Raw genomic sequence first — 72089 nt, 5'->3', positions numbered from 1 at the left:
TTAAAAATCAAATAAAATAATAAAATTGCAGAGTCCCACCACCCATGCTCCATGTCCCATCACTTGCTCTGCTTTCCTCTAACTGGCTTACCTCTATCTAACACGCTATATGTTTGGCTAACTTATTTTAATTATTGTCAGCCTTTCCGCACTAGAACATCAATTTCATGAGGCCAAGAGTTTTGCTACTTTAATCACTAATGTATTCCTATGCTTATAAAAGTACCTGGAAATGGTGGCATATCACAATTACTTTTTGGTTGAATGAAGTTTCCTTCACTTTTGTTAATGATTCATTACCACCAAAAATACTTATGCACTTCATATGTACATAGATATGGAAATAGATAAAGTCATATACACACACATAAATATGCATATATATGTATATATATACACATATGAACACACACATATGCTCCTGGAGAGTATATTAGATATATTAAGAACATGATTAATACTAAAGACTGAGTGTTCTTGGAGTAGACACACATCCTAGGAAATATGCGAACTCACCCTCTATCCCATTAGCTTACTTTCTTAGATGTTTACACTGGGGCACACATATCCTGAACATTATCACTTCTCATTCTGAGAATAAATATACAAAAGCAGGAAATAGAGGCCTTCTTCTAACCCTCCAGAAAGAATTACATAGTATCGTCATTTTCCCCCACCCCAAACATGTCTCTATCTGGTCCCCATCTGCTGCACAGAACATTTGTAATTACCACCTGCCTCATCCCAGGCTTCCTGCAGCTCCCCTCCTAACCTGCTTCCCTTCCTTAGTCTCCCTCTCATCAATCAATGAGTAAAGTCTAGAGCTGGCTCCACGAGGACCTTAAATAAAGACACTCCCTCATCACCATGGCAATAATCACCCCTCAGACAACATTCTCTACCTGTGCCACTGGATCCTCTATTACTTCAAGCAAATGCTGAGGAAAAAGTAATCACAAGAGCATCCATAAGCACAAATCAATTCAGACCTGAATGTAGCAGGTTGCTTTTATACCCCACTCGTCTCCAACTGACAGTTTCAGACAGTGCCAAATCGTTCAGGAAAAGTGACTTTGGTTCAAGACAGAGAGCTAAAATTAAGAGAGGGCCCTCCTGAAACTAGGGCCCTGGGGAAAGGGGGCTAGAAAATTCCACCCTATGGCCAAGAAACACAGGAAAGCAACTTGTCTTTGCAGAGACCTGGTAAAGGAAGTCAAAATAAAACAAATGTGGTCTTGTGAAAAAGCAAAGCTCTTCGCCTATCCTACGTGTGGGTATGGAAATGAAGTTTACGCTATCCCCATTGTGCTGGAATCTTTTAGAGGAGAATAACATAAAAATTGCCCTCACCAAAGATACTACTCAGGCACCTGCCACACACAAACTCAGAACTTCTCTATAGAAATTTATCTACAACCAAGCAATTGGATTCCTGCAGAAAAATCATCCCAGTGGAAGATGAGTTCACAAGTAAAGATATAGATTTCTATAAAAAAAAAAAAGGCTCCCCAACGGAGAGTCAACAAGGAAAACAAATAAAAGTTTTGTATAGCACCGCCAATTCAAATACATAGGTTTCAAGAAATATTTAAGAGGAAAGAAACAATAATGGTATAATGCTATAAACAGGAGGACCAATAAAGAACTCAATCAAGCTTCTAGAAGGGAAAAATAACACCATTCACAAACAATTAGAGCATACCATATCCATGAACTGTGGTGGTGAAAGTGGACCATCACCCTGCTGCCCTCCAGGAAAACCTGGAATGAGTCCATTTATAAAAAGGAACTTTTCTAAGATGTCAAAGGGCAGCGCTCTGCCCCAATTCTAGCAATGAGAAAGCACAATAATTCTCTTCAGAGGCCCAGGGGAATGATACTGACAGAGGAACAACATAGGAGGATCCCGACTCAGTTGGGGTTTACACAACTTCTTGTCGTAACATAGTGCTGTGTCTAGTGAATACACAGGCATCCTTGGAAGAGGAGGCTTGAGGACAGCAAGTTGAGTTGCTGAGACAGACACTGAGGGTCCAGAAAAGGCCCAGCAGTCTTATGAGTCTTACCAGTAGGTAGAGGCAGCACTGTCCCTTTTCTTCTCCTTTTGTAATAAGCACTGAGTACAGATATATGACCCTAGATTTACTTTTTTCTTGGACTTTAGATAACCAGACAGACTAAACAATGCATTTTTGTAGCCATATCTTTGATGCAGACCCATGTTGGAAAGAAAATATTAAACTCTTTCTACTTATCCAGCCCCTGGCAATAAGCTAGCATCCAGTGACACCCTGGGCACCACTTTTGCAACAGTAATGTCCTTCTTCTGAGCATAATACATCTTTGTTGCATTATCTCCTAACCTGAAATGTTCCTCCAGGGTGCCTTCCAAAAGGGAAAATGGACACAGAATCAGAAACTCATAATGGTTTGCAAAGCTCCCTCTGAGAGCTGTCATTTTTTTTTTTGTTTTGTTTTGGACTGTGAGCTGGCTTGATCTGTTGGTCCACTGACACCTGCAGGGCTTCCTAGTGGAAGGATGTTGGAGGATATACCATTGTTTCCAGTACAATATGCTTTGGGGATTAGTTCTTTTTAGGATTAGTCTTTCTTGCATCACATGCCAGAATAAATATTATATTACTTCGTAAGAGATCTCTGGTTTAATCTAGCTCAGAACATGTAGTTAGTCAACAAAGGGAGGCACTTTTGCCAAAATTCAGTAAGGTATTCAATTTAAAATGGTTACAAAAGTAACACCCAAAGCCAATAGAAATAAAAAATTTTATTTTTATTTACGACAGTAATTTTGCAGAAAAAAATCCTGCATTAAAATTCATGGGTTAGTTTAGTAATCCCAAAGCAATCATTTTAAGTCCTTTTATTCCACTTTTCCATAGTCCAGTAGTGCTAAACTACCTAATTGACTCTAATAGACAAAATTGTGCAGGAAAAGCTTGTGACAAATGGGGCTGCAAGGGGAAAATGGTCTAACCATGACACCCAATTTACTACCAAGAATCAAAAGAATATTCAACACAGGATGGGAGGCCTGTTACATTTTGAGAAAATTGTGCTTACATTAGCATCTTAAAAAAACTTCAGAAATCACAGCTATAGACATTAATAACAACTTAAGACATACATTAAAATGTATGATTTCAGAAATTTTAATTATTTTCACAGATTTTTTTTTTTTTTGCCTTATTTCCTTTCCCCATCTTCAGAAAGCCATTAACCCCAGTTTCCTAAACCAATCTGAGCTGTAGATGATACAAACTTTGGACATGTCACATAAAAATCTTTTGCAATCACTTTGAGGAAATAAAGATTTTCATTTAAAAGCAGTATAAAATGAGCCTGAGTAGGACTAGTGAAATGAATCAGATAAGACTAGACTTTAAGTCATATATATAAGAGGTCCATGTGTCCATTTGAATTTTTTAAAAATTTCCTATCCATAGTTTGGTGCTTAAAAAACAAAAACTATCCCAATATTAATTCTATCATTTTAAACAGAATGACCGGAATGATTCTATATGAAAACCTCCTTATAGTATGTCTGCATTTCATGCCCTGAATACACTCAAAATCCCTTAAACTATCTTTACAGGCTCAGGAAATTGACCAAATTTATCAAATGGCTTAACATTTACAGTGATTAGTTGGTAGGATTTCTTTTACTTAAAGTTTTTAATTTGGCAATCCAATATAAAAATAAGGATAATAGAAAACTGATTTAAGTGTAATTAAGACTCACTTCTAAAATTACATCCTAAATATTCACAGAATTAGAGCCCATTTTTTCCCATTGTGCAGAGTCTAAAAGCCTACAAATAACGAACAAATGTGATATTTTTCTATAAGGACAGATAAGTAAAATGCAATGTGGTGAACACCACAGAACTTAGTCTTGAAATGATGACGAGGTCTTAAAGAAATCTGGAAGAAAGTAAATGTTCTGTGTTTGCTTTCAGGGCTGACTTATTGCTGAGGACTGAGAATAAAGTTATTACAGAATGAGTCACCTGGAAAACACAGGCAAATAGAAGAATACTGAGAACATGAGGACGTGTTACTCTTTCATTGGTACTTTAAGGATAAAACATAAAAATTGGATATTGCAAATTGCCCAAAAAGATTAATTTGTGAAAGCAATACCTGATTGCATTTCTTTCTTTCTTTCTTTCTTTCTTTCTTTTTCTTTCTTTCTTTCTTTGTTTCTTTTTTTGAGATTTTATTTATTTATTTGGCAGAAAGAGAGCACAAGCAGGGGAAGCAGCAAGCTGAGGGAGAGGGAGAAGCAGGTTTCCCACTGAGCAGGGAGTCCAAGGCAGGTCTCCATGCCAGGACCCTGGAATTATGACCTGTGCCAAAGACAGACGTTTAACCCTCTGAGCCACCCAAGCACCCCTGCATTTCTTTAAATAACCATTAGAGAAGATTGGTTTTTTTTTAACCCCAAATTATCCAAATTCAGATTTTGAAGCCAATTCTTCCATTTGGAGAAAAAATATAACAGAATTCATTGGCATGCAAAAGACACACACAAGCACACTCAAGGCAAATTTGGAATCATAGATCACAAAAGGATTATTCTGATCTTCCAAGAAAGATCAAATATATTCGCAATTATATACTCGATTATATGCACAAAAAATGTTGAGGGTTTGGAAAGTTATTTATATTATTTGACAGATGAGAAAATTATAAGCATAATAGTACTTTCTTTGTGAGCCTCTTGTTTAACAGTAATCAGTGTTTTCTGCTGTAGGTTAAAATATTAAAACAAGTTTTTTGCTTGTTAAAGAAAACTTTGCCAACTTTAAAGTATTATATCCTATGATAGAATATACCATGGGTTTTACTTACCAAGCTACTATTGATATGTAACATTTTTGTTGTTTCCATATTATATTGCGGTTCATTTATCACCATCCCTTACAAAATGCCTGCCACATCAGGGCAAAGACAGCCAGGTAATAAGAGAGAAAACTCTAGTCATGACCACCTGACAATGTGCTTGTTCACTTTGGATAGGAAAATAAGGATATATTGGTTTTTGAAGGAGGAAAGCTTAAAAAACTCCCAGAAGACATTTCCTAGAACTGAAGTCAAAGGAAAGCTATCTCAGAAGGCAGGATTAGGCTTTTAAAAAGTTGCTTGCCTCAAGAGGAATGACAGCTTCAGAGGACATCTCTGCTTGTTCAGGGCCCCACCCTCAGAAGTGTATTTGTCATGTAACAATATTGACTCTAAGGTCAAACTCCAACTGCCAAGGACACGTCTCCTTAATGTATTTGAACTCCTTCTTTCATATATGGCTAAAGAAGTTATGATGAGATCCAAATACATATATAAATATTTTAAATTACCCCTGTTTCCAGCCTATCTAAACTTTTATATTATTTTTTACATCTTCTTTCCTATAAGACACATCTCCTCTATGATCTAAAAGGATTTCCAAATGTGGGCCTTTATTCAGGTAAAGCAAGACTTGAAGGCCTACGAGACTAGGATTCCTTCCAGTTGAGTACAAGGTATAACATTTCTGATAACTAGGAAGAAGTGTGCTATAAAACAAGTACAGAGAGCTAAATAAAAAAAGTTCTAAAGCTGTGGGCTCCTTGAGATGGCTAATTGACATATGAATACTCGAGTAAGAATGTTTAAGCTGGGGTGAATAGATTCCTCCAAGGAGGAACGTGTGTGAGCATTTTTCCTACAGAGAACATTGATAGATTTCATCATCTAGACCATATGAAGAATTATCCAAATCTACTTTCTACTTTCTACTTTAATGAGTAGAAGATGATATTTTTAATTACTATACTCAGCAACAGGCCTAAAATGAGACTCTTCTGGACAAACTGGGACGTTTAATCACTGTATTCATGACCCAAGAAGATAATGCACTACCACAGCAGAGAATTTGGCTTTTTTTCTCACCTTCCTAAGTGGACGAGTATTATTACCAAGGCTCGGTGCTGAGCCATGTGCTCAAAACTTTCCCTTGAGAGACCCATTCTACCATACAACTTTAAATATAACATGTCAATGATGACTTTGCAGTCTTTGATACATGTCATAGCCCCAAACTTTAGACCCAGGAACATTTCTCCATGTGAGAGGTAAATCTGCTCTCTCTTTGCTCACCCCTGGGAGGAATGGAAATAAGACTGAAACTGATGAAGTTCCTCAGATCTAATTATTCCTCAGGTCAGGATTAAGACTTCTATGTCTGAAGTTGAAGAATAAGTTTTGAAAGTATTGGGATAACCTTCATGTGTTTATTTAAGTGTTTGTAAGATATAAGAAAAGTTGATATTTTAGCAAATCTGAATATTAGTCTGTGACTCATTAAAAATAACCTAGAATTAGAATCTTAATTTGAAGAATATAGTTGACTGTTTGTGAGCAATATTTAAAAGGTTCATTGAACTGAAAGTAATATCCAATAATTTCTATTTATGATATTTATAAGAATTGCTAAAGTGCTTAGAAAGGTTTTGCTCATTATGTCTGCAAATCTGCCCTATTAGGCATTTTAAAAGTTTAAGTGAATTAGATGTACTGGTATTAAATTTATAAATTGTAGTTAAAAATATTTGGGGGGAGTCCCATTAGCAAAGTTTGTAAAAGAGGTTATTGATCCACTGAATTTAAATCTATTGACAGAAAAATTCAATTTGTGATTGTTTAATTGAATCTGTTTTTTTTAAGATTTCACTTATTTATTTGACAGAGAGAGACGCAGTGAGAGAGGGAATACAAGCAGGGGGAGCGGCAGGCAGAGGGAAGTGCAGGCCTCCTGTTGAACGGGGTGGGGGCGTGGGGGGGGCTCCATACCAGGACCCTGGGACCATGACCTGAGCCAAAGGCAGATGCCCAATGACTGAGCCAGCCTGATGTCCACAGATTAAATTTAATCTGGTAAATTTAATCTACTGAAATTGATTCTTAAACCTGTAGATTTAGGAAAAGCTAGGCTTTAAATTATCACCTTTACTACACTGAATAGCAATTAAACTCCACAAAGTGGGAAACAAATATTTTTGTATGCAAAAGCCCCCATCAAACATCAAGATAACTAAAACGGCAATCAGCTCATCCTATATGTCAAAATACTAATGTTATGTGTCTATTTCTACAAGCAAGAGTTTAGGAAAAGCATATTTATTCAGCAGCCTGATCTGCAGTTAGATAAATATTTTTGAAAAGCCCTCCATGAGGGGCAAGTCCTTCAGGAAAAGAAGCTATTCTTTTCCTCTACATAAAGCTCATCATTATTCCATTTGGTTGGGGGAAGGTTAACATTTGCTTATAGGTTCATCTCTTTACTTCCTGACATCAGAAGGCAGCTTGGTAGACAGAAAGGAATATTGAATTAATTATCAGCAATTATGAGGGCTCTCAGTCATCCCTCCACTCATCACTTTTGTGTCACTGGGTCAATTATATCCACACATCTGAATTTATTTTTCTTATTTTTAGAAGAATTGTGTCTGGTGAGGTTGTTATGATGACAATTTCATTTTTCCAACAGTGTGTGTTGAAATTCTAAGCCTCATGATGGGCTACAATCAAAGATTATATAGGAATTAAATTCTGCTGTTAGGGAGTTCACTGACTTAATATTATGAAATGGAGTTAATGGACTGAGACCTAAATGATAACTCAGAGAAGCAAGTGATAGATTCTGAGAGCCTGCTATGTGCTATGTACCATTTGAAGCACTTTACCTCAGTTATTTTATAAGATCTTCCATGGGTAATAGAAAGCAGGTCTTGTATATCAGCCCTTTGTCTGTAGTGTCATTTGCAAATATCTTCTCCCATTCCGTGGGTTGCCTCTTTGTTTCGTTGACTGTTTCCTTTGCTGTGCAGAACTTTTTATCTTAATGATGTCCCAAAAGTTCATTTTTGCTTTTGTTTCCTTTCTTTGCTTTTGGAGGCATGTCTTGAAGGAAGTTGCCATGGCCAGTGTCGAAGAAGTTACTGCCTATATTCTCCTCTAGGATTTTGATAGATTCTTGCCTTACGTTGAGGTCTTTCATCCATTTCAAGTTTATCTTTGTGTATGGGGTAAGAGAATGGTTGAGTTTCATTCTTCTATACATAGCTGTCCAATTTTCCCAGCGCCATTTATTGAACAGACTGTCTTTTCTCCACTGGATATTTTTTTCCTGCTTGGCAAAGATTATTTGACCATAGAGTTGAGGGTCAATTTCTGGGCTCTATACTATATTCCATTGGTCTACATGTCTGTTTTTGTGCCAGTACCATGCTGTCTTGGTGATCACAGCTTTGTAGTAAAGCTTGAAATCAGGCAACGTGATGACCCCAGCTTTGTTTTTCTTTTTCAACATTTCCTTAGTGATTCGGGGTCTGGTTCCATACAAATTTTAGGATTTTGAAAAATGCTGGTGGAATTTTGATTGGGATAGCATTGAAAGTGTAGATTGCTCTGCGTAGTATAAACATTTTAACAATGTTTATAAGATCTATAAGGAACTCCTCAAACCCAACACTCAAAAAAAAGATAGTCATATCAAAAAATGGGCAGAAGACATAAATAGACACCTCTTCAAAGAGGACAAATGGCACAAATGTTCATCATTGTTAGCCATCAGGGAAATTCAAATCAAAATCACATTGAGATACCACCTTACACCAGTTAGAATGGCCAAATTAACAAGACAGTAAACAACAAGTGTTGGAGAGGTTGTAGAAAAAGGGGAACCTTCTTACACTGTTGGTGGGAATGCAACTTGGTGCAGCCACTTTGGAAAACAGTGTGGAGATTCCTCAAAAAATTAAATATAGAGCTACCCTATGACCCTGCAATTACACTACTAGGTATTTACCCCAAAGATACAGATGTAGTGAAAATAAGGGCCGTCTGTACCCCAATGTTTATAGCAGCAATGGCCACAATCACCAAACTGTGAAAAGAGTCAAGATGCCCTTCAACAGATGAATGGATAAAGAAGATAGGGTCCATAAATACAATGGAATATTACATAGTCATCAAAAAGGATGACTATCCAACTTTTGTATCAACATGGACAGGACTGGAAGAGATTATGCTGAGTGAAATAAGTCAAGCAGAGAAAGTCAATTATCATATGGTTTCACTTACTTGTGGAGCATAGGAATAACATGGAGAACACTGGGAGATGGAGAAGAGAAGTGAGATGGGGGAAATCAGAGGGGGAGAAGAAGCATGAGAGACTGTGGACTCTGAGAAACAAACTGAGGGTTTTGGAGGGAAGGGGATGGAGGATGGGTGAGCCTGGTGGTGGGTATTAAGGAGGGCACGTATTGCATGGAGGACTGGCTGTGGTGCATAAACAATGAATCTTGGAACACTGAAAAAATAATTAAAAAAAAAAAAACAGCAAAAAAAAAAAAAGCAGGTCATGCTATCTATCTTCACTTTCAAGTGAGATGACTAAAGTACAGAAACTTTAAGTGATCTGCAGGATTTAGTAGAGAATGTCATAATCATAAAGCTGGATTTGAACCCAAATCACTCTAAATCTACAAATGGCCCTGTTTACCACTGCAGGATACTCCCTCTTAAGGGTGAAATCTCAACTCCTTATAGTGACATCCGAGGATACAGGCTCATAGCCTCAAAACAGCTTTCTGAACCTATTGTCTATGAACTACCCAGAGAGATCTCACTCTAATACCCTCATCCCATTAAATATCCAACAAACAAACAAACAAACAAAAAATATCCAACAAACATATTTTGCAAAATCTTCATTTTCTCCATCTGGAAATCTTGCTTTCCACTACCACTGTAACCATTGTAGTGGATAGAAATCTCTACCTTCTCTTTAAAATAACAACAGCTAACGTTTATATCAATTACTTATCCCTTATTGGATGAAATTCTCACATTGATGGTTAATTTTCAGTGAGTTTCTATCTTCATTTTTCAATCAGATTGTACGTAACCTTAGGACAGCGACAATGTCTTCAACTTCTTTGGGTGTTCCATGCCATGGCTTACTGCCCTGAATGACAATTTTCTATGTATATATCTGGCTACCTCAATAACTGACCATTTCTTATTCACCTTTCTATATTTAGTGTCTGGCATGCTATTTGCTACACGAATAGGTTCAGTGACTATTTGGTGAAGAAACAAAATAATGTGTGAATACATGAAGTAATATAGTCACATGCTCAGTGCCTACTGGATTTCAGTAATTGCTAGTTATTGTTGTAATTCTCCAAATTCTGCTAGAAAATAGAAAATAATCTACTTTAAAACCTGCTTAAATAAAAGCCTCCAAAAGTATGATAACATAAATGCATAAAACACAAATGTATAGCATGCACTTAAATAACCTATTGTTAGGGTCACTGGTCCTATGTGTAGTTTCACTTGCCAAACATTATCTTATATATCACATTATCAAATCCTACTTGGGGAATCTAAATGTTTATTTATTGGGGCACGTGGGTGGCTTAGTCAGTTAAGCGTCTGCTGCTAGATCTCAGCTCAGATCTTGATCTCAGAGTCATGATTTCAAGCCCCATGTTGGGCTGCACGCTAGGTGTGGAGTCTATTTTTAAAATAAGATAAAGTAATTTATGAACAATAGATTTTTACACTATTTGGCAAATCTGGAAGACTATTTACATGATATCACTATTAAAAGTAATGAAATATAAAAGAAAAACTGGTACCATCTACAAAACCCTCATTGCTTCACACCAAGACAGTTATGTATGCTGAGGATACCACCCTCATCATGACGTGTGTAAGGTATGTTCTAATAATTACTTTCTCCCTGTCATACTTTGGTCACTATGACAAATACTAATGGCACAAGATCAGGCACAGGAATACAGTTGAATAATTATGATACCATTATAATTAATTATAACAAATGCAAGATGTTTTCAATTACCAAGTGTATGGTCTGAGTTCTCCCCTCAAAATTCACATGTTAAAATCATAATACCCAGTACCTCAGAATATGGCCATATTTGGAGATAGGGTCTTTAGAGATGTAAGTAAGGTAAAATAAGTCATTAGGATGGGCCCTAATCCAAGATGACTGGTGTCCTTATAAGAACAAATTAGGACACTGGCACAGAAGAAAGGCCATGTGAATATGTAGGAAGAAGATGGCATCGAGGAGCCAAGGAGAGGCCTCACAAGAAATCAAATTTGCCAACATCTTGATCTCAGTCTTCTGGTATCCAAAACTGAGAAAATGAATTTCTGTTGTCTAAGCCGCCCACTCTGTGGAACTGTGTTCCAGCTCATCTAGCAAACTAATACACCAGGTACTTTCTCATTTCTTAATTCATTCAAATCTCATTTAGTACTCAAAACAATTATATATGGTAACAGTAACCCCTTTTTATGGGAAAGGAAACTAAAGTTTCAGGGAAGTTAAATGGCATCTCTGCTTATCCTGTGAGCACGCACCAGGATGCAGGATTCAGACTGAAATCTTGTGATCCCAAATCCTGCCCACTTGCTACTCTGAGCAGGTGATGGACTAGAGGACCCCTGGGCTTTGGTCCCAGCAATGCCCTAAAGGAGTTGTGGGGACCCTCAGAGTCATAACTTTTTATCATCTTTGTTTTTTTCTCTGCACAGTTGAGGAGGTTGAGTTGAATATTCTACAGGCTGAATAGACTAAGGGCTCACATAAAAGCGTTCCCAGTTTTAAAGTTTAGCTCAAATCACTGTCTTCCAAAACTTTTTTTTTTTTTTTAAGATTTATTTATTGACTTGAGAGAGAAAGAGCACGTGCACAGACAGAGGGAGAGGGAGAGAGAGAATCACCAGCAGACCCCTGCTGAGTGTGCAGCCCCACGTAGGGCTCATCCCACAGCCCTGAGTTCACGATCTGAGCAGAAATCAAGAGTCAGAAGCTCAACCGACTGAGCCAACCAGTCTTCAGTCAAACTTCTGAAGAAATTACCTCTATAAACTCAGAAGTGAAAGAAAATTCAGTATTTGGGGAATCACTATTTTGCCCATGGGAATTTTGGCTTTATAAAAATATATATACACTTGAAAATGTTTTGAAATATTATGATCTTAACCCATTTTAAAAAGTTATTTTATAGGGTTTGTATCTCATTAGTTAATTTTCTATTGCTAAAGATTTACCCATTCTGAGCTTTAAGGATTGTATATGGCTTCATCAACAAAACTCAGGATTGAAATTTTTTATAGGAAATCAGTCTTGGGCGCCTGGGTGGCTCAGTGGGTTAAGCCTCTGCCTTCAGCTCCGGTCATGATCCCAGAGTCCTGGAATCGAGTCCCGCATCAGGCTCTCTGCTCAGCAGGGAGCCTGCTTCCCTCTCTCTCTCTCTCTCTCTCTCTGCCTGCCTCTGCCTACTTGTGATCTCTATCTGTCAAAGAAATAAATAAAATCTTAAAAAAAAAAAAAAGACAGTCTTAAAATCTTTAGTGAATGACTGTGTAATCTTGAGTGAAAAAAACTAGTTGCAGACCTTAGTTTCTAGGTCTGAAAAATGAGGTAAATGGCTTTCTGCGTGCCTCACAGGAAAGTTTGCAGTTAAATGAGAGAATACCTGTGAATTACTTTTGAACTTTTCTGAGTGAAATTGCTGCTTAGATTCAACTACAATGTAATTAATAAAAACCCATAGTATTAGGTTTCTTTTTTTCAGTAACTTCCTCAACTTTGAAATACTTTGTGATTACTTGATTTGTAATTTCTTCACTGCCATTGTGAATATACATTTTGTTTTCCAGGAAGAGGAAGTGTAGGGTGGAAAATAATTTGTACTACAATGGAGGGTAGCAGGTCAAAGACTGGCGGAATTAAGAATTGTGAATCATCATTAGTGTGTTCTCAACTACGTAAGGGCAATCTGCCCAAGGGGGAGGGGGAAAAAAAATCTACAAACCACACACTCCATCCAATCATGTAAAGACAAATCAGCCTTCAGGCAAATCAAATGTCTTCATTTAAAGTTTACCTGGATTTGGCACTCTGCCCATCTTTTCCAAATCTCTTAACAATATACTTTCACAAACAGTTAAAAATATGCATACTGAAAAACATATCCTTTGCACTGTTATTTTTAAAAACATGGAACTCTATAGCCCAGGGAAGATCATCGCTGGGGAAAAGGAAAGTTCCTTTCTGGGTTTGCAACATGTAAATACGGGATCAGTGGGTGGGACTGAGGTGTGCTCCACACATAAATAGAAGCTCAAAGGGAGCCAGCACACCAGGAGGCTCGGACAGCACAGAGGCGGCTGGCTCACACCAACAGGTGGGTGGGGAAACCAGGTAAGACTCCTGACAAGACTGTCCTGCAGGGCACTCGCTCTGATTACGTCGTAAAGTTGCAGGAATCCAAGGAGAGAGTTCCCAGGGACTTGGACGGGGAATAATGGACTTTCCATCCAAGGCTTACTGGGGCCTCTCTTTGGGCAGAGCTGGTAGAGGGCTGCATTCCTGAGCTGTTTCAAGGTAATGCTTTCTCCCTCTAGAAACAAGGGGTTTAGGGTCAGGTGAGCTCTAACGGCGTTCAGGCCTGGGACAGGGCCCAGCGTCCTCTGCTACTGTGCACTGGTCACCATCTAATTCTCTGCCTCTCACCCACGGCTGGAGCACAGATTCATGGGCCTGGCAAACCTCAGCTTAGACTGCCCGCTGGGAACTGCATTTCACGATTATCACTGCACCTCAGGAAACACAGTTCTGTCTCTCCATCTGCCGTGAAGATATTCTTGTTGCATTTGCAGTCTTGAAATTCAAGGCATGGGATCTAAGAGGAGAGATCTGGCTGCTTTCTGGGAGCATTTATGAGCAGGGACACTGAAACCTTCTGCAGGTTCATTCCCTGCTAAAGATAAGAAGACAGACGTACAGTGACCAGTAAAAAGGGCTGGTTCCATAGAGTGTGTGTGTGCGCGCGCACACACGTGTGCATCCAAATTCTCTCTCTCCCAGTTAGCGTTCTGTTTTGAGGTGGTTCAGGCAGGACCCTTGCAGAGCAGAGTCTACTTACTATGAGAACCCAATAGAATGAATCTCAGAAAGTGAGGCCACAGCAGTGTGTTTATACAGCAGGAGCGACAATAGGCTTCAGTGAGTCATCCTGCAGAAACACAGGCATTAAGTGCATCTTCCAACCGCTGAGCTACAGGACTGTGACAAGGGAGCACGCCGCAAGAACTCTCCAGGAGCCGCACAGATCAAATGTTTCACCCCCGAGTCACGGTTTTTTTCCTAACATAAAGAGAGGCAATTGCTATATATAAAAGACAAAAAGCAAATGTTTGTTGATAAATTCCAATGAGTTATTTGCCAGTTATAGGTTATAGGTCATAGGTTTCTGAATCAACTCATATTTTGAAAGTACAATTAGGCTCACATCAAAGTTCCTGGTGTGTGTGTGTGTGTGTGTGTGTGTGTGTGTTTCTCTTCTATATGAAAAAGAAGTCTTTGTACTAAGAAGGCTGGGAATTGCTGACCTATAGTACACATTCTTATCCGAGTAGAAAATGAAGCAAGTGTATCTTTGCTTTTTGTTTAGGTCTTCTTTCGAGTAAGACATTTTGTGGCCACATAGTATGATTGGGAAATATGATAATTGGTCAGGTAAAGCCAAGGCATCATCGGAATTTGGTAGCTTCAAATTTTTTTTTTTAATTTTCTTTTTTTTTAAAAAAAGAGCAAACGCTCAGCAAAAATTCCCACTCAAGCTATCAGAACGTGAGAAGCTTTCCCACCTTGAAAAACCAAGCACTGATAGTCCATCTTGCTTCCTTTGCACTTTGCTGAGGCCTACACCCATGTTAGTGAGGTTTTTGTGAAGCGAGTTCAGTCTTTGTCTTTCCTGGAATCCCACCTCTAATCATGCACGCGATGGGTAACTGTAGTGATCTGCTAGTGCAACTCTCTTTACTAGTTAGCAACTCCCTCGCTCACTCATCGACCTTAACTAACCGTTCCCTTTCCTGTTTATGGGCATCTGCTTTGTAGTGCTGTAACTTTCCTGAAGAATTAACTGAAATACTGGAAGGGAAAAAAAAAATTAACAAGGAGACACACAGGGGTTGGTTTCTCTGTCTTATAAGCCCCATAGAATATTTTTGTGCCCAAAAACCCATGCCCACCATCACCTACTGATACAGGCCCATGGAGAGAGTCAAAGAATTGTTTCAGTAGAATAAAATTGCGTGGACATATTTTTGTCACCTCAGAACTAATAAATGGAATTTGAGTGAATGTTACACGAGGGAGAGAGTTAGTTGGGCCTAAGTTTTCAGTTATGTGACAAAGTTGGCAGCTTTGAGTTATATAAGGATTCTCTTTACTTAGATCTTATTCTTTAATGGCAACGGCCCCATTTTCACAGAAGGCTAAAGAAGTACGTATGTTGAGGGTGATTGTTTCAGGATGGGGAAAACAGGAGCCAGCACTGCAAAATGGCAAGATGCAGAGGACTTGGTTCTCTACCCATCTCATGAGGCTTCATCTCCCTGAATTTCAGACTCTTCATCCATAAAATGAGGTGTGGGGAGTGGGAATGGAGGAGGCAGCCCCAAGGTGCCTTCCAGTGATAAAATTTTTAAAATATAAAATTTAAATGTAAATTCCCTTAAATGTAAGAGTGTATACATCTATTTTCCTAAAATACATCTATATACCTATTTCTATACTGTAGGTTTCTGTGGAGAGCTCCCTCAATATATTTATATCTATGTGGGTCTGTATATGTTGATGGATCCAAAAGTAGATAGATACTCACACTAGCATTCTTAGGAAAGGTCTGTGGAAGGGAGTTTTTCACACCAGCTGCATGTTTTCCGTCTCAGCTAAACGTCAGTTCCTTTGTATCCCAGGGTCATGATACACTCTGAAGACTGAGAAGGCTCCTAATTCCCTTTTGTTTCATTGTCATTTTCCTTGTTTTCCGTATCAGATTTGCCATGGAGAAGATCTCGGTGTCAGCATTCCTGCTCCTTGTCGCCCTCTCTTCCACTCTGGCCAAAGATATCACAGCCAAATCAGGAGCTAAGAAAGACACCAAGGACTCTGGACCCAAACTGCCCCAGACCCTCTCCAGAGGTAGGAGTCCGCTTCCGGTCGGCTTTCAGTGCCTTCATTGAGAACCTGAGGCTTGGGTGCCAAAAATAGTTTTGAACTAAATTTATCAAAGTTGATCATTGTTTCCACTTTTTTTAGAGGGTTTTGCATCTGATTGGTATTCAGTATATATTTATTCCAGGCTTTACCACTGCTTTTCAACAGCTTTAGTCAGAAATTATAATAGTTTTAAATACACCCGTTCCTTTTGCTCTAGGTTGGGGTGATCAACTCATCTGGACTCAGACTTATGAAGAAGCTTTGTACAAATCCAAGACAAGGTAAAGATACAGGTTACAGAGTTCTCTCCAAGCTCACATGAGCACCCTCTAGTGGCACGTCGCTATACAAGAAATCTTGCTCGTTAAAAATGACCCAATCTTTCTTTGTCTCTTACAGCAACAAACCCATAATGATTATTCATCACTTGGATGAATGCCCACACAGTCAAGGTAATTTATTCTTCTAAATATAATTTCCTTTATCGGCTTTTAGCTTTAGGGACAAGGCTCAGGTCACTTATCTTTTTATCCTTAGCATCTGGCACAGTTAAATAAAACAGTTATCTTCATGTAAGAAAAACATATTTTAAAGTAACTTCAAATATTTCCATACTTTGTGCTAACCACTGGTGCATTTTGAAGGGAAAAAAAAAAAAGCAAACTCTAGGATTCATCCTGACTTCTTGCTTTCTCTTGTAACCCATATCTACTACATCAGCAAACACCACTGCTTTACCTCCCAAATATACCCAGAAGCCAGCCCCAGCTTGAAGGATGTGCAAACTGTGCGTTCACACAAGGCGGGAGGCCTGGAAGTTTTCTGTGCTGGATTTAAATCTCTGGTTGTTGCTGTCTTAAAATTTGTAGAATTTTTTAATAAGGGGCTCCATAATTGTGGGGGTTTTTTTAAAGATTTTATTCATTTGACAGAGATCACAAGTAGGCAGAGAGGCAGGCAGAGAGAGAGAGAGAGGGAAGCAGACTTCCTGCTGAGCAGAAAGCCCCATGTAGGGCTTGATCCCAGGACCCTGGAATCATGACCTGAGCTGAAAGCAGAGGGTTTAACCCACTGAGCCACCCAGGCACCCCATAATTGTGTTTTGTCCTGGGATCCATGTATCGTGTAGGTCCTGCCCGAATCCAGCCACTTCTTACTGACTCCTTTCTACTTCCCTGATCCAAGCCAAGATTCCATCTGGTCAGAATACTGTATCAGCCACCTAACTAATCAGCCCACACTCAGCTCTCCACACTGAAGCCAGACTGAGGCTGTTAAACATAAATCAGACCCTTTCGCTCATGTGTTCAAGTGGCTTCTTATCACAAGTAAACGAAATCTGAATTCCTGATCATGGCCTGCAAGGCTGGACATAATCTGGCCCCTGGCTATCTTTGCTTTCCTTCCTATACTGCCCTTGTGTTTTCTCTACTCCCTCTAGCCTGGCCTTTGGGCAGTTTCCTCTAAGCTCATTTCTGCCTCGGACCACTGCTCCTGCGGCCTCCTCTGCCCAGCATGACAGAACCCCAAAATCTTCGAATGGCTCATTCTCTCCTTTGATGTCACCTCCTGGGAGAGCTCTGCCTTGAACAGTCTAGAGCTCTTAAACCCCTTGCCTTGCTTTATTTTTCTTCGAAGTACATATCTCCAACTGAAGTTATTAGATAATGTATTTGTTTATTTATTTTTGGTCTGTTTCCCACAGAAGCATTTGAACTCTAGGAAGACAACACATTACTTTTCTTTCTTCTTCTTCTTCTTCTTCTTTTTTTTTTTTTTTCATAAAACAGTTTGTACTGCATGACAAGCAATAAATATAGGTTGGGGGAAAAAATGGATGAATGAATGAATGGATGAATGAATGAATGAGTGAATGGCAAGCATCAAAGGTAGCGAATGGCCTAGATATTACTTCACTAATTGTTTGCTAAAAAAGCAAAGTTGGATATTATACTGAAAATACAGTTCAGCTTAAGATATAACAGAGAACAATGGTTTCAACCAGCGATGAGATGGATATTTACTGATTCTTTGGTCTATTCTAGCTTTAAAGAAAGTGTTTGCTGAAAATAAAGAAATCCAGAAATTGGCAGAGCAGTTTGTCCTCCTCAATCTAGTTGTAAGTTCAGTTTTCGTCATCACAGACATTTCTCCGTGGCTCATTATGTGAAATGGATGATTCAGGTTTCCTATGCATGTTAGTCATACTGCACTGACTGGGGGCTGTTCCGGAGAGCTCATTTCACAGATGACAGAGAAAAAAAAGAGATATTTTGCTAATAATCTATCTTGCATGGCTGTGCTTTTATTCAGTAATTAACAATTTCAGGCTGTCTGAAAAACACGCTCTTGTGGTCAGGATTTTCTCTGTTGCTGTAAAAATGTAAGGCTCTCTGTGCAGATCTCTTCCTGTGCCCTCTTCCCTGCAGTCCTGATGCTCTGCCCCCCTTCTTAGTTCTCAGCTCTTCTCTCTGGAGAGTGACAGGTCCCCAGCTGTCTAAAGCTCTCATCCCCACCTTACTTTGCCATCAACACCCTTGCTGTTGGCCAAGCTTTCAGTCCACTCGGTCTTTCTATTCAGATGCAAACAGTTCCACCTTCCTTCCAAAGGGAAACAAGTAACAATAAACAACTCACAAAACCACTCTCCCTAACCCTAGGTCCTCTCCCGCCCTCCCTCCCCCTTTCCACCCACTTTCACCCTCCCTCTCACTCTCTCTCCCTCCCTCCCCCTTCGCAAGCTGACAAATCTGGCTTCTTCAAAGAACATTCACATCAGTCATTCTTCCTCACCCTCCTTCCAGAGGCTTCTCCTCCTCTTTCTACCTTTTAATATCAGTGACTTGGTGAATCTCTGCCCGCTTCTCTTCCTAATATTTTATATGCTATTTACTGTTTTATATTCTTTGTGGACAGCTTCATCGACATCTGCCTTTAATCAATGCCCACGCACTGGTAATTGCCAAATCTTACCCAAACACGCAACAATTTCCAACTTGTGTGTGCAATCGTGGTCCACATTTTGCATTATTAGCTTAAACTCAACGTGCTCAGTGCTGAATTTATCAGCTTGGTGTGGGATTTTCCACAGCTCTTCTTTCATTAGTCCGTGTTTCACTGAAAGTTTCATTCGAGATTCCATTCTTACTCCCCTCCAGCAGTCAAGAAACCCTGTCGTTCTAACTTCTAAATATTTTCGCTGTAGGTCACTTCCCTATAAAGTGAGGACCACTGTTTAGTGTAAGAATTTCTCCCTCTGCTTAGGTCACTACAGTATTACTAAATGGCTCCCTGCCTACAAAATAAATCCTAGCTAATCCCACATAGCCTTCAGGATAATGACTCTCAAAACCAAACTGGGATCATGGTACTTCTAAATCCCTCCAGGGGTTCTGATCTATTTATGAACACAGGCAAAAACTGGCATGGTGTGCAAGACCTCTCATGAGCCAACCCCAAAGGAGCTCTCTAGCATCTTCTCTCACCACTGCCTCCTGTGTCCTCTGTATTTCAATCCTCCCAAAACACACAGTCCTACCAGAAAGTGCTGTGCCTTCCCTCTACCTTTGGACAAACTCTTCCCACTGCCTGGAGTAAACTTGTGTTCCATGTACCTGACTCCTACTCATTTATTTATTTTTAATTTTACTTATTTATTTGTTAGAATGAGAGACAGCACCGTCAGGCAGAGTGGCAGGCAGAGGGAGAACAGGCTCCCTGTGGAGCAAGGAGCCCAATGCAGGACTCAATCCCAGGACACTGGGATCTTGACCTGAGCCAAAGGCAGCCCTGCTCAACCAACTGAGCCACCCAGGTGTCCTGTCCTATTTATTTTTTTTTAAACACTTCTCCCTCCCTAAGTCTTAGTCCAACTTGTGTACAGGGTTAAATGCCCTGCTTTGGTCACCCACCGCACCTGCACGGCCTCCATATTACCACACCAAGTGGATCCTCGGTATTCATTTTCCTACCTGTGTCCCTCAGCTGACCGGTGTTCCTTAAAGATGAGTGCCTCAGACAAGCCTGTTTGTTTCTGTGATTTTCCAAAACTGACCTGTTTTTTTCACTACTCTATTTCCCCCTATCTCTCTCATCCAAGATGTCTTCCCCACATACTGGAACTCCCTCTATATTCTCCCTTCTTGAATTTTTTTGCTCTTTATCATGTTCCTTCAGCTCTCTACCTCAGGTTCCGCATTGCATTTGGCTCTATCTTATTTATTATTTCATGTAACTCACCTCCTCATCTGTATTATCAACTCTCTGGGGAAGAGAGATGCCTTACAGTATCTCAAGACGCCTCCCCCAGTAGAAGACACATTTCTGTATTAACAAGTTTGACAGTACCTGAAGAACAGACAAGCTAAACTGTCTTTTCTTTTAATCTTAGTATGAAACAACTGACAAACACCTTTCTCCTGATGGCCAATATGTCCCCAGGATCATGTTTATTGGTAAGTAAAAATGACAATGAGATTAAGCACACTGATAATTGCCCAAGCCCTTTGCTATCTCTTCCTCAGAGTCTCCCTCCCTCATCTGCCACTCCATCACGGCCAGTGTCACTGGCCCACCCTAGCAAGGGGTGTAACATTCCCTTACGTTTCTCAACATTTCTTCATTACAAAGTTCAAGCTTCTATCTATTTCCTCATTTGTTTCTCATCTGCACATGTAAACTTATCATGTCCCATCACAAGTATATCGGAGAGGGAAGCACCCTGCTAACTTTTAAATGTATTGCCTGTTTTCCTGAGAACATCAGGCTGGTAAATTCTTTTTCATCAGGAGAACTTCCAATTGGTATGCTGGATTTTTCTTTCTGACATTTTTTGGTAATTATTTCTGGGCAAGTTAGGAATATGGCTGCCAGAAAAGAAATCAGAGGAGCCATGCTCCTTCCAGCCGCTGGTACTTTTCACATCTTGTTCCCTCTGCTGGAAAGCTTTTCCTGCTTCCCCCATGCACCTAGTCATCACAGTCGCTCACTGACCTGGCACAACTAACACTTTGTGCCCATGTGGCACCATGCTCCTCTCAGCAGTCATTCTTCCCTCAGTTATAATTTTGCATTTATGGGGTGATTGTGTTTGTTTGTTTGTTTAAGATTTTATTTATTTATTTGTCAGAGAGAGAGAGATCGTGCAGAAGCAGGCAGAGTGGCAGGCAGAGGCAGAGAGAGAAGCAGGCTCCCCACTGAGCAAGAAGCCTGATGTGGGACTCGATCCCAGGACCCTAGGATCATGACCTGAGCTGAAGGCAATGGCTTAACCCACTGAGCCACTCAGGCATCCCGGGGGTGATTGTTTAGTATCTATTTTCCCCTGTAGGACTACAGCTCTTGTGGCTGGGGTTGTGTGGGTTTCTTCTGACCATCATATTTTCAGCATGACGCTCTTGTAGGCTGGCAATAAATATTTGTTAAATGACTGGACACATGAATTCAGATTGGCTTTGAGCCAAGTCATACTGATTTAAGAACAACGCATAAATAAATCCATCACACGGCAGAACTCGCACTGATCAAGTGGTTTGGGGCTGGGATCCAGCCAAGTCCACACTAAATGCACAGGACAGGGGAGAGGAACACGTGAAGGAGCGAAAAGCAGGAAGGCTGAACTCGAGCTAATTTTACACACTCAGTTGTGTGAGGATTTAGAAAATCTAGAACGTTTAAATTGGGACTTTATGGGTCATCTTGTGACACTTTGTGCTAGAGTTCTTTTTATAGTATTTATTCCTGTCTAAGGGCATTGTAACCCACATTCCATGCCTTCCAAAAGAACCAACTACAGCTCAGGAGCATGGACACCGGCTACAGATTAGAATCACCTGGAAGATTTTAGAAAAACAAGCTGCTGGGCCACACCTCAAACCAATTAAATCAGAATCCTGCCGGGAATGGGAGGCAGGAGGTATTTCTTGAAGCTCTTCAGGTGGTTCAGGGGGCAGCTTTGTGAGTCTAGGGTTGGGTGTTTCAAAAGCTTTTCTTATGTTAATTTATCACAAAGAGTAGACCGTGTGTTTGTATCCTCTGCACTAGCAGAGGTATAATAGGTTTTAAGTCTTTGTTGAACAAATAAATGTCTGCTTCTTGTCATTAACATCAGTGGGACCCATTCCAACATTCTGAAATGACAGATCATCCGCTTAAGTACCAGGGCCAGACTGTGCACACAGCCAACTGGGTCTCACGTGCCTCCTCCATCTGATTTTCAGGACATGCTCTTTGGGCCTTTTCAAACCTCTCTGACAAGAGGTTTCTAGGCCTGCGTAAATCCTAGTACCTCCCTTGTCGATATGCCTTATTTTAAAAATGCCTTCTTTTCCCATGAGTGGATAAGTTCAAAATAAATATAAAACACGGAAAAATGGATTTAAAGCTCTAAGGACTATCATAGGTATGCATAAAGGAAGACTCCTAAATCTTTGTTTTTTAAATACAGCTAGATCACAAAAAAGTAAAAAACAGAGAGGGGCCCTACATGCTTATTTGAACTTTGCTGCCATTAATGGTTTGCATTATTTTATTCATTAAAAACAACCTTTTATTTCAAGAACTAGCATTGGAAGTCAGTTTCTAATTAGCTAGGTTGCTCCTGGTAACAGGCTATGATTACAACATAAGCATTTCAAAAGTTCAAAATGCCTTAGTATAGAATGCCAGGGTTTTCACCAAAGCACCCAACATCCCCCTGCCAGTATGTCTTCTTCTGTTTTCAGGTTGCTATAGATAGAATAGCATAATAGTTCATAACCTTGGCTACAAATAGCATTGTGCAGCTGTCGGGGGCTCTGGGCCCTGCTCTGGGGACTGGCAGCCACAGGCTGGGTTGCCAAGTAGATGGACTAGACCTTCATGAGGGGGATCACACGCTGTGTTCCTCTCATTGGCCATGGACAAGTACGTGGGCTTCCTCGCGCAACAGAGCTTCCTTGGAAACATTGATTCCATTCCCATTTGCTTTTTCATTGTAGACCCATCCCTGACAGTTAGAGCTGACATCACTGGAAGATACTCAAATCGTCTCTACGCTTATGAACCTTCAGATACAGCTCTATGTAAGTGTCACCTCCTGTGAACGTGTCTTGCTGTTGCACTTACAGTCCACTTATATGTTGAGGAGGGAGGAAGCTGGGCTCAGACATGCAGAGAATCAGTGTGACCCTAACTAGCCTTGTGCCCTCAGGCAAATCATATTCACTTTGGTCTCATTTATTTAAGTGAATAATTTATGAAAGAGTCTTTTGATTGGGTATCTTTTTCTCTGGGAGGATTCTACAGCCGTATTACGTGCTTCTCAAGGTTTCCTCAGGCACCCTGTCATAAAGAGTCCTACGACAGAATCAAGTGCAATACAGTAACTGTCCTATTACACGAGTAATAGGAATCTTCAGGCCTTCAATATTTTTTCCAAATAATGAAAGTAAAATGATATGGTCCATTTGGTGCTGCTGAGTTTAAGTTCAATTTTAAAGATCAGTAGGAAAGATGGTTCCCAGGAGTTGGCAAGATACTCACTATCCCCGGAGTTGCCATAAAATGGAAAGGAATAAAGTTAAACTCAGAGCAGACAGAGCACCTCAATAGGAGACTGTTCCTGTTGTGGTCACTAATGAGTCCTTCTGGGAAGACAATTGGGTTTGTCCTAAGAACCAATTCAGCTCAGTGACTAGGGCTGCCTGGAACTGTACTACCCAATATGTGAGCCATGAGCTCCATGTAGCTCTTTAACATCACATTAATTAAAATTTAAAATTCAATTCAGCAGGCACACTAACCACTGTTTAAGTTCTCAATGCACAGGCACTGAATATTTTTGTTCATCACAAAAATACCTGTTGAGTGGCGCGACTTCAAACAGTGTGCTGGGGAAGACTAGATGCTGCATCTGGGCAGCAGCAAAGATGTTCATGGTCCATTAGAAATGCCTCCAGTGGGTGTGGGGAGGACCAGGAAAGCACATTCCAAGTACTAGCCCTTCTCGAGATAATGGCCAGTCTTATTAAGAAATAAGACTTTGAGCTCCTTAAAAGCACGTATCTGGCACGGGTAATATCACAGTGCTTTGTAGAAAAGACATGTGAGAAATATTGGGAGAAAACTGGATTGTAGTAAAAGCCATGTCACATACTTTTAGAAAAAAATGTTTAACAAAATTACCAACAATACACCCTATCATGAAATAGCACCCCATTCAAAATGAATAAAGTACCCAAGTTTAGGGGTTTACTAGAGCTATTGGTATAATTCTGGTGACATCATGACCTTGGCAACTTTTTCCCTGTTAGTGCTCGACAACATGAAGAAAGCTCTCAAGCTGCTGAAGACTGAATTGTAGAGAAAAAACGTCGGCAAGCTTTTCCCTCTGTGTCTGGCCCTGAGACTTGGATCAAGAGGAGATCCTAGAAGACTCTGGAGAATGCAGGCACACTGATGGACATGCTGATTAGATTATGGTTATTGTTACAACAGATATTTTTTTAAAATCTGGTCTCAAGTACACCTGTATGAAAATAATATTGCATACTACATAGTATGCCATGCTTTTTTTAAAAAAAAAAATTAAATCCTTTTGAGGTATTCAGACTGTTGTTGTCACCCCTAACTTAGTCCTTCGGAGAAAAGCTATTTAGTTCATTCACCCAACAGGACTTCTGTACGCATGAAATGTTCAAAGAGGAGACAAAACACACTTAACTGGGGGTAAGGAAGTCCAAAGTCAAAGTAATCACTTCACTATAGAGTTTCTCAGTGGGTGACGAGAAGTAGGCATGAGCTTAGTCAACAGAAGTATCAAAACAGAAGATGTGTTAGTGCAAAAGAATGTGTAGAAAGGCACCCCAAGAAGATCAGGTACCTCCTTGGAGACAGCCCTTCCCACTCTGACCGGAAACTCCCAGGTATACACTTCACTTCAAGAATTCAATTTTAATTAGATTTTGCACAACTGAACCATCTCAGGGTAAGTCTCTACATATAGCTTTCTCTATCAGCCCTGATTTAGTGAAAAGGTCATTCAGAACATCTGTACCCATGAACATAGCCTAAAGAAATCCTAAAAATTCGCCTTACAGTACATTGGTCTCTCAAGATTTTAGAGCACTGTCCTGGGATAAATTTAGCTGAGTTGTTCCCCTCTTCACCAAAATGTGACTAGCTGGAAGAAGAGCAAAGAGTAATGATATCATGTCTACAGAGCAAAGGTCAGAGGTCACCACTTACCTTTGAAGTTGAGAGAGGTAGTGGCATCGAATAGGGGAGCAGCTTTTGCTACTTTCAACTCTTGATTCTGAATGACAAAAATTAGAACTGTTTATTAATTTCTTCACTACATATTTAATCTCACATTCATTGTCACATGGAATTGCTTTTTCACCCAGCCCCTGCTGACTTCTTTGGTCCACGAATGGCTGTGGTGGGCTGCACGATGCTTTGAGTATTGAGATATTGATTAGCTACTTCTTGTCTTGACAAACTTTTCTTTGGCATTATTATCTTTTCCAGGGCAGAATATACATTTTAAATTCTTTTCTCTTTCACAGTACTATCAAAAAGCTATGTACTAACTAATAGGTTCTGTGCACATATGGTTGATGTAATGACATACAAATCCTCAGTAAAAATATCCGCAGAGGGATTGGGCTCTCTTCTCACAAGTGGGTACATATGTTTAGAAAAGGTTAAATATCCTATTCAGAAAGTTCTCAGAGTTAATGAAGGGGAAAAAAGCGTTTTCACTTATATACATTTTTTAAAAGATTTTATTTATTTACTTGACAGAGAGAGATCACAAGTAGGCAGAGAGGCAGGCAGAGAGAGAGGGGAAGCAGCTCCCTGCTGAGCAGAGAGCCCGATGTGGGGCTCGATCCCAGGACCCTGAGATCATGACCTGAGCCAAAGGCAGAGACTTAACCCACTAAGCCACCCAGGTGTCCCAATATATACAAATATTTTGAATGACAGCTTCTAAGATGTTCAGGTTTCCTCTATAGTACAGCAAAAAATTGGCTTTTTTATTGGGCTGATAATAAGATTAAGTCCTTAAAATTTGTTGAATGACAAAATGTTATTTTAACAACATATATAATTTTTAAGATATAAATACGTCTCTGGGAAGTCAAATGTTAAGGTTGCAAGGAAGATGAATCTCCCTTAGAAAAGTGTTAAACAGAGTCGCAGTCTCCTCTACTTCTGAGAATTTGTCCTAATTCAAATCAGGAAATCATTCAAGAGAAACAAAGTTCTGTGAAGATGTCAATGGCAACATTATTTAAACATACTTAAAAGAAATGGCAACTATCAAATATAGTGGTTACATAGTGTTTTCACACAAAGCGCAGTCTGTTCTCATCTATAAACATAAACATTGTGAAGAAACAAAGAGTAAGTGAGCCAGAATGTAGGTATTTCTGTGCTGTAACTATAGCTCCGGGAAGTGTGTGCACACACCAGTTAGAATGAGAAATGAAGGTGCAAAGGGAGGAACTTCTGCTTGAAGCTTACGGAGTTATTAGCAAAGCACCTTTGTTCTTGTCATCTCACAATCTTTCCTTTGTGTTCAAATAAACTGAAGGGAAAGCATACCTTGACTATTTCTCCAACCACACAGAACTCGAAGAAAGCTGTAGGTCTAGAGAGCATTATTCCAAACCACTGAAGAAAAATGTTGGTAACACAGTGGGAATACAAAATGGTACAGCCGCTGTGGAAAGCAGTATGACTGTTGCTCAAGAACTTTAGCAATGAATTACCAGACAATCCAGGAATTCCACTTCTGAGCATGTGCCCAAAATCCCTGAAAGCAGGAAAACTCTATCCGTGCATTCACTTTCGTAGCAGCACGAATCACAAGAGCCAGGAGGCGAAAGCAACCCAAACTCCATCGCTCGCTGAGTGCATCAACAAAATATGGCGAACACCAACAATGGGACACTATTCAGCCCTTAAAAGAAAGGACATTTTGACACCTGCTACAATATGGATGAAGCTTGAAAACACTATGCTAAGTGAAAAAGGAACCAGTCACATAAGGACAAACGCTTTGTTTCCACTTACCTGAGGGATCTGGAAGAGTCAGATTCACAGACACACAGGAGAACGGTAGTTGTCAGGGGCTAACGGAAGAGAGGGAGGGGGAGAGGAGGAAGTGGAGGTGGGGGGGATTGTTTGCCAGGTGCATACTGTCAGCTTGGGAAGATGAAAAAGCTCATGGGGGATAATGGTTGGGCCACAATGTGAATGTACTTAATGACATTGTATTACACACTTAAAAATAGTTAAAATGATACATTTTATACTATGTGTATCTTACCACACTAAGAAAAGAATGTTTTATCGGTCCTATTGGAGGCCCCACAACTGAGGAGGGGAAAGGGTAATTTAGAAAAAAGTTGGTAACATAAATCATCTGTGAGTCATTTACATGATGAGCAACATGTCTGGTTAAACCATTTTCACCTGCTTGAGAACTGCCGTCCTCAAACGATCATCTACACTGTTTAGCTCTGCTCTGGGTTTTTGTGTGTTTCAGGCATTCAATAATCCTAAGTAGCTTCTTTTATCTCCTAAGGTCCTTATATTTAGCAGTCACTGGTGAGCACAGGAGTGGGGGAAGAATTAAAAAAAAAAAAAAAAGCTCTTAGGCAAGAACAGAGCTTCCTTCAGTTACTCATGAAGGAAGCGGACTTCAAAATCCAAGTAAAATGAGCCTCACTTATTTTAAAGATTTTTTTTATTTATTTATTTTACAGAGATCACAAGTAGTCAGAGAGACAGGCCGGCGGGGGGTGGGGGGAGGTTAGCAGGCTCCCTGCTGAGCAGAGAGCCCGATTCGGGGCTCGATCCCAGGACCCTGAGATCATGACCTGAGCCAAAGACAGAGGCTTAACCACTGAGCCACCCAGTTGCCCCAAATGAGCCTCGCTGCCTGGGTGGCTCAGTGGGTTGAGCCGCTGCCTTCGGCTCGGGTCGTGATCTCGGGGTCCTGGGATCGAGTCCCGCGTCGGGCTCTCTGCTTGGCGGGGAGCCTGCTTCCCTCTCTCTCTCTCTCTCTGCCTGCCTCTCTGTCTACTTGTGATCTCTCTCTGTAAAATAAATAAAATCTTAAAAAGAAAAAAAAAAAAAAGAAAAAAAAAAGACACTTGTCAAGTTGTGACCCCATAAAGCCAGATCCTGAAAGTAAGCAACGGTGGTTTCACCTTCCAAGTGATATCACAGTCCACTGTTTGCCATATAATCTAACTCCGGCAACTCCCACTCCCTCCCGCCCTCATTTGAGAATGAATTCCCAAAGCTGATTTTCGCGAGGAGAGTGGATGAGAAGTAGCTTGGCATATGGCAGAAGGTCTGATTTTCCTCCTTGCCCACTGTCTCAGGAGGTATGTTGATAACTACAATTACCCAGTCGTGATGGTGACAAACAGGAAGACCTCTCTTCTCTTTTCCCTCTCTCCCTCTCCCTGCGGTTCAGTGGAGAAATGGAGTAAAGGGCATGATTGGGTTGTTCCCTTAAAATTGTTTAGAAAACACTGACCAATAACACATACCATAACTGCATTTGGCATGAGTAGCCAGGTGTAAAATTAACCACCAGCCCCCAACATAACGAGTGCATAGCAACTTTACACAAATCCCTTCAACATTTCCACAAATCCAAAAAACTTGGTCTTAACTTTACTGCCAACTCTAATAAAACTGACATGTGAAAGATATTTGTACAATCATGATGCCTGAAAGTGTTCTTTCCTCCTATGAAATACTATGAAAAAAATTCCGTTCTAATTTCTTCAGTACCAGCTATACAATGAAATTGTTTCATAAATTTACTTGGTGCCTTTTCAAAGGGATGAATGAACTTAAACAGGGTTAAACAAATATTTAGAAAAATTGCAGGAGGTTTTGGCTTAAGGAAACTAAGAACTTGACACCCCACTTCTGGACGCTTTTCTCTCTCTGAAAGGTTGTACACAGCAGCAGAGGACCTAGGTTGAACACGCAGAACTGGTTTTCAGACCAAACTGGCTGTTTTGATCACGCGGTGTCTGAGATGAATTTATGCCCCATGAACTCTGGTTTTAGAAATTGCAGCCTAACATTTTCCCCTTGTATTTGCACTTTATTAACTCAAGTTTCACCCTTCACATCAAGGCTATGTTCTAAGAACCATTCCCCTAAATGGAATACGTAAGTAGGGAATAAGAGAAATTTTAAAAAACAAGTAGAGCTTCTTTCTTAAATAAATGCTAGGTGCGGAGATGCAGAGAGAGAGCTCTTGAGTATGCATTATGGATGCTTGTTGTAATTCAAGGACAGACTGCTCTGAAACACCCTCCTCTGATCCTATGTGTTTACCGGCAACATTTCTATGCACACAGGCAGCGGTGTTCCTGGAATCGTGGGATCAGCCCGACTTCCGCAGCCTCATTCGCAGCCACTGAGGAATCAGGATAGACCTAATCAAAGGCCTTTCCAGCAGGTTTATAATACACTGCAATGTGAGTTGTACGTCAGCACACAGGCACAAACCAAGATCGCAGGAGACCTCCCAGGACAGTCTATCACCTTCAGATCTGCCTGCGGGAACAGAAAGCCCGAATTCATCTAACAAGGCTGCTCTTGGTACTTGAAAATGGATCATTTCTTGAGTGGTTAGTCACTAGTTACAATCCACTCCTATAGTCCTATAGTTCAATAGCCCTAAAGATTCATGCTTCCCAGGGTCTGATTTGTAATTGGGTTGGCCCAAATAAGGCGACTGCAATCAGAGCACAGACGAAGCCTACGGAAGAGCTCTTCCCAATATAGTCACTTGTACCAAGAGAAGTATTACATGAAGAGACACCAGACTCCCATGAGAACTTCAAAATCTGACTAAGCAAACAAGGCAAATACAGAATGCCTTAAAGTGAAGACAGTATCCAAAAAGCTCACTTGCCCCGTGTGTCATTTACAATCTCATCCGTGTTAGTGGGAACATCGTTAGCGTTGCCCAGAGCTCAAGATGGCATTGAAGGATAGCAGACTATGGCACTCTTTGACATCAAGATTATTTTGAGCTCATTATTTCTGAAAACATGCAGACATAGGAATAGCTCTGTAAACAGAGAAGTTAACCCTTCATTAAGAAAAATTTACACTTAGGAAGGAAATCTCTGTACTTAGGAGCGTCTCCTCTCTGCAGCAGGAGGAGAAGGAGGACTCTAAATCACAAGGAACTTAGCACTGCAGAAGTCACTAACTTAAATCTCACAAGTCTTATCTTTATTTGGGGTGCTTTTCCTAGTGCTTTTACCCTCATAACTGTCCTTCCCTCCAATTCCCACACCCCAACACACACATCTTTATTTTGTCTTTAGCTAAAAATAGCATCTACTATGGTGTCTTGGACCATCTAGGGGAATGATTCCATTTTGGCTAACATGTATACATGACAGCAGATATGCATGCATGTTCATAAACCCGTTTTCCTCTTGTTAATCTCACTTGTATTGGACAGGGCCTAAGACAAGAACTCAGAAGAGTAAAGGGAAAATTATTTTTCCTCCCTTACTTTATCTTGGGAATTGCACAATCGGGTTCTCTTGCAAGATCAACCAGTCTTCTAGAGTCATGGACGTGAAATGACCCCATAATACTCTAAAATTCTACAGATCAACCACTTGCCCTCTTTCTTGGCCTAAAACCCGCCATCATGACAATTACCAATAAAATACTACATTCTACATAGAATGCAAGACAAGAACTTAGTAACTGTCAGTAACAGGAAAGAACTTACATATCTTCCCCAAATAAATACAAATGACCTCTCTTCTAAAAAACAGTTCTCGGGCACCTGGGTGGCTCAGTGGGTTAAAGCCTCTGCCTTCGGCTCAGGTCATGGTCTCAGGGTCCTGGGATCAAGCCCCGAATCAGGCTCCTGCTCAGCAGGGAGCCTGCTTCCTCCTCGCTCTCTGCCTGCCTCTCTGCCTACTTGTGATCTCTGTCTGTCAAATAAATAAATAAATAAATAAATAAATAAAATCTTTTTTAAATAAATAACAGTTCTCACTGTGGAGAAAATATTAAACACTGAAACATTTTTTTTATTTTTATTTATTTATTTGACAGAGATCACAAGTAGGCAGAGAGAGAGAGAGAGAGGAGGAAGCAGGCTCCCTGCTGAGCAGAGAGCCCGATGTGGGGCTCGATCCCAGGACTCTGGGATCATGACCTGAGCCGAAGGCAGAGGCTTTAACCCACTGAGCCACCCAGGCGCCCCCAACACTGAAACATTTCAAGAGGACTACCAGTAGACAAAAATTTGGGGAGGAATACCAGTAGACATTAGTGCTGGAAGTTCATTTCCGTGGCTGGATTATACACGGAAACAGCAGCACTCAGTTCTAGGTCAAAGGAAACAAAGCAATAAAGGAAAGAATTCCACTTAATCCATTTAGCAATTCTTCCATTACTTTCTTTTAATTGAAACATTCATACACGAGGAAAGGTTTCCATTCTTTAATTTTTTTAACATAATATACAGAACCACAATACTATTTCAATTTCAAATTATGGGAGCTTACATTCAAATACGCTTGGATTTGACAAGCTGCTGTTACAATACTGAGAAAATTCATGAAAAAGGTATTTAACAATTTGTAAGATAATCAAATATCTTTTTGCTACATGGGCCAATGCATTAATAGTAACTTGTTTAAAAATGCAGTCTTTTGGACCTCAAATTATTATAAAAGAATATGAAGATTATATAGTCATACTTTCTGAATTTCTCAGACCCATTCCATTTCAAAAGCTGAAGGCAAATGTTACACATCAGAACATTCATGAGATCATATCTGCTCTGTACTTACCTATAAAAATCAAAAACCAGACCATACTTTCCTAAAGACACAGCTATTTCTAGGCTACATTAGTGTAATCATAGAAGACTATTAGAACTAAATTATCACTTTTATGTTAACAATTTTCACAATACATCTTTCCTAAAAAGACAAAAAAAAATGCAGGATTTTGGATTTCCCTTACTGAATTTAACATAATAGACTCTCATACTTTCTGGCTTTAATAAACTTCAACTCTTTTTTCCAACAGGAACTATCTACACAGCACAGTGCGACATACAATTAATTATTCTAGTGAGATGTATACTTAGATTTACAATATGATCAACACAATCGTGCCATACAAAGTTTTTCTGCAGGTAAAAATGCTAAGAAAGGCCACAGTGGACAGTGCCAGACACTGTGAATACAGTAGATTACAGGTACCACTGAGGGTCAGAGGAGACCACAAGTTTCTAATTTTTTTTCAGCAATGGGAAAAGAAAAACATTTAGAGAAACATAAGAGTAAAAATATATAATTCCACTGTCAATAATAATGTAACTTTTCAGATACTGCTTCCTTAAACAGGCAAATTAGTCGAACTTTAAGTTAGAGAAAGTGAACAAGATCCAAATACGAAAGATGTTTCTTGTTTTCTCATCAAAGGAATGCACTAGGATTAGCACGAGGATCTTTCTGGTTCCTATATCTGTAGGTCAGCCAAACACCCAGGATCTGGAATGAAAGAAAGAAAAAAAGAAGAAAGAGAAAGTATCAGTGGTATCTGTTTGTTCAGTTTATCAGTACACAATTCGGAACTTCTGAAGCACTTGGCTTTCTTTGTTCAAAGAGGAAGAGATTTCTTTTTCCCTTGAAATTGCTAAAAGTAGCCCAAACTAAAGCCCTAAAAACAAGTAATATGAACACTAGGCCTCCAGAGATGTCTGTATCATAATCCCCAGCACCTGGGAATAGGTTACCTCACATGGTAACAAGAACCAGGCAGATGTGACTTGGTTAAAGCTGTTGAGACAGGGAGATCATATGGGAGGGTTCACTGATGTAGTCACAAGGGTCCTTATAAAAGAGAGCCAGGCAAAACAAAATCAGAGACATTGGGAAAAGATAAAATGATGTCAGAAGCAATAGGAAGCAGAGTCAGAGAGAAGACGTGCCACGGCTTCCTTGAAGATGGAGGACAAAGCCAGAAAAAGCTGTAAAAGTCAAGGACACAGCTTCTCGCAGAAAGCCTCCCGCAGAACCCTGCCTTTCAGGCTTCTGACCCCTAGCAGTAGAAGATAATAAATTAGTGCTGCTTTAAGCAATTCCATTTGTGACTATTTGCTAGAGCTGCAAGAGGAACTTTTACTGCTGAATTGTCTGCTGAAACACTGAATTGTCTGGATAGCTAAAATATCACATTATTTTGATAACTGAGAAACAAACTGGGTTCAGGAAAAATTCAGCAATAACGAAAACTCCACAATAACAAATTTTGCTAAAGCAGATCTTTAAAAAATATTCTAATTCCTACCTTTCTCAAGGCCTGGGGATCTCTCATTTTAGAAAAATACCGAGTTGTTACTGTTACTGTTTAATACTTAGTATTTTAGTACTTTAGTATTTAGAAAAATACTGTTGTTACTATTACTGAGTGGTTACTGTTACTGTGTTGTTTCCCACACTAGGTTCACCAAAGCGTTAACCAATATAATTTTTTTAAATTAAGAATGTATTCATTCTGTTTCCACTACCTCAAAGTTGATTTACTTAAAATAATCAAAAATTCTTTGAAAAAGATACAAAATTTTAATGTAACAAAATGAACTTCAGATTATACCTTCCACTTTAGATCTGTGCCAACTTTTCATCTAAATTTTGTTTGACTTCATAACTACCCACTAGCCCTTTAAGCTACTTTTAGAGAATTATGATCAATCCAAAATTTTCTTATTACCAGAGTAATAATCCCTGTGTTACTCTAAATTCACGACTGGCACTGATTATAGTTATAACATGTAAGAGCTGATAGAACTATAGTTTGTGAGTGGAATCAAGGAAAGATAAGTCTAATTTAAGGAAGTGGAAAGTTTGGGGTGGAGTATATATAATGGGGGGGTTACTTAATAAACACATAAAGGAGTACTTTGGGACAGGCTCTGTTGTTCACACTTTCCAATTCAAACAGTCCTCCCAAACACCCTGGATGATGGGAATAGTATCCTTCTTTTACCAGCAAGGGAACTGAGGCAAATGAGGTTAAATAAGAGGGTAGTAGTCACAAAGGTCATGAGGCCTAGAACCATGGTTCAAACCTACAATCTATATGCCCTCAGTCATATTTGGGGTTGTATGTGTAATCAATCTGACGTACTGAAGGTCAATCTCAGGTAACATTCTAACCACCATGGCAACCAGGCTGGTTTTTACAACACGGAAACACTTGCACACCTGTTGTGGACAGCAACTCCTCGGACACCCCCAGCCCCCTCCTAATCTGCACAAGCATCATTTCCTTCCCCCGCCTCAGAAACACAGACACACAGGGAGAGAGTTTGGGTGAGAATTTTTTGAGCTTTTAAATAGTCTGATTATCAGCCCTGGATATAGGCCAGTAGTGTAAGTTACAGGGAAAACAAAGCAACTAGGTAAATTAAATTAGACACTCATAATCTGAAGCCACATTTTACCAAAACTTCATTCCTCCATTTCAGCTGTAAGTAACAAAATAGGACTTTGTCCCATTGTTGAACCATGATCTCATCCCTCCCTCCCCAGGAGAGTCTGGAGGGGATGCCACACCCAAAATACAAAAAGATCAAAGTTAGATAACTAATGGATTTTAAGCTTACAAAGCTGGTTAAAATGATCTAAAAATTCTCAAGAGTAACTTTGACTAGAACAGATCATGAACTCCAGTGATCCTAGAACCTAGGCTTAGTATACAGCCCACTAAATCATATAGTATATTACACAGATATATGTGCAGTGAGCCTATACATTATTTTTATATTTATTTATTAAATTGTATGCTTATTTATTACATATAGAAAGGCAGAAAGTAATATGCCAAAATATAAACATTGGTTATTTTTCATTCACGTTAGTAAATCCATCTAAATTTTCATGTTCAAAATTTTCTGTATTTTCTAAAGTTTCTACAAAGAACATGTACTAACTTTAACTTGTTAAAAGTTATCACGTCTCAGCTATTTTTCAGATTCTAAATCAAAGCTTCTTTTATGGTTTAAATTTATTTTCAGCTATTATAAATAGTTCAAAATCAATCTGTTTCACCAAGGAAAGGAAGTCATTAGCTTCATCTCTCTGATTCAGTGAACTACTGAATAAAATAAAATTAAAAAAGTTAGTATACCTATAAAATATTCACTATCCAGAAAATACCAGGTTGGATAAATTATTATTAAAATCTCTAGCCACGTATGTAAAATATTAAAATATAGAGCAGGATTCCATGAAAGAACACCAAGTCTTCTTAGCTCTTAAGACACCTAAGACTCGTGAGTTTATACTTTTTGTTTTTAAAGATTTTATTTATTTGAGAGAGAGAGAGCATAGGTGCATGTGAGGGGGGGCAGGGGCAGGAAGAGAGAGTAAGAGGGAGTGCAGGGCCAGACATGGGGCTTGATCCCATGACCCATGAGATCATGACCTGAGCCTCAATCAGAACAGACGTTGTTCAACTGACTGAAACACCCAGGCATGCCCCCATGAGTTTATATTCTTAAAAGAATTAATATTTTTTAAAAACAGTAGGGGGAAGGATGAATAGGCAGAACAGAGAAGATTTTTAGGGCAGTGAAAATATTCTGTATTATATTCTAATGATGGATACATGTCATTATATGTATGTTGAAATCCATAAAGTGTACAAAAGTAAACCCTAATGTAAACTATGGACCTTGAGTGATTATGATATGTCAATGCAGGTTCATCAACTGCAACAAAAACACACTCTGTTGAGTAGTGGTGATAATGGGGGAGACCATGCCTATGTAAGGACAAAGGATATATGGGAAATTTCTGTAACCTTTCTCTCAATTTTGCTAAGGACTTAAAAGTGCTCTTAAAAAAAAAAAAAAGTCTTAAAAAAAAAAAATAGGGACAACTGAAGGTAATGTAACCTGATGAGAAAGAAAGAAAAGAAAATGGAGCCGCTCAAAAGAATTAAATTCTCAAAATAAATGCCAAATATAAAAAGGAAGCCATGTGGCAAAATCTGGCTCATGGGCTATATGGAGATTGCTCATTCGGGTTTTTCTCCTATCTGTATTTTTAAGTTTTCATGAAAAAAAAAAAAAAAATCGTACTTTTAAAAAGGAAATGAAGGAATAATGCACAGAATTGTTTTTAAACAGTACATCAATTTTCTTGAATTAATGTCACAACCAACCCACAAGTAAGACAGCTCTTTCATGAGAAAAAGTGAAATGGAAAAAAAAAAAATGCTCAGGATAAGAAGAGATGTCAGGGGAGACTTCCTGTAAAAAATGAATATTAACTTTGGTTTTTATCTCTACTTTCTTAATAACAACCAAATGTGAATTTTTCATTCTCAAGAGAAGAAAACTGAAGAGAATAAAATATATAATATATACATATATATGTATCTATACTGTGCTGTATATTGACCTGACGTCATATCCATGTAGAGTGTATGCATAATCTACACAAATGCAGTATACGCATTATATATACCACATTAAATTTTATTTTCTCCTGTTAATCAATCTCATGTCAGTCTGACTCTGTCCAGCTAGAAGGAACTTAAAGGGCAGAAAAAAGCATTCCTTCCCACCCACTCTAATTTAACCAGCTCATTATTGAAGATCAATAAGCTGCCCCAAGGGTTTGCAGTTATAAACGATGAACATTCCTTTCTAGTCATTTAAATAGCCATAGGATGATCTCCATGAAATAAAGTGCTATAAATAGAATGTATGAATTTAAAAAATTTTAATTTTCATACATATTGTTAAGTCAGCTATCGCAAAAAACATCTGTAGATATTGAGTTTAATAAAGACACTGCAAATGGAATTAGCATTCCTCCAAAATTATCAAATAATGAGTGTGGTTTTGCTTACAGACACCTATATTATACATAAATGTATTAATCAATATGAGAGATATTTTAACATAGCATAAATATATATAAGATAAATAAGAAATTAATAATAGTGTTTACCTGTAGTTTTTGGAAAGCTAGAGATAATGGGAGATGGGCTTGAAAAGCCATTTTTCAAAGCATATCTTTCTAAGTATGTATGTGAGTGTGTTCTATACTATATATATTAAAGTGTGAATGTCTTACGTATTCCAAAAGTAAATTTAGAATTATAATTTATCATACAACTCTAATAGGACAGACTCTAGAAATAACCCAGCCTAAACCCATTTCATGTGTTCATTAAATTTTACATAATTTAATAATCAAGCCTCCACCCTGTATAAAATTAATGCTAGATCTGTGGGGTCTTCTGATTTCAAGCCTGGGCTCCTCTGATTATAATACTAGTTCTCAACAAAGATATTTATCGATACATCCCCAAAATTAGGGACCATGCTAAGGCAAAATGCCATGCCCTCTTGCCGTATAAAACAGAAAACCCCCTGACGAAAATGGAAAGATAGGGAGTTATTTGCACATACCTCTGTAAAGCTGAAGAAGAGACCAATGCCCCCGACAAACCTCAAAACCTCTCCGGCATATTTTCCTATTATTGGAGCACACGGTGAGCATGGGTGGCTGCTTTTGACACAGCTCTGTATCAATTTGAAAAAAAAAAAAAAAAAAACCTTTTATATCAAAGTGCAATTATGAAAAGGAGATAAACACTGAACCCACCTAAAAATGAGTGGCTGGAATATTATATCCAATCTGGGCCTGGGCTGTTTAGTAGCATCCTAAATTCTAAAATGGTTCCCACTGGGTGCCTGGGTGGCTCAGTGGGTTAAGCCTCTGCCTTCGGCTCAGGTCATGATCTCAGGGTCCTGGGATCGAGTCCTGCATCGGGCTCTCTGCTCGGCAGGGAGCCTGCTTCCTCCTCTCTCTCTGCCTGCCTCTTTGCCTGCTTGTGATCTCTGTCTGTCAAATAAATAAAATCTTAAAAAATATATAAAATAAATAAAATGGTTCCTAAGTTTCCCAAGCCCAGTATACACACCTTGAATACCCCCCCACATCCCCCAGCTTTGAGCACGGATGGGATTTGTAAATACGACAGTCACTCCCATCTTTATCATGTGGTTACACGAGACACCATCTATCTTAACAGAATGGAGCGATTCTCATGCTGACTTGGAGGCCGCCATGTTGTGAGATGGCTGTATAGTTAGAACCTGAGAGCAGCCTCCGGGAGCTGAGGAAAACCCAGCAAGAAAAATGGGACTTCAGCACTACAACTACCAGAAGCTGAATTTTGCCAATACCCGCTGAGCTTGGCAGACCCCCCCAGGCCTCGAATGAGATTATTCCTGGCCAACACCTTGATTTCACCCAAGTGAGATCTTAAGTGGAGAACCCAACGAAGCCATTCTCATGCTCCTGATCCATGGAAACTGAGAGAACACCTGGGTAGAATTCATGTGTCACATAGCACTAGAAAACTCACAAAAGAGGCCATGTTGAAAGGAAATCCAGCTCACGGCTCAGAGAGACAGTAATAGGAGTTTCCTGGAAATTTAAACACATGTACTTCCTAGGAGAGTCAAGCTCCAAATCTAGCCTCATATTGGGGTCTGTCCTGGGACAATAGTATGGCTCTAATTTGTCCATCGCTAGCTCAGCTCCCATGGAAACAGCATGAAGTTGTAATGGGGACGAGGGGAGGGAGGAAAGGGGTTAGTTCCATGTATCCTCCCCCCTGGGGATGTTTAACTGGTTAAAAAGCCCCCAAATTCAGGAAAGACCCTTCCTCCTACTACCCTGAGATGCTTCAAAACCAAGATATTTCTACAGCTCTTCTGCGCCTCTAAGGCTAATGTAGTCTTATTTTTCTTCCACAACTTGTTCTAGGAGGAATTGCATGGGAAGGAATTAGGGGCAAAGAACTGTGAGCATCTGTGTCTGGCAGGGCTCTGGGATACTTAGTACTCTCAGGAGTGGATATGAGAACAGACAAATGACACACCAGTGTATATGGAATATAATATAGGTTCACGTAAAGCATTTTAAAAATTCAACTCAGCATCAGAAATCCCATTTTCTTCATGTTAATCATTATTCCTCTGTATATAATACATCTCCAGAAAATATTTTATACTTTGTACTTACAGCCAGACAGGTGTCATTTGGGTTAAAACTTCGAAACCCACAGCAGTTTAAATTTCTCTGGATGTCATTTCGAGCACTTGCTGTATTGTTCCAACCCACTTCCAGAAGCTGACCCTGGAAAATGCATGTAATATACACACTGACATGTGTTATCCCTGCACAAAATGTATAGAGCTAGAGCCTGTAATTTTTAATACTGAGTGTACCTAAAATAAATGCTCTTCCTAAGATGATTAAAAGTTTTCAAAGGGTAATACCTAAATCTACAACAAAAATTAAAGCACATTGGGGGCACATGGGTGGCTCAGTGGGTTAAAGCCTCTGCCTTCGGCTCAGGTCATGATCCCACCGTCCTGGGATCGAGCCCCACTTCGGGCTCTGCTCAGCAGGGAGCCGGCTTCCCTTCCTCTCTCTCTGCCTGCCTTTCTGCCTACTTGTAATCTCTGTCTGTCAAATAAATAAATAAAATCTTTAAAAAAAAAAAAAAATTAAAGCACTGCTCCTATTCCAAGAGTGAAGAGTCTTCATTTTTACATGCCCTTTGAAAGTAGCACTTAGGGACGCCTGGGTGGCTCAGTTGGTTAAGCAGCTGCCTTCGGCTCAGGTCATGATCCCAGCGTCCTGGGATCGAGTCCCACATCGGGCTCCTTGCTCATCAGGGAGCCTGCTTCTCCCTCTGCCTCTGCCTGCCATTCTGTCTGCCTGTGCTTGCTCTCTCTCCCTCTCTCTCTCTCTGACAAATAAATAAATAAAATCTTTAAAAAAAATAAAATAAAATAAAATAAAAGCAGCACTTAGTTCAAAAGATTCTAAGACTGAAACAAGACAAATTTTCAACTGTCCTAAACAAAACTGCATATTGTTTCACAAATTAAGAGTTCGGAAAGTGTAATTGCTAGAAAGGTATCACAAATGTTTCACTACATGATGGTTGGAAAAGGCTGGGTGATCATCTTTCAGCAGCGGCACTTTTTACCCAGGGAAGGGAAAAATCTCACTTCAAGGATGCTGAAAAGTAGCAACACCTTATGGCATTTCAGGGCTCCAATCAGCCCCACTAATGCAATTGGGAACAGCAGATTCTAGCTGTCTCCAGTGAAATGCCATTCTGAGCAAAGAGGAGTTATCATATATTCCAATCATTTCTCCCTCTTTTTTCCTACACATACTGTGAGGTGTAATAAAATAAGAGAAAAAAAGTCTTTGCTTACCTGTTGCTCCTGGTTCAGGGCTAAACAAGCACATGATACAGAAAACTGAACAATAAATACAAGTAAGAGAATAATCATGTACTGAGAATTCAAGTTAAGGTATTTCTCAACACTCTTACAATAACAAAATAGAGGTACTGACAACTTCGGAATGTACTAGAAGGAATTCAACCAGGAAACAGAACAAATGGCACCTAGAAAGTTTACAAAGAATATACACAATTATTATATTCACTAATATACTGTAGATAGTTTGTAATAAAAATACTACTATTTAAAGGATAAAATATTAGAATTTCTTTTAGATTGAAATAAAAATCCTTACATGTATAAAATAAGAAATACGTATAGATAAATGTACTTAGGTTTTCTTAGTATTAAAATCTTAAAAAACAATCACTGAAATTCTCAACCACATACTAACCTTTTGGAAAGGGCCTAGAGGTCACTGAATCAGTTCAATTTAACTCTGAATTTGCAATGTATAAATAGGACTATAATTTGCAGAATACATTCTTCATGAGGTGAAAAGGAGAAAGTGAGAACATATAAACATACAGTAATCTTACCCTAAGAAATATTCCTAATGTTGGTGAAACAAATATGCATAGGGCATGCTAGGAGTTGCTCTCTGGCAATGACGTTCCTAATGAGAATTCCAAATCAGTGGCAGTTATCAGAAGAGTAAGCAATAAAAGTAAGGACAAACTCAACTGGGTTAAAAATTCTGCTTTTAAAAAAGGATACAAAAAAAAGCAACACCTGATGGTGCTTTACGGCTCCAATCAACCCCACCAACGCAATCAGGAACAGGAAGATGCCCACGGCGATGACTACACCGACCACCCGGAGGCTGGAAATCAGCCCAAAACCAATGCCCCACGCCGCGATTCCAATGAGCAACAGACTGACCAACTACAAAGACAACCAAAAGGGCCAGGGATGGGATGGGGGCAGGGGGAAGAGAAGGACGGGAGGAAAACATCAATTTCTATAATAATACAAAGGACATTTTTCAGTATCTTACAAATGACTGCTCATACTCAATACCAGAATACACGCTAGATCTTAATAGATAGTATTGTTTTAACAAAGTAAATTAATCCTCAGGCAAGGCTTTAAAATAAGTAATAATGAGCTATGAAATTGTTATGACGCCTCAGAGGTCATCTGGCTTACTAAGCCTAAATGATTTCTGCCTAAGCTTTTGCAATCATGGCGTATGTGAAACTCCCAGATGCCAACACATCTCAGTCCAAAGTATTCATTTCTTCACATGGACATCACTTATGCTTCCTTCAAAGCCAGTTGTGACCTTCTCTATGATGCTTTCCTCGTCTTCCATAAACTGTTCTTCGAAGTTGGTTCTATTGTTCCCCTTGTCACACTCTCATTCTGTTGCCAAGCCTGTCTCTCCTAGAAGACTAAGAGCGCCTTGAGAGGGGGGAACCATCTTCTCATCTGTCTCTATCCCCAGAACCTATCACAGAACCCGGGCCTTGCAAACAATCAAAAATTTCTCAAAGAATTGTTGAAAAAAATTGCTTTAGGTATCATTGTGTATCCTATTAGAATTCAGAAAGAGAGAGAGAAAGAGGTCATTAAAACTCTTTGGACAATGTAAGAGACTTTTTGTGAGTAAAGTGGTATATTGAGCAAGATAAAATTATTTTATACTCCATTTATTTATATACTTATGAAATAAAACCAAGTGAAGAAGTAGAACACATGCCTGAAAATCAGCCATTACCTGTAATACACAAAGTTACAATCACTTCTTTGAAATAGCAAATGAAGAACACGCCATGTAAATATGATGTTGAACTGATAGAAGATGAAGCTGAAACAGGTTTGTGGGAGGGATGGGGGTATGGGTTTGGGGTAGGAAGGAGGCCGTATCCTCTGAGAGTCAGCCGTTTCCTGGAGCAAGGTGACAGCATCATACACAGCAGAGAGGAATCAAAATACATAAAATACACTTCCTGGCATCAAGACCCAATAAAGTTTGTTTTGAAAGATAAAATAAATCACCACTCACTCAAAAGGATTTTTACTCAAATATTTAATTTTTTATATATGAAATCATAGCTTAAGAACACAAATTCTAAATATCTTCATATCTAAAATTCCCTCCATGTGTACAGATACAAGTAAAACTGCTTAATATTGACAAAGAACACGTATTTGTATTTTTTAAAGCTTTTATTTATTTGAGAGAGAGAGAGAGCACAAGAGAGCACAAGCAGGGGGAGTGGGAGGCAGAGGGAGAGGGAGAAGCAGACTCCCCACTGAGCAGGAAGCCTGATGTGGGGCTCAATATGGGACTCAAACCCTGGACTCTAGGATCATGACCAGAGCCAAAGGCAGACACTTAACCCACTGAGCCACCAGCGCCCCACCTGTTTCTTATCACTTATGACAAAGCAGATCTAGAGAAGAAAGAAACTGTCTGTAGCATGCTAGAACCAAGTCATGGAGTTACACGGAGTTACTGTTCCCCACGGTACTGAGTACACACAGAAGTCACAGAAGTCTTTTGTTTTCAGAGGGAGAAGGAGAGGGAAGAAATTCTCAGAACCTTTGCCACCCAAAAATTGCCTGGTCCCTCTCATTTTCTCAACTGCTCCTCATCAACAGGTCCATTTGCTTCTGGCTTATTTTTCTCTTCTCACTCACCATCTTCTCATGGCTTCCAGCTATACTGGACTGAGAAAAAGTCCTCTGTTCCATCACCAGCGAGCTTACTTCCGACTCCGTGGCATCCAAATACAGCATGTTTCCTTCCATGAGGGGTGAAAGAAGAGGTGAGAGGATGCGGGGACAGGCCTCCGCACTGCGTCGTGGGACCAAACACAGAAGGTGCTCTGCATTCGCAGCACATCAGAGCAATGCAATGTGCTCTATCCGTCAGGGTTCTTCTGAGAAGGAGATCTAACAGGATATATATTTAGAAATAGAGATTTATTTTAAGGAATTGGCTCATGCATTTGTGGAGCCAGCATGTCCAAAACGTGTGGGAGGACAGCAGCTTGATAATTCAGGTAGGTTTTCTCTGATACAGTCTGGAGGAAGAATTCTGTCTTCCTTAAGAAACCTCAGTCTTGGGATGCCTGGGTGGCTCAGTGGGTTAAGCCTCTGCCTTGGGCTCAGGTCATGATCTCAGGGTCCTGGGATCGAGCCCCATATTGGGCTCTCTGCTCAGCAGGGAGCCTGCTTCCTCCTCTCTCTCTCTGCCTGCCTCTCTGCCTACTTGTGATCTCTCTCTCTCTCTATCGGATAAATAAAATCTTTAAAAAAAAGAAAAGAAACCTCAGTCTTGGGGCGCCTGGGTGACTCAGCTGGTTGAGCGTCTGCCTTCAGCTCCGGTCATGATACAGGGTCCTGGAATTGAGCCCCGCATCGGGCTCCCTGCTCAGTGGGGAGTCTGCTTCTCCTTCTCTCTCTGCCCTTCCTTCCTGCTCCTGCCCTCGCTCACACGCTCTTTCCAATAAATAAAATCTTCTAAAAAAAAAAAAAAAAAGGAGAACCTGTCTTTGTTCTTAAGTTTTTCCACAGACTGGGTAAGGCAGACCACAATGGGAGTAATCTGCTAAACTTAAAGTTAATTGAGTGTAAAGGTTAAGTCTAAAACAATGCCTTTAAATCAGTAGCTACACTAGCATTCAACCAAACAAACATTTGGCACCACGGCCTGGCCGAATTGACAGATAAAATTAACCAGCACACGTGCAAACTTCAATTCTTGGGTTTGATGCCTATTTCCCAATTCAATTAAATTTGGGAGCAGGATTGTCACTCTCTATTTCTTTATTTGAGTCTTAGAGTCAAAAAGATCAGAAGCATGAATAATATGATAGTTATAATTCTTTTAACCCCATAGTTTCAAAGAATCCTTTTGGAAGTCTACCAAATCCTTCCTATATTAATGAAATTCTTACAAGTCTAAATAACCAACAACAAAGTGACTACTGCGCACTGTACACCCAAAGCCAGAGACAAGATATGCCTACTAGAACAAAGGTTGGCAAATTTTCTCTATAGAAGCCTAGATAGTGATCATCTATCCTCGTGGATCACACGGTCTCTGCCACAACTAGTCAATTCTGCAACTGTAACACAAAAGCAGCAGTAAACCAATGAGCAGAGCCGTGTTCCAATAACACTTCATTTACAGATACTGAAATTGAAATTCACGTAATTTTCACGTGCACCAAATATTATTCTTCCTACGATTTTTTTAATCATTTAAAACTATAAAGCCCTTCTTTGTTGGCGGGCTATCCAATAACAAGCCGTGGAATGGATATGACCCATGAGCCATAGCTTGCTGACCCTTGCTCTAGGAGTCAGGGTAGCAGAGACTAAAATGTTAAAATGGGATGAATAATTGCCTTGCCGGATATTTTTACAAGATGGGTCAGAGGATGGAACAATAATCCAAAAAATCTAGATAAATAGAATAGGTCAGAGACTGCAAAGAAATAGTAAAGAAGCAGGTAATGGGCTGAAAAAAATGACTATACTGTAAATACTACATTATACAACAAAAGAATAGGATATAAATATTCTATTATTTATAATAAACATATAATATTTATAAAACATTTTATAAATATTATTTTATATGGCAAAAGATGTGACTAAATTAAAAAATCTTAAAAAGAGGAGTTTATCCTGGCTTATCAGGTAGACCTTAAATGTCATCACAAGTATCTTTATAAGAGAGGCAGAAGGAGACACACAGAGAGGAGACAGCCACGTAATGACAGAGGCAGAGGGTGGCATGGCTCGAAGTCAAGGAATGCCCTCAGCCACCTGAAGATAGAAGAGGCAAGGAACAGATTCTCTCCTGGGGCTCTCAGAGAGAGTGCAACCATGATGACACCTTCATTTTGGACTTCTGGTCTCCTAAACTGTGGGAATAAATTTCTATTGTGTTTAAGCTGCCATGTTTGTGGTAATTCATCCAAGAAACCCTAGTAAACTAACACAGAACAATTTGCACAGTGGGCACTGGACAAGTAAGGAATCTCCATTTTACAGAAAGCTGCCTGCTATTTTACCACTAGTGGAATCCTACCATGCGGCTGGAGTGAAGTATTCAGGTATCCTTGTCAGCACCCTCTTAGAAGACCAAATGCTTTATTTATAGCATCAGCATCTCAACAAAATGTGAAAAATGTCTTCTGCTCTGTCAGTTACCAACTTACAGGATCATTAATAATAAGAATATTTTCCCTTTTGAAAAACAACATCTACAACTAAAAGAGAGGAATACTCTTCCAGGTCTCAGACTAGGCATTATGCTATTATTGAGAACATTACCTAGAACATTCACAAATATCTCCGCTCAGATTTTTCTTTTCTAAGTAGGGGAAGAAAGGGGCTACTCCCATCAGTAGACCTCTCTGTCAAAAGTACTTTTCACCAAATTCACTCTGCTGTGTCTCTCACATAGGCATCAGTCCATCCCTATCGCTAATACAAAGTGCTCCTTCTTGAAAAACACTGAAGAGAGTTTATCAGCATGTCACTTTAACAAATCATCACCAGTTTCATGACTTAAAAGAACAGATTTATTCTGCTGCAATTTTGGAGGTCAGAAGTCCAACATGGGTTGTTAAATCACATGTCAATAAGGCTGCATTCCTTCTGGAAGCTCTGGAGGCAAATCCCTTTCCTTGCCTTTTCCACCTTCTAGAAGACACTTGCATTCCATTGCCTGTAACCACTTCCACCATCTTCAAAGCCGACATCGTAGCATATTCAAATCTCTTAGTCTACAACCTGTTTCCCCAAGCACATCTCTTTCTTTGAGGATAGCTCTCCTGCATCCCTCTTATAAGGACCTTTGTGATTACATAGGGTTTTCCCAGATAATCCAGAATAATTGCCCCATCTCAAAATGCTTTACTAATCACACTGCAAAGTCCCTATTGCTGTGTAAGGTCACATAACAATCCATAGCCAAAGATTAGGATGTGTACCTTTGGGGGCAGAGGGATATTATTGAGCCTACTTTAGAGGGTTCTGAGGTCATTGGCAACTGAGCAACCATAGAATCTTTCCCACTCCAAATACTTTAAGATATTGTAAAAGATTGTAATATTTTATTTAAATATATACCTGAGCACCAAGAAACAATGGGAAAGTCCTACAGGCCAGAAAGGAAGAGGAACTGCAAAGTCAAATATACAAGCATAGAGCTGGTGGGGGTGGGGCAGGAGTTCTGGATGGGAAGGGTAGGAAGGAGTTCCTAGATCAGAACAGTCCCTAAAGAGGAAGTACTTGGGTTTCAAACCAGGCAGGACTGGGATGGAGAGTTAAGACCAATTACGAGCATTTCTAGAAAGCTGTATTTTCAGTGTAAGGTGTTATAGAAAAACTAAACCACCACACCCAGGGTGATAGCAAAGATATTTGAGTCCCTTCAGAAAGTTTTTGCCAGAAAGAGAAGCTCTAGGCCTAGAGTCTGGAGTCTAAATGTCACTACCCAGGCATGCAGGAAGCTAATTCTGATCAATCAGCCAAGCAATTCAGATAAAAGCTGATCACAGGCAGTGATGGGATCTAGGGAAGGAAAACTCTCAGAAGGAAATCCAGAATAATTCAGGAGGGACATTTGCAAATTGGAGCCCTCACACCAGTCCCAAAGACAAAAGAAAAACTTTTCTGTCAATCAAAAATCACAAAACACATAAGAGAAAAAAAAAAAAAAAAACTACACTAGAGAGAGAAGACAGACACAGCAAAAGAAGAATTAGAGCCCCCAAGAAGTTGAGGTAATAGAACTAACCAAAATTATGAACTAACTAAAATTATGATGTTTAAACGGACTAAAAAGATAAAAGGATAAAAACAATATGGACAAAAAAAAATTTAAAAAGAGAGACTTGAAAAAGAGCCAATAGAGCAAAGCCAAAGTAGAAAGAAGAGAAACGTATTAGAGGAAAGATAAATAAAGCTTCCTTAAAAAAGAAAAGAATGACAGGCCTTCAGAAAAATTATTTTTTCAGAAAAAGAATAAGGCTAAATTCCCCCAAAATGTCATTAGCTGATTAAGAATAGCTATCAAAAACTCAAAACAAAAATCATATTCAATGATAAAACCTGAGAAACATTTCCTTCAAAATTTAGGATTAAGACCAGGGTGTTATCACCCCTTCTATTCAGCATTATAGTGGAGATCTTAGACAACTGAGTAAGTGTGAAGCTTCAAAGGAAACACAGCTGTCATTATTCATATTAACAGCAGTAGCCACATGAGAAATAAAACAAGAGACTGCAAATATTAAAACTGGTAAGATAGAGAAAAATTACTATGACTAGAAACAGTACACAAACATCAACAGCATCCTGATGCACACCCCCCAAAATTTGTTATGCATTTTTTTAGGATGTGATTTGTAATGGGCCCCACAAATATCAGGTATATATAAGTAAATCTAAGAAAGGTATTATAAGACCTTCAAGGAGAAAATTGTGAAATTAATTGAAGCACATAAAAAACTGCATTAATGAAGAGATATAACATATTCATGGGGGGAACACTTATTTATAATAAGCCATCGATTTGCCTCCAATTTAGCCTACAAATTCAATCTATTTCATTTTTTTTAAAGATTTTATTTATTTGACACAGAGAGATCACAAATAGGCAGGGAGGTAGGCAGAGAGAGAAAAGGGAGTAAGCAGGCTCCCTGCTGAGCAGAGAGCTCGATGCCGGACTTGATCCAAGGACCCTGAGATCATGACCCGAGCTGAAGAAAGAGGCTTAACCCACTGAGCCACCCAGGTGCCCAAATTCAATCTATTTCTAATTAAAGTCTCAATAACTTTTTTTTAGGGTGGAACTTGATACACCGATCCATTAATTTCCATGGAAGAATAAATGTCACTTGTCGCCCAAGGACTAGGAACATCTTTTAAGATTAAAGAGAAAAGCTGTATCTGCTCCACTCCTTCTCAGCCCAGAGGCACCTTTGCCAGCACCATGCTTAAGAAATGCTCTTAATAGCAAATCAGCCTTCAACTAACCATTCCAGACTCTCTATCTGTTGTTGTTTTCACCAAGCTCTGCAAAACCTGGGCCTGACTCTACATCCTTTGGGCAGGTTTTATTTATTTTTTTAATCAGTAAAATTAAACATACAAATAAAACTAAAAAACTAAGTTAAAAATTCAAACAAATATAACAACTTGTTGTAATGGTTCAATGATTAAAACCAAGTAGTTGACACAAATCTAAATAAACCAACAGTGTAGGCTTGGAGGGAGATGGAATTCCAAATCAGTAGGGAGAGAGGAGACTTTCAATAATAGCACTGTGACAATTACCTGCACATTCTGAAAAAGAATAGGAGTAGTCCCTACCGCACACCATAGATTTAAATCCTAAATATGAAATAAAACCAAACTTTTAGGAAAAAAAATAAAGAAAAATGTTTTGACTTTGTAGTTAAAGAAAAACTTCTTAAACAACCCCCCCCCCAATCAAGTATTATACTAATGTAGGTCTACTATGTGCAAGGAAGTATTCTGAATGCTTTCATTCACTAACTAATTTCATCTTCACAATAACCCTCAGAGGTAGGTAGTACTACTGCCTCCATTTTCCAGACGGGGAAAGTCAGACACAAAGATGTTAAGAAACTTGCCCAAGATTACACAGCAAGGAAAGGATAGAACTGGGATATGAACCCAGGCTGTATGGCTGCAGATTCTGTGTTCTTACCTATCACTCTACATACCACATTAAAATTTTTGATTCTACACAATAAAAATCATCAGACAGGGGCACCTGGGCGGCTCAGTGTGTTAAAGCCTCTGCCTTTAGCTCAGGTCATGATCCCAGGGTCCTGGGATTGAGCTCCACATTGGGCTCTCTGCTCAGCGGGGAACCTGCTTCCTCCTCTCTCTCTGCCTGCTTCTCTGCCTACTTGTGATCTCTCTCTCTCTCTCTCTCTCTGTTAAATAAATAAATAAAATCTTAAAAAATATCATCAGAAAATGTAGGATAAGCCCAGAACTAGAAGATATTTTGAGCTCATATATATCAAAGAATGCCTACAAATCAATTTAAAAGAACAAAAAGCACACAGTAAAGCAGACAAAGGTAATAAGAGGCAATCTGCCAAGGAAGAATCCAAAAGGCAATCAATACCTGAAAGATGTTAAATCTCATTATATAATCAAGAAAACAAAAATCACAGCAATGAAAAATCATCTCACATGCACCAGATTGGGCAAAATTAAGCCTGATGACACCAAGGATGTGGAGAATCTAGAATTCATTCAAGTCAAAGTGTAAATTTTTGAAGCCACTTCATAGAACAATCTGGAAGCACCTAAGAAAACTAAAAATACATATCCCTTATTAACCAGCAATTCTGCTTCTAGATTAATACCCAAAAGAAATACCCATGTCCCCAACTAGACATCATACATCAGGATTTTGCTGCAGCCTTGTCACAGTAAAAAACTGAAAACCACTTCAGAAACCATGACTATGGCATTCACAAACACTCATGTGATCACACAGTAGAATACAAAAGATTTTGATCTATTTCTATTAAATCAATAAATTTCAAATAAATTACATAAATATATAAGACATACGACTTAATAATTCAAGCACACAAAAAGTTACCCTATTTATGTTTTGTTTTGTTTTGTTTTTAAGTGAGGGGAGAGAAAGAGAGAGAAAATCTCAAGCAAGCTCCACACCCAGCACTGAACCTGACACAGGGCTCCATCTCACAAATCTGAGCTGAAAGCAAGAGTCAGATGCTTAACTGACTCAGTCACCCAGGTGCCCCACAAAAAGTCACCTGATAGTCTTTGTGGTTGACTAATAGCTCAAACTGTCCTAAGTACATAAACGTGCATGGAAATGACAGATGTTGATTTTAGAACAGTAATGACTTTTGAGAAGGGGAAAAATGGGAAAGGAGATGGAGGCGGCCTTTAGCTGTGTAACACTTAACTTCTAAAAAAAGAGGGAGATGTGGCAAAACACTGGCATCTGTGGAATCAGCCTTTGGGTTCCAAGAGTCTACCATTATATCTTCTCTGCACATGAAATATTTCCTAATTAAAACCAGCCTTGAAAATGTAACAGCTTCTTTCTTATGATGGCACCAATTTTAAATTCTCCTATTTTGCTTTCCTCTGTCAATTGGTCCAACTTTCCTCATCCAGCCTTTGTTTCCACTGTTCCCCAAACACAGGCACATAAATCAAGATATTCTCAATCATCTCTCAAATATTTCATATTAACTTTAATCTGTGCCTCTTCAAGGACTGTCCATATTCTCTCCTATGATGGGCTCCCAGTTAGGAAAAAGGAAGGCTTTCAAATGATGGTAGTATACACCTGAAAGCAGTAGCCAATGATTTGTTGTATCTTCACTTGTTTACAACAGAAAGCAAAGGTTTGGACCAGTCACACTTGGATGGTCGCATGTGTGAAAAAGACACCACCCTGTTTCTCCTTCTTGTGCCTAACTCCCAGGTATAGGCATGTGGACACACACACAAATACACATTCTCATCTGTAAGCTGGAACAGAACCTTGAATTAACTGTCCAATCTGAAACAAATTCTGCAGTTATAACTACAACAGTATCACTGTCCAAACATAAACTTACTTGGGCTAGTCAATTTTGTGATAAACCCCCAAAATATCTTTTAATAAAATAATTGAAAACAACATAAACGTTATATTCTGTGTGGCTAATGTTTCTAACACACTGCAACGCAGAGCCCGCAAGTATTCATAATTAATTTTTAAAATTAGAAATAGCACCCAAAGGTTTATGTTATGTCTTTAATTCAATTAATTAAATTTGCCTATCAGAGTTTCTTTAACTTTTACTGTAAAGAAACCCTTTAAAGATAGTAATGAAACTATTTATTTCTGACTAGTGGTAATTATATGTTTTGGTTGGCTTGTAATTTTAAAGAGAATGGGGCTATATGAAGTCTTCCAAACTAGTGATCTAAAAATTATTGATTCTGATAAAATTAATTCTAACTATATAATTAAAAAGCCTAAGTTTGTCCCTAGAACTTGGTAGACAAAGGAACTGCAAGAATCCTTTGTTCGATAATAACAACAGTTTCCTATGAGACCAATTGTAATAGAAAGTAAATTTAGACCTATGACAAATAGTTTCCTTCCTTTGGGATACAGAATACTGATAAAAACAGATTATGGATCTGTTAACTCGTTGATAGCAATGTTTTTATGAGCAGGAAGCACCAACCTTTCCTGTTTTCTCTTTAAAACAAAGAGAAGTGCATCGCATGAAAAGAGCTTCTAAAAAGAGAGATTAGAAGAGCTATAATGGAAAAGACACACAAAGCAGGATTAGAAAAGTATCTACAACTGGCATAACTTCCCTAGCCAAGCCCTGAAAGGAGGAGGTGGGGGCAGAAGCAACAGTTCACAGGGGGTGGACTGTGAGGAAGGTGCTAGTGGAAGAGACAAGGCAATCCTAACCAGGGCTCACAAGATAGCAGAAATTCACAGAACACCAAAGCCCAAGGCTACCTGGCCAGTCATCTATTCCCTTCCATTTTATAAGTGATAAGAGTAACGAAATTCCATGCCCAGTGACACGGAGGCAGAAATGTGGCAAACTTTCTGCTTGGTGTGTGTTTTTTTTTTTTTTCCCTCCCTGTGGGAGCATATCATAGTGTGTAGCATTATATTTATGCAATTTTTAACACCGAGAGATAATACTAAGAACAATGTTATAATGCATAAGGTACAGTTCTTGCTTTGTAGCCAGATCCTTGTGGGTTTGCATAGCATCTCTTCAACTTACTCCCCAGGAGACTTGGTTGCATAGCCACATAAAAACAGAAGAGTGAAGTCTTCTACTTTTATGACTTTTCCATTTGTTAACTACCAAATTCATTTTGTATTTTTTACTTTCCCTTTATCCAACCCAGAAATGTTGGCACATACACTGACATTCACACAAAAGTCCATAGTGCACTGTCCAGTGTAAGGAAGCAAGAAGGAAAGTGTTTATCTTCGACATCACTCTAGCACATAAAATTGTTCAAAATAAGCACGCATGTACTTGTACACTTGTGGATACATGCAACACCATTACAGAACAAAGAAAAAAATACGTTGTGCATAATGATCTTTATAATCTAGCTTAACTGTGTGTTGAAATATTAAGCCACTAAACTTTTCAAATGATGAAGTTGCTAGAATATTCTAGAAGGAGGAATAGAAGAACAAAATTACTGCCCAGAAGAGGAATGACCTCTGTAATAGACATATTTTGCCTTTACAACCCAGCACATCCATCTCCTATAAGCCTCTTAATCGTGGTGTTTTACAGCCCCATCTGACCACCACCAGCACAGAGACACACAACACAGGCCTCTCAATCCTGGTTGCCTGGCTTCCTATCCACAGTGATTGGTCCATGGAATGGGTCCATAAATGATGGGTCAATCAGCTGTTCCTTTCCATAATGAAAGGATATTGAAAGGAAAATAAATGGGTTCCTCTGGCATACCAAGCTATAAACAATTAAAATTGATGCTGCCAGTGGCCACTTTGGCACATGGAAAAAATCTATCTTCAAAAAGAATGTAAGCAGTGTCAAGCTGAGCTGAGAAAAAAGGAGCAAGAGAGCTCTGACCCTTTCTGAGCCCCTTGATCCAGCTATACTTGACAATCCACCTGTTTGGATGTCCCAATTCCATGTATGCTTACAAGGGTTTGTGCTCTCTCAAAAACATATTCTTTAAAGCTCATCTAAAACCCATAAAGAATTCTGGTTAATATAAGCTTCATCTCCCAAGTGTTGATCATAAATTTTTTAATACCTTCCAACTTTCAGAGCTTTTGTCTACCTTCACAATTAGGACCACTTTCCCTACCTAGACTAACTCAAAGTACTTCACCTTGAATGTAGGCTTTTAAAAAACATAAGCACCCACCCCTCTTTTGGCTGAAAAGACCTCCTGGAAACTTGAAGGACAAAACAAGAAGGGAAATCAGTGATCCTGAGAAATGCCCTACACCATCTTCTGTCTGCAAACAGCCTGTCTAGACTTACCAAACTTAACTCCAGCCTGAACTCTACCACAAAGCAGGTCAGTGGTTGCTTGCAGATTGGGAGCAGGGGTTGTGCAGCAGGAGGGAGGGACTACAAAGGAGGATAAGCAAACGGTGGGGGACAAGGTCTTGAATGTGGCCATGGGGTTCAGAGGTTAATGTATATACCAAAATTTACTAAATTTCTACTGTAAATACATGCAGCTTATGGTATATAAATAATACCTCAATAAAACTTTTAACAAAAGACACACCTTTCCAAGAAAAAGCATTTTCCAAGAAAAAGCATTTTACAGTATCATCCTTCTTCGGGAATGGAGCAAATCATAATGCCTAGACTTGCCAATGCAACTTAGTGAAAAGGAAGAAAGTTAGACGCCAAGAAGGGTACAGCAGGAACACAATGATGACTGGGACATTGATAAGACCCTTGAATCATGCCCCTGCTAGACTACGTGCTTCTGGACATTTATCTACGTGAAAATAATAAGGTTTACTATTTTAAGCAGCAGTAGCTGGCTTTGTATTACTAAGGGCTGGACTCTATTCCAGATACAGTGGTCTTCGGTCTTTTTCTAAAGCCAGTAAGATCTGGTCCTTCCCCGGCTGGCGATCAGTTGTTTCTCATCTTGGAATAAAGTCCAAATCCCAGGCTAACAAATTCAAGGACGTAAAGAACCTGGATAACTGTTGGAGGTAATTCATTAGCCACTATTCCCCACTTCCAGCCAGACTTCAAATTCTTTCAAAGAGCCTTCTATACTTTAAGTGCCATATAAGCGAGGCACATGTTTTTCTGATATTCCTAGCTCCTGGCTAAGTGCCTGGTACAGAAGAGGTACTCAAAATACACTGCTGAATCAAAGAGCTCATGAAATTGCTCACTATGCTTTAAGGACAGGTAAATGCTTCTTCCCTAAACAGTAATATTTGCGGGAAAGAAACTCAGCCTAATGATGTCCCAGATTATTCTTTCTCTATATAACCTATAAAAATTGGGGCATTTGGGTGGCTTAGTGGGTTAAGCCTCTGCCTTCAGCTCGGGTCATGATTTCAGGGTCCTGGGATCAAGCCCCGCATTGGGCTCTCTGCTCAGTGGGGAGCCTGCTCCCTGCCCCCACCGCCTACTTGTAATCTCTTTCTCTGTGTCAAATAAAATTTAAAAAATAATTTAAAAAATATTTCTTTCTTTCTTCTATTCTTTCATCAGATACCCACCACATTTCAAAACAAGAGGCAAAGAGCAACTTGAACTATTCTTAAAATATTTCTCATTACTTCTACATGTTTTTTTTTAGCCTCTGAATTCTACCAGGGTAAGTGAATTGCTTTGAGGATGAAAGAGGAATATAGAACATTGGACAAAACTGGATTTGATTTTGTATTAAGTTCTTCAAAAATATTTTGTCAGCACTGAAGACAGGGAAGTGATGATAATAGTGGAGGATAGGGGCGCCTGGGTGGCTCAGCGGGTTAAAAGCCTCTGCCTTCGGCTCAGGTCATAATTCCAGGGTCTTGGGATCGAGCCCCACATCGGGCTCTCTGCTCGGTAGGGAGCCTGCTTCCTCCTCTCTCTCTGCCTGCCTTTCTGCCTACTTGTGATCTCTGTCAAATAAATAAATAAAATCTTTAAAAAAAAATAGTTGAGGATAAGAAATCTAAAACAGGAGTAAGATTCAGAGGGATTATACCACCAAAATGTAGCCCAGCATCCACAGACACATGAGGAAAGCAAAGACCGCAGACAGCCTTCCCTGTTCCTGCTTCAACATTCATCACAAGCAATTACACTTGATCACTGAACTCTCCCTCTGAACTTCTGCCTAATGTGGAAAACTGAAGAACAACTCAGCGATGATCAAGCATGTGTTTCTATGATGCCAAACATCTGGATAGAAACTTGAAAATTCTATAAATAATCTAGATCTTGTTAAATATCCACACGTTTCGTGTTGAAGCCAGGACCTCCGTTCCTGGTTTCGTTTTTATTCTTCAAATGACACAAAGACGCCCCATGTGCCTTTGTCACATATTTTCCTTCCTTATGTTCTCCATGGTGCCAAGCAGATTTTCTATTCACAAAACACATATACATGTTACATAATATCTGCTAAGAAGAAGCTATATAAAAGGATTCAAAAGTATGGGATCCTGACTCATGTTCCAAGGGTAAGAGTTTGAGGTGGCACTCACAGCTACCAACCAAGTGCCAACTTCCCCCCTACTCCTGCCCGCCGTGGAGCAGTTCTGGTAGACAAGAAGTGGGGTTACAGGCACAACAGCCCTGCACTGATTCTCTCATTCAATTAACTAAATGTCAAGCATATGCCAGGGCTGTGCTGGGCAGTCAGGAGAGGAAAAGTGATGAGGACCCTGTCCATACTGTTGAGGGGCACAGAGTTTGCCCTATGAAAAGCAGGATAATTGCTCTTTCCGACGACCTCATTGATCAATTCCAGAACTGAGTCTTAGCTCCCATATTACTTAACAGCATTTGACACAGATGTTCAATTTTGCTTCCTTAAAATAACTTGCATTTGGCTTTGAGGAGACCAACCTCTACCTCTTACCTTCTCAGGCTCCTTTCCTGGTTCCTATTTGTCTTCTGAGCTCTTATTTAAAAGGCCCCTTGGTTCACACCACAGATGACTGCACTTTTCCATCTATCCTCACTAACTTGTGGATCTCATCCAGCATCAACCCTAAAGCCCATTCTCTATGTTGGTGGCCACCAGGATTTTAACTTCCAGCTACTCCTCTCCCCTGAACTCCATTGTTGTCAGCCTCCCTACTGGGTGACATCTCTGTTTGGGTATCTGATTGGAATCACATCTAATATCGAACCCCTTATCTTCCTCCCAAAGCCTCCTCTACCCACAGTCTCCCCATTCCTATTAATAGAAGATCCATCCTGCCAGTTGCTTGGGCCATAAATCATGAGTAATCCATGGCTCCTCTCTTTTTCTCACACCCCGTTCCAATCCACCAGAAAGTTATGTTGGCTCCACTTTCAAAATACACCCCAAATTGGACTATCTCCCTTACACTGACATCACACTGGTCCAAGCCCTCCACATCTCTTCCCTAAATTACTGCAGTAGCCTTCCATATGATCTCACTACTTCCACTGCAGTGGTCTATAATCCATTCTCAATTCAGTGGCCAAACAACATTTTAAAGGAAAAATCAGGCCCAAATCTACCAATGGCTACCCGTTTCACTCTATATAAAAGCTCTTATCCTTCCAGGGGACTCAAGGCTTTCATACCTACATCTCACACCTTCTCTGACTCACATCCTACACCCCTCCATGCCCTGCTCACTCTTTCCCAGTCACAATGGACTCATCTCTGTCCCTTGCATAAACCAGGCATACTCCTCTTCCTCGGTCTTTTCAAAGTTCCATCTATCTGAAACGCGGTTCCCAGATATCTGTCTTTCATCTCCTTCAAATCTTTGTCCCAGTGTTTGTCTTCCCAAGCAGGCTAATCCTGGCCATATATTAAATATGGATTTATCCTCCCCTACCCACACACGCCTCACCATACTTCATTCTTCTTGCGCCATTTCTCTCCACAGCACTTTCTTACCTTTTCATATGATGTATAATTTATTTACTTACTCGCTCACCATCTACTTCATCCCGTAAACTTAAGACCCATGAAAGCAGCACATTTTGGTTCGTTTTGCTTATTGCTCTTAATGCTCAGTTAATCTTTATTTTTGGAATGAATAAAATAAAACATTATTTGGGATCATCTTATATTTATATAAGACTAAAAATAATGTATTAGACTAATAATGTAAAAAATCCTAGCCAACCACGATTTAGAGTACAATTTTATAGGAAGTGGATTTGTTCTTTGGAAACGTTTTAGGAAAACCCGAGAAGTGTATGAAAGGTTGGCCAACAACAGAGGATAAAAGAGTATTTTAAGAAACATATTAGATCCGGGGCACCTGGGTGGTTCAGTGGGTTAAAGCCTCTACCTTCAGCTCAGGTCATGATCCCAGGGTCCTGGGATCGAGCCCCGCATCAGGCTCTCTGCATAGAGGGGAACCTGCTTCCTCTCTCTCTCTCTCTTTCTCTCTCTCTCTCTTTGCCTGCCTGTCTGCCTACTTGTGATCTCTGTCTGTCAAATAAATAAATAAAATCTTAAAAAAGAAAAGAAAAGAAACATATTAGATCCAAACAGGGATATATAAAAGTAATGTCTACTTATTATTATTTTTTAACCCAATGCTAACTTTAATGTTTTAAAATATTTGCCTGCCTTCTAGATTTGACTTTGAATAATTTTTTTTTAAGATTTTATTTATTTATTTAGAGAGACAGTGAGCATGAGGGAAGGGGGAGAAGAAGAGGGAGAGGAGAGAGAATCTCAAGCAGACTTTGTACTGAACCCAGAGCCCAACATAGGGCCTGACCTCACAACCCTGAGATCACAGCCTGAGCCAAAACCAAAGGTCAGATGCTCAACTGACTGAGCCACCAGGCACCCCTAATATTTAATTATTTCTCATGGTTAAATATTATAATCATTTTTATCATTTTTATGAAGTTTTCATTAGGTATGTTTTGCTGGTGGTGAAAAGGGAACAACCATTTCTGTAAAATCAATTTGAGGAGTATTTAGAGTGTATGGCTTTTACTATACACTCTACAATTGTTACTGTTTTTCTTTTTAAAGAAAATGTTACACACTGAAGGATCAAGCAAAGAGAAAGCTATGATCCCTGCCAACAATGACCAAAAAAAAAAAAAAAAAAATGGTTAATGATCTAGCTGGGGTAAAAAGCAAACACAAAACTATCTACGATATGGAAAGTTGGGATGGTCAATGGCAAAGACAAAGTAAAACAAAATCTTATAATACCGACTCTCAGCCCTCACTGTAATTTAGAATTAGGTAGGAAAAAAATAATCACATGCATTCACTTTCTCCCCAGATCTGACTGAATTAATCTGGAGTGGCACTCAAGTAGTAAGATTCCCAAGTAAAAATGTGAGGAAACAATGCCTTCTGACTGAAGAAAAATAAGAGGCTTTATTTGAGTAACTTTACAAAGACAGAGCAAGGTATTCTAGGCTGAGGGCAGAGGATTAGCAAAAACAGGCAACAAAGGGCATTTTGTGTGGGGAATTCTCTGTGGTAAAAAGATGTCCAGGGCTGCAGATGGGAGTGGCAGATGGTGAAAGATCTCAAAGGACACGTAAGGAATTTGGGTTGATTCTCTAAGAATTTTCACCTATTATCATAAATGGGTTTGGATCACTTGTTTTACAGAGGTAACATAATCTGGAGCATAAATTCAGATGAAATGGGACACGAACAAAGAGGATCTAAACCTAACCTGCCGTCACCAGTCGTGTGTGTGTGTGTGTGTGTGTGTGTGTGTGTGTGTGTGTTTGAAGTGATAATAGCCCATTTTTAAACCCCTTAAAATTGTATGCAAATCAAGCCACCAAAATATTCAAATCTCACTTTTCAAATATGGGCTGAAATACAATTTTCCCAGAATGAATTGTTTCTTTCTTGTAATGCCTCTTACCTCGTTAAACTTTATGAAAGTCAATAACCTCACTCTAAGTAGAGAAATGGCATAAATAGCACATTTTTGTTACCGTTTTTAAATCAAAAGGCTGGAAATTTTACAAACATACTTGGCAAAAAGGCAGACTATAAATATCAGCACAGCAACATCACATGAAAATCTCAGGTTCTATAAACAGGGAATCATTTTTAAATAAAAAGTGCAAGAAAATAACCAGGCACCACTTAAACATTTTAAATTCATTCAATAGTTCGAGCGAGAACATGGAGAGAAATAACACAAACCTAACCACACATGAAAGTATTAAACAAGAATAATTTGAAAAACGATGATCAGAATTTTGAAAAATAACAGTGTAATCATTTGAAAGAAACAGCAATGAATAGATTTTTCTTTGGCTGAAATACTAGTGTTTCTCATTTGTTTTGGAGTTAAGACCAAACAAAATAATTTTCCAGCACTCTAATAACCAGAATGAGACTCAAAAAAATGTATAGGTAAATCATTCCATATTTTACTTACTATACCACATTTTTTTCTTACAACTAAAGATTAATATTACAACTTTGCTGCCTCCATAGAGCCTGCTTGAGCCAACACCAGCTCTTGTTAAGTGCTAGAATTCCAATAGCTTAAAAAATCTTCATTATCACAAGCAGGTTTGTAATTCAGAAATTTAAAATAAACTTTTTCCTCTTGAAGCCGTAACAACTTAATTTTTTCTTTCTGTGGCACATCCAAAGCATTTATCCACATTTTCCCATTTTATCCTAAAAACTCATGAGGGAAGGATGAAAAATACCATCACCAGTTTATAAATGGAAAAACTGAAGCTTGAATAAAGTAAGCTGTTTGCCCAAGGTTAAATTCCAAGCAAGTTGTAGAGTTGATATTCAAACTTAAGTTTAAAAAAAAAAAAAAAAAAACTTGAGTTTTCTTCCTGAACCCAATTCTTTCTCTTCCTATAGACTGCAGAGATATTTTTTTTTACCTTTATGTATAGTATGTTTTATCTACTTTAAGACAATTCAGTTTCAGAGATATTAAAATGTAAATTCTTATAAATCAGGGTCTGAGAATGGATATAAATCAGTATAATTTTTGATGCTGTATGGGAATTTTTCCCAAAGCAAGCAAAGTTATAGGGGGAAAAAAATGGAAAAAAAAAAAAATCAAGGGGTGCCTGGGTGGCTCAGTGGGTTAAAGCCTCTGCCTTCAGCTCAGGTCATGATCCCAGGATCTTGGGAGCACGGCAGACTCTCTGCTCAGCAGGGAGCCTGCTTCCCTTTCTCTCTCTCTGCCTGCCTCTCTGCCTACTTGTGATCTCTGTCAAACAAATAAAATCTCAAAAAAAAAAAAAATCAAGAAAACAAACTTGGAAAGAATTTAGAAGAATGAATATGGAAAAAGAAACCTCTGAAATGACCCTTGTCATTTTAAGATCAGGTACTTATGTTCTTTACATTCTAAATTAAAACTTCATATATATGAATATATATTATATATATAATATTTAATACATATATTAAAAGTCAGCAGTGCAACTCCTAAAAGTCTCTTCTTCTCTGCTAAGGAAGCACAAGGGCATAAATTATAAATCTTCTAAATGTTCACATATTTTAGAATAACACTTATTTCATATTCTTAATATTCCCCACAAATCATAAGTACGATTTTAAAAAGTTGTTTGTCACTCTTTGTCAAAGCATTTTCAATCAGAAGTATTCTAAAGCAAACTACTAAACATAAAATAGGCCATTTCCCAAAGTACTTTTCATTTGCATTTATGTCGTAAGCAGTATGAAAAAGATTCATGCTATTTCTACATTTTCTCCAATTTCTTTATAACTTCTTCACTCCCCCGACTTCTCTAACCCACGAAGATGTCCCCTCATCCTAAATTTTAAGGTACCTCGAGTCAGTCATTCCCTTCTATCACACTTAATTTTCCCATTCCATGAATCCTAACTAGATCCTGTTTTCACACAGTGGGGAGGTTTTTGTCTTTGTATCTGTTTATTACTTCCCACAGTTCTCAGCAGAGTATACACAGTAGGCAAATGTTTATTGACTGAATAAAGCTCCTGAGGTCATACAAAGAGAAGAGTAATTAAAAAAAAAAAAGAGAGAGAGAGAGAGAGACTTCACAAAGCCATATTGATTTTAAGGTCCAGTTTGTTTCACTGGGCCTTACTTCCCAAACTGAGAACAGTGCCTTTCATAAACAAATAAATATTTATTGAGTAAACAAACATTCAGTTTCTTGAAATATACTGAAGTTCTGAAGCCAGTTTTCTTCTTTCTGCTAACACCATGAAGGTGCAAGGAAAAGAATTCTGCTTCTCCTCTTCGTACCATATCTATAAACAGTTCATGTTCACTACACGAACTTATACAGTACTAGGGATCCTATGGATTAAAATGACCAAACCCAGGGAGCCTGGCTGGCTCAGTCGTTAAGCATCATCTCAGGTCAAGATCCCAGGATCCTGGGACCAAGCCCCACATTGGGCTCCCTGCTGGGTGGGAAGCCTGCTTCTCCCTCTCCCACTCCCTCTGCTTGTGTCCCCTCTCTCGCTGTGTTTCTCTCTGTCAAATAAATAAAATATTTAAAATTAAATTAAATTAAATTACCAGGGGTGCTTGGGTGGCTCAGTGAGTTAAGCTTCTGCCTTCAGCTCAGGTCATGATCTAAGGGTCCTGGGATCAAGGCCTGCATCGGGCTCTCTGCTCGGCAGGAAGCCTAAGACCTGCCTCTCTGTCTATTTGTGATCTCACTCTGTCAAATAAATAAATAAAATATTTAAAAATAAATGAATAAATAAAATAAAATGACCAAACCATAAATAACAAGAATCAACTGCACCTTTGGCTAGTGATCAGAAGACCATGACAAGTTTGAGGGATGTTCCTTCAAGCTATTTGAGTGACATGCTTTCTGGTCCAATCATGAATTTGCTCTCATCTGAGGCTCATCCACAGGCCACCTGAGCATGTGGACAGTCTGGCTCACAGAGCTCTAAGTTCCTCAAGAAAATGCTTCAACACGAAAGCAGGCCGTGGCCTTTACACCCGCCACTCCCATATGCAATCCTGGCTTTACTAACACTTTTAGAAATGACCTCAGACTCAATCCTTCAACTCTGTGCAATTGTAGAGGTAATTATCCTGGTGAGATTGGAACCTATGAAAGGTCTACCTATTTGTACCTTAGAAGTATCTCCCAAGTCTTCAACTTCAGCCCTGCCCCCAACCACTTCGCAATTCTCACCTTCAGTTATGGAGGGAGAGACGAGGGAAGATACAGAATCTCAGTAACAGTAGTGGCTAATTTTCGCCATCTGTTTAAGACCTGGTCCAACTTTTTTACTTTTCATTCACCTCCAATCTAAACTGCTCACCTTATTTAAGCTTGCTCACAATATATAAGAAGTAAACATTAATTCATCTTAAGAAATATCCTTTTTATCTAAAAAGTCTAGGATTTAAAAGGATGCTAACCATTTTACAGCCTTACAAATTTCTAATTAAGGTTTACTGCAATAGCTATTCAAATCAATAGAATACACTTTGAAGGTCAGTAAGTTGAATTAGCTATCTAAGTCTTAAAATGTTCCTTTAGAATCACCTTTCTCCTTGCTTTCCTAATACACAGTGAATACAACTAGAAGGGACATATCTTGAAAACAACTAGACTTAAAAATAACTTGCCTTTTGGGGCGCCTGGGTGGCTCAGTGGGTTAAAGCCTCTGCCTTTGGCTCAGGTCATAATCCCAGGGTCCTGGGATCGAGCCCCACATCGGGCTCTCTGCTCGGCAGGGAGCCTGCTTCCCCCTCTCTCTCTGCCAGCCTCTCTGCCTACTTGTAATCTCTGTCTTTCAAATAAATAAATAAAATTTAAAAAAAAAAAACTTGCCTTTTAATATATACTGCACATTAATCTATATAAATCAACTGTATTATATATATATATATATATATATATATATATATATATATATTGCACCTTAATTTCTACAGTCAAGTAAGCATGCAAAGCAGATCTTCCACTGTAAGCACACATTATAAGGCTAAGTGTCTGGTGAGCAGATGACTAAATCATGGGGTGGGAGCAAAAGTCAGGGCACAAAATGGTGAATTTGAAGTTCTAAGCAGGCCATCCATGCTAATAAAAGAAAATACCCAGAGAAGTGGTCAGCACTTACTTAATAAACAATCAATATGATCAACATGCTTCAGGTGAGACAAAGGTGAATTTTGCTCGGAAACTTGACACACTCTCCAATTACAAGGAGATGAATCACCAGGTGTTTTACAATTCCCCTCCCCCATGCCTACTATCGGTGACCATGCTGATTAGATTCCTACTAACCAGCCAGAAAAGCAGACTTTATTCCACTGTCTCGCCTTCAAAGCTTAACAAGCATGTTCATATACAAAGGAACAGTAATGGTAAAATGATCCAGGCTTGCTCTTCTGTTGGTGACCACAAGGCAGCCTCTCCATTCCAAGGATGTAACCTAAGCTTGCACAGATGGCCTAGCTTCTGCTAATGCAGGGGAGCTGGGTTTGTTTTCAGGGTGGGTGCTGCAAACCGCCAGGTGTATTTATAGAAGGGAGCAAGACTAGGATGGAGGGATGATGACAGAAGAGGAAGCTTCTTCCACCTGGGAGAGAAGCCTGTGGAAAGATCTGGATCCCACAGTCTAGGTTCTAGTCCTGACTTGCCAACTATGTAAACTTAGTGGGGGGGGGGGGGGGGGGGGGGGGGGGGGGGGGGGGTGGAACCTTTTTGGTCTATTATCTTAAGTATAAAATGTAGACAATGCCCCTTGCCTTGGATGGCTGTCAGAACGAGGAACGAAATCCTGGGATGAAGTAGGCAATGGATAAGCGTCAACCTGCTCCCCCATTCTCCTGTTCGTCCAGAACTGCGCCTCAAAAATCATAGAGATAGACTGCCTCTTTAAACTAAAAGGCCCAAGCTTGTTAGCAAAAAAAAAAAAAAAAAAAAAAAAAAAAAGGGAAGAAAGAAATGACGGGTGGAGGCTTGCTTATTTACTGGAGGATCTCGCTTAAAATGGAGTTAGGATATTAATAAGATGGGAGACCACATGGAAAAAGCATCCAGTATGAGCAAACTGACAAGAAAAAAAAAGAAGAAGAAGAAGAAGAAGAAGAAGAAAAAGAAAAAGAGGGGGGAAAAAAAGAAAAGAAAAGAGAACCCTTTATGTAAGCACGAAACAAACTTCGGAAGCTGCGGATATCCTGTAAACCTACTCGGTGACCTCAATTCAAATCACAAGACCACGCAGAGCTAAGCAAAATGCTCACTATCCATATGCCGCCTTGTCAGTTTCAGACCACGCTATTTTTGCAAAACTCTCCTCAAACCTGAGGCGTCTCTCCCGCCTCCAAATCCGCCCCAGATGGGTCTGGAAGCCAGGAGGGAGTATCAGAAGGAACAGCGACGGGAAGGAAAGTGGGAAGGTCTGGTCAAATGACTGAAAAACAAGGCGGTGGGTGAGGGGGCGGGGGAGAGCAATGTGGCAGCGCCGTGGCCAGTGAGCCAGAAAGACGACGGCTTCACAATGAAGGAAAGGACGAGACTGCGACAAGCGCCGGCTCCTGGTCTCCGGCGGGCACTGATGAGGAGGCCAGGGGCGCGCAGAGCGTGGGAAGACGGGAACCGGGTGCGGAATGAAGTCAGAGTCGCTGGTCAGGCAGGAAAACCAAGGAGGAACCGAGCAGGTGCAAAGCCCCCGGGAGGGGACGACCGGGCTCAGGGTACTCACTGTGTAGAGCAGGTTCAGCGCACACAGGCAGTTCTTGGAACACGCGAAGCCCCCGCAAACCATCTTGGAGCCTGTGGTTCCCGCAACCGCAGGTAAACGTGGCTCGAGCGGAGCCTCCGGGACAGCCTCTTTGTTCTTGCCTTCCGGGCCTGGCCGGGGTGGGGGACCCTGGGCTGGGGCTGCAGTGCGCTACGCGCCCGCCGCGGCTCGAACTCGCTCTGAAACCTGCGGCCGCAGCAGCTGGAGCCGGAGCCCGAGCCCCGCCCAGCCCCCCCGCCTCGCCCCGCGCGCTGATTGGCCGCCGGCAGGGAACAAAGGTAGAAATATGCAAATAAATGCGCTCCGCCAGCCGGCCGCCGGGAGGGGCGGGGCGGCCCGGGGGCGAGGGGGAGGGGGCGGAGGCCGTATGAGACCTAGCTCCAGGCCAGAGCGTGTGACAGCCGCCTAGCTGTCGTTTCCTGGGGAGCAGGTGAGGAGAAGAGGGCGGGGCCCGACGGAGATCCACGCTGGCAGGGCAGAATATGACAGCACCTCTCGGTTCTTGGCCCTAGTGGATGACGTGGCACCATTTTGAATGAGATTTGAAAATTAAGCACCTAGCCTTGTTTGAATGAATAGGTGGAGAAATAAATTAATGAATGTGAAAGATTTAAAAGAGACAACGAAGCGAGGGAAAATGAAAAGAAGAAAATAAGTGAAAGAATAAAAGGAGAGAATGAAATCTCTGCTACTCTTAGGAAATAGGTAAAGTACATGGCCTAAAAATGTGATGACTCCTGTCAGGTCAAAATTTTTTCTACAAGGATTTGCAAAATACTAGGAACTATGAATATGTGCATGCAAGAGAAAATCAGGAGAGGTAATTTTTGTCTTTCAATCTTGAATTTCAATAAGCTTTTTTTTTTTCATAAATAAGGATTGTGCAAATTTTTTTAAATGATAGAGTCTTTACGTCAGTCTTTGCATTGGCACTATTGAGTGTCTACTCTGGAAATACATCTTATATTCTCAGATCCCTCACCTATAGATTGAGTTATTATGTTAAGCACTTTTTGCACAGTGCCTGGCACAAAGTAAGTGCTCAATGCATGTCAGCTAGTATTTGTAGATCTAACAGTTTTTTAATACCTGCTGTGTTCCAGGCAGTAAACTAAGCCAATAAAGGCTTGGTTGTTTCCTAGTACCTTCTCCCAAAAAAGGTTCCTTTTATATAAAGAAATGTTCAGATACTTATGTGGAGCCTAAGGGTTCATGTTGAATAAATTATGTGATAGCAAATGCTAAATATATGTTAAATAGAACATTGCAGCTGATCAAAATTGCGTTCATGTAGTTTTCTGCTCCTGCTTCTAAGCTCTCTTTACCTCTCCAAACCCTACCACACCAAGAAGGCTTCATTGATTCTTTAGCTTTTGTATTCCACATTAACCTTTTGTAGACACTCAGAAGTATTCCAAAACTTACTCTGGAAAATGACCTTCCAACTCAAACAATACAGTGCTGGCCAGCTTTCCTTTTTAAAAGCCAGAGACTTATTAAAGAGATATTAGCAGGAAGATCTATTATTCCTCTTCTCATTCCTGGATGCTGCCAACACTGCTACCACTTCATTGCTCCCCCAACCATGGCAACTCTTCTTTGACTTCTTCGTAATACCCTCTCCTATCTCCGTGTGGGTTGAATCTTTAATTTATCTCAGAGAAATGCCACCAATATATTGGTCAGGGTCCAGTGGAAGGATAGAGCTCATTCAAATATCATAATTAAAAAGAGTTTAATAAAGAGGCTATTTTTAAAAGTGTGGACAAGTTTAAAGGAAACCAATAAAGAATGGTGGAGCAGCTCAGATCTAGCAAGAATACATAATTGCCACTTCCCTTAAGTCTGAACAGCAATTTAGGAAACAGTTACAAAAGTCAAGCAAGAGCTGTAGCTGTAGAAGCATTGTCAGATAAGAGTTATGGGCTTTAATAGAGAAAACCAAGGAACTACTGCAAATTAGAAAAAAAATGAATACAATGGGTTTCTTTTTAGGATTTATAAAAGACCATTTAATCCCATCCTAACAACAATGAGCCAGAAACAATACAAATTCAGTTTACAAAAAAAAAAAAAAAAAAAAAAAAAAAAAGCTATCAGAGAACTGAAGATCCAAAGACACCTAAAAGAACTAAAATCCGGGAGGAAATAAGACATTCTTAGGAAGAAGAGTTCACAGCTGCTTTTATCTCATATGGATTGGTTGCAGAAAGAACGCTACATCAAATGAGAGACAAAGAATAACTAGCTGATCATTTAACCATCTTTTAATGTCCACATGTGAACTATAACAGTTCCAGGAGGCCCCAGCCACAGAGTGAGTCTACAACTACTTGCCAGCTTTAACTCATGAACCTTCACTTAGTACAAGGGTTACATGTTTCAAAGTCTGTGGTCAGAGAAGAGTGCTCTTTCCCCAACCATCTCAAGGTTAACAGATCTCCCCCCCGCCAGCCCAAAAAAGTGATTAACAGCTGGGGTAAGGATGGGAAAAATGAGAAAGACCCCTACAGAACAATATGGGTCTTTAACTAATCCAAGGCATTGGCTGCTGAAGACTAAGGGAGCAGCAGAAGAGAAAAATCCCTCTATGGTACACTGTTACAGCCCTCCAAACATGAGCTAGAACAGTAGGATAAGGAGAGACCTCACAAGGACATGAATGAAAACCAAGAACATGACTGGAGAACAAAGACCACTCCCCAGCAAACAAAATGGTAACAGCTAGGTTGTAAAGCACAGAGACCTTCCAGGGGTCAGAAAGCTGGTGACTGGGTATAAGGTACAAAAGCTCTCTACACAGACCTCCTTTCTGTAGGAAAAAAGTCTTGATCATTCCCTCAAAAATATTTGAAGCCAATGCTGATTGAATCTAATTAAACCTCTAACAAATTCTGACCCCTCCCAACTATAGTTTAGACCGAGTTAAGCACCCAGTATAGCAACCTGATAGAATAAGGCATGTACCATTTTCTGGGACTAAATATTACTTAATTTATTCTCAATAGTTCTTTTATACATACTTTCTGACACATAATAAAAAATTATGAAGGTTGTGGATGATTAAAAACTTGGGGCCTATGGTCAAAAGAAGAAATGGCAAATAGAACCAGACCCAGAGATGATCCTGATGTTAGAATTATCAGACAGGTCCCGAAAACTCAATGTGACAAATGTGTTAAAGAATTCCATGAAAAACAAGTAGGAACATATGGGGAATTTTGAAAATCAAGATTGTTGGAAAAAATTTTAAATGAAATGAGAGTTATACTCAGAAAATTTTTTAAATGTGATTTAAGCAAACTGGATAAAACAGAAAGAAAAAAATCAGTTGAAAGTAGGTCAACAGAAATTGCTCAAACTAAAACACAAAGATAAAAAGAGCCTCCCCACCAAAAATGCACCAGGGCCTCTGATACCTGTGGGACAAGATCAAGTAGTGTGTGTGCAGAAGACAAAAAAAAAAAAATCAGAGAGAAGACATATATAAAGAGAACAATGGTTAGGAATCTTCCAAACTTAGAACTATCAACCCACGATCCAAAAATGGTCATTTGCACCATCCCCTACTGAGCAGAGGAACATAAGCCTGCCCAGATTCAACATGAGGGGAACACAGACTCCACCTATTATGGGAGGGTTGCAAGGTCACATTATAGAGGAGCACAAATATGGGAAAAACTTCAGTGTATCTTTGGAAAATAAAATCTGCCACAAGTAATGTCCTTTTTCCATATCATACCTCCAAACTGCCCCTTTGTTGACAAATTGCCCCCTCTTTTTAGAGAGAGAGAGTGAGAGAGTGCAAGAGCAGATGATGGGGGAGGGGCAGAGAGAGAATCTAGTGGGCTCCATGTCCAGCATGGATTCCAACACGGGACTCAACCTCAAGACCCTGACATCATGACTGGAGCCAAAACCAAGAGTCAGATGATTAATCAGCTGAGCCACCCTACAAATTTCCTTTGTTTATGTGAAGAAAAAGAACAGAACATTAGACTGTGGTTCTCAGAGAGTTTCAATGGAGACGAAGCTAAGAGACTACATTTTATTCAGTGGAAGAGGAAGTTTTATGTTTATATAATAAATTTATCTTTGGCCATAAAATCAATAGAATGGATAACTGAAATTTCTTTTCATTTTTATTTTTTAAGATTTTATTTATTTATTTGTCAAAGAGAGAAAAAGAGAGAACAAGAGAATGAGCACAAGCACAGAAAACAGCAGGCAGAGGCAGAACCAGGCTTCCTGCTAAGCAATGAACCAGATGCGGGATTCGATCCCAGGACCCTGGGATCATGACCTGAGCCGAAGGCAAAGCTTAACCGACTGAGCCACCCAGGTGTCCCTGAAATTTATTTCCTTTAAAAATTGGGTCTCCTAAAGGGGAACCCTCCTACACTGTTGGTGGGAATGCAAGCTGGTACAACCACTCTGGAAAACAGCATGGAGGTTCCTCAAAAAGTTGAAAATAGAGCTACCCTATGACCCAGCAATTGCACTACTGGGTATTTACCCTAAAGATACAAACATAGTGATCCGAAGGGGTACGTGCACCCAAATGTTTATAGCAGCAATGTCCACAATAGCCAAACTATGGAAAGAACCTAGATGTCCATCAACAGATGAATGGATAAAGAAGATGTGATGTATATATATACAAAGGAATACTATGCAGCCATCAAAAGAAATGAAATCTTGCCATTTGCAACGACGTGAATGGAACTAGAGGGTATTATGCTTAGTGAAATAAGTCAATTAGAGAAAGACAATTATCATATGATCTCCCTGATATGAGGAAGTTGAGAGGCAATTTGGGGGTCTGGGGGGTAGGAAAGGAATAAATGAAACAAGATGGGATTGGGAGGGAGACAAACCATAAGAGACTCTTAATCTCACAAAACAAACTGAGGGTTGCTTGGGGAAGGGGGGTAGGGAGAGGGTGGTTTGGTTATGGACACTGGGGAAGGTATGTGCTATGGTGAGTGCTGTGAAGTATGTAAACCTGGCGATTCACAGACCTGTACCCCTGGGGCTAATAATACATTATATGTTAATAAAAAAATTAAAAATTAAAAAAAATTGGGTCTCCTAAGCAAACCATTTTTAATAATGTTTAAATGGGAATAAGTGGGATGCCTGGGTAACTCAGTCAGCTGGGCATCTGCCTTCAAACTCAGGTCATGATCCCAGGGTCCTGGGATCAAGTCCCATATCGGGGCTCCTTGCTCAGCAGGGAGCCTGCTTCTCCCTCTGTCTTTTCTGCCTGCCACTTCCCCTGCTTGTGCAGTCTCTCTCTCTCTCTGACAAATAAATTTTTAAAAATCTTAAAAAAAAATAAAATAAATGTGAGTAAGAAAGATAAACTAAATTTAATCAGTTTTACATGTAATTTATTGGTTCTTAAATAAGTCTTTAATATGAAATGAAATGTTAACAATTGAGGAGATTGGTACCCTCTTTCTTCTTCTCCTACTCCTTTGTTTTATTTTTATTATTTTGTTTATTTATTTATTTATTTTGACCCAGGGAAACACCATTCTTATGTTCTTATGCATTGGTCCAGATCCTCGGAGAGGCAGACACCAAGACTGGACTCTTCCAGTGCAAGAGATTTATTGGAAGACACACCTGTGAGCTTTCCTATGAGCTACAGGAAGTTGTGAGCACTAAAAGAACATAATGGAGGTCTGACCTCTGTGAAGCAGAGAAGGAAGGAAGGAGAGAGAAGGAGGGATAGAGGGAGGCAGAGGGGAAAGAAGAAAAAAGAAGAAAGAGGGAGAAAGGGAGATATAAACTTCAGGGCAGTTTTAAGATTTGGCAAGGCCAGAAGAGAGTTTTTGAGCCAAAATCAGGTGTCCAAAAAATCTAGCATACTCCCCTGGAATGCAGTTGCTTCAGTATCCCTGCCACACTTATTGGCTGGAAACATCAGCACAAATGCAAGGATGGATATCAGAATATAAAATTGAGACTAGCTTCAATTATGCTCTTCACAACAGATCTGAGAGGTGCATTTTCTTGAAAAATAATTCTAACTATATTTTGCCCTTATGTCCTAAAAATATTTCTGTGGTCACATTTCAAACCATCTTTCAATTTTTCAGTCCTCATCATTTTATTAGGGAAGGAAATTCTCTAAGTTCTTCTGGGTAATCCATTTCAGGTTTTAACAAACATTTAAAAACTCTTCATGGGGGTGCCTGGCTGGCTCTGTCAGTAGATCATGTGACTCTTGATCTTGGGGTCATGAGTTGGAGCCCCGCACTGGGCATAGAGTTTACCTAAAAAAAAAAAAAAGAGAGAGAGAAAAAAAGCTGTTAAAAATTTTTTTAATAAAAACTCTTCATGCTTTAGATTGAGCTTGACATTGTCCTGAAATTTTTATTGTTTTTTTGCCATTCAAGTTTAAGGTCAACATTTTTTGAAATAATTCAATACAAGGACTTCATTGTGTTCAATTTTTTTTTTTTTAAGATTTATTTATTTGACAGAGAGAGAGAGAGAGAGAGAGCACAAGCAAGGGGAACTGCAGGCAGAGGGAAAGGGAAGAAGCAGGCTTCCTATGGAGCAGAGAGTCTGATGTGAGGCTTGATCCCAGAACTCTGGGATCAAGACCTGAGCAAAAGGCAGCCGCTTAACTGACTGAGCCACCCAGGCACCCCATGTTTAATAAATCGTGTGTGTGTGTGTGTGTGTGTGTGTGTGTGTGTGTTTTCAATAAATCTTAAGCAAAATAATTCCTAAGCTTTTGTACAGCAGTGTTAACTGCTCTACCAAAAGACTTCCTGGACTTCTCAGAAATATGAACATGAATTAGATAAACATGAAATTGTTCATATGCATTTTATAGTCACATAAAATATCTGTGATATAGCACATTTTAAATCACTTCAACTGCAGTACACCTTGCTATGCTAAACCCTAGTATGTTTCCTGAAATCATTATTAAATAAATCAAATGCCAATTGTTAAAATATCTGTCAGTGATTTTAACTAAAATTGATCCAGCTAAATGATTTCTAATGCCCGATAGATTTTTTTCTATTACACATTTTTTTTTGTCCATTATTCCTCTGATATTCTACTATCTCCAGGACAAATAAAGGAAAGAACTGTAGAATCTTTCCTTTGAAATGATTTGTAATCTTTTGGATTCAGTGAAGC

At 39.5% G+C, this 72089-nt stretch overlaps 2 protein-coding genes across 2 annotated transcripts; one reads left to right on the top strand and one right to left on the bottom strand.

Annotated features, from left to right (window-relative positions):
• Positions 1–13253: 13253 nt before the first annotated feature.
• Positions 13254–24666, top strand: LOC111147411 (anterior gradient 2, protein disulphide isomerase family member). Its single transcript, XM_022503419.1, has 8 exons — positions 13254–13306; positions 15951–16096; positions 16332–16395; positions 16514–16566; positions 18160–18233; positions 20505–20568; positions 23092–23175; positions 24406–24666. Exons 2-8 carry the CDS (start codon positions 15958–15960, stop codon positions 24453–24455), a joined length of 528 nt encoding a protein of 175 aa, XP_022359127.1. The 5' UTR covers positions 13254–13306; positions 15951–15957; the 3' UTR covers positions 24456–24666.
• Positions 24667–31546: 6880 nt separating this feature from the next.
• LOC111147238 (tetraspanin 13) lies at positions 31547–65096 on the bottom strand. Its single transcript, XM_022503159.1, has 6 exons — positions 64884–65096; positions 41193–41360; positions 40446–40526; positions 39235–39348; positions 37611–37724; positions 31547–32673 (listed from the first exon to the last, which is right to left on the bottom strand). The coding sequence occupies exons 1-6, from the start codon at positions 64944–64946 to the stop codon at positions 32599–32601; spliced, it is 615 nt and encodes a 204-aa protein (XP_022358867.1). The 5' UTR covers positions 64947–65096; the 3' UTR covers positions 31547–32598.
• Between the last annotated feature and the right edge of the window lie 6993 nt (positions 65097–72089).

The sequence above is a fragment of the Enhydra lutris genome, unplaced genomic scaffold (assembly GCF_002288905.1).
Source record: "Enhydra lutris kenyoni isolate GAN:26980312 unplaced genomic scaffold, ASM228890v2 scaffoldscaffold16, whole genome shotgun sequence".
NCBI lineage: Eukaryota > Metazoa > Chordata > Mammalia > Carnivora > Mustelidae > Enhydra > Enhydra lutris.
The sequence above is the reverse complement of the archived record's forward strand: the minus strand, read 5'-3'. Positions and strand labels throughout refer to the sequence as shown.

Excerpts from the sequence above, each read along its gene's own strand:
- LOC111147411 (XM_022503419.1), top strand. The coding sequence starts at position 15,958 with ATGGAGAAGATCTCGGTGTCAGCATTCCTGCTCCTTGTCGCCCTCTCT. Across the intron at positions 16,097-16,331 it reads GCCCCAGACCCTCTCCAGAG|GTTGGGGTGATCAACTCATC; the intron begins GTAGGAGTCCGC and ends CTTTTGCTCTAG. Across the intron at positions 16,396-16,513 it reads TTGTACAAATCCAAGACAAG|CAACAAACCCATAATGATTA; the intron begins GTAAAGATACAG and ends TGTCTCTTACAG.
- LOC111147238 (XM_022503159.1), bottom strand. The coding sequence starts at position 64,946 with ATGGTTTGCGGGGGCTTCGCGTGTTCCAAGAACTGCCTGTGTGCGCTG. Across the intron at positions 39,349-40,445 it reads CCCTGAACCAGGAGCAACAG|GGTCAGCTTCTGGAAGTGGG; the intron begins GTAAGCAAAGAC and ends TGCATTTTCCAG. Across the intron at positions 37,725-39,234 it reads CAAATGACACCTGTCTGGCT|AGCTGTGTCAAAAGCAGCCA; the intron begins GTAAGTACAAAG and ends AAATTGATACAG.